Source organism: Nicotiana tomentosiformis, chromosome 12 (genome assembly GCF_000390325.3).
Source record: "Nicotiana tomentosiformis chromosome 12, ASM39032v3, whole genome shotgun sequence".
Lineage (NCBI taxonomy): Eukaryota > Viridiplantae > Streptophyta > Magnoliopsida > Solanales > Solanaceae > Nicotiana > Nicotiana tomentosiformis.
In genome coordinates this window covers 71,718,967-71,791,055 of record NC_090823.1, presented here as the reverse complement: position 1 = coordinate 71,791,055, position 72,089 = coordinate 71,718,967, and the positions used below count along the sequence as shown (strand labels likewise).

General features: G+C 38.7%; 1 protein-coding gene across 2 annotated transcripts; it reads left to right on the top strand.

The window, feature by feature from the left end:
• The first annotated feature begins 38,214 nt into the window (after window positions 1-38,214).
• Window positions 38,215-67,752, top strand: LOC104084717 (mannosyl-oligosaccharide glucosidase GCS1). Of its 2 annotated transcripts, XM_070191919.1 has the most exons (22): window positions 38,217-38,664; window positions 38,741-38,814; window positions 40,143-40,394; window positions 41,284-41,458; window positions 43,869-43,955; window positions 44,074-44,142; window positions 44,223-44,319; window positions 46,228-46,310; window positions 47,148-47,255; window positions 57,987-58,108; window positions 58,239-58,346; window positions 58,439-58,512; window positions 61,945-62,070; window positions 62,846-62,913; window positions 64,244-64,393; window positions 64,467-64,517; window positions 64,682-64,738; window positions 66,405-66,554; window positions 66,748-66,839; window positions 66,954-67,063; window positions 67,156-67,219; window positions 67,327-67,752. In XM_070191919.1, exons 1-22 carry the CDS (start codon window positions 38,377-38,379, stop codon window positions 67,469-67,471), a joined length of 2,550 nt encoding a protein of 849 aa, XP_070048020.1. In that variant the 5' UTR covers window positions 38,217-38,376; the 3' UTR covers window positions 67,472-67,752. The 2 variants fall into 2 exon arrangements, with proteins under 2 accessions (XP_070048021.1, XP_070048020.1); XM_070191920.1 differs by lacking the exon at window positions 43,869-43,955 and having other exon boundaries at window positions 38,215-38,664.
• The last annotated feature ends 4,337 nt before the right edge of the window (window positions 67,753-72,089 follow it).

The window sequence follows — 72,089 nt, the reverse complement described above, 5'->3', positions numbered from 1 at the left end:
TATTCGCATTTTCGCGAGACTGTGCCAAGCAACTCTCTATGGGGCCCACATAGGCGGTTGAGACATATATATATATATATATATATATATATATATATATATATATATATATATATATATATATAACACGCCTCAACCTCATTTTAAGTCATTCTTTTTCGGTATATTCAGACCTTAGAACCCTAAAAATACTCTCTCAAGGTTTCCTCATGATCCAAGACCAAAAACAAAGGGCAAACAACACAAATCAAGTGTCGGGAATCCCGTGGCGCTAGTAAGTTTCTTGTTCTTCTTGTTGTTATTGATTTTTTTGTGTTGTTCCAGCTCGTGTGGGAGGTTGTTTTAAGTGGTTTATGTTCTGTAAAATACTCCCTCAAGTTTTTAATATCAACCCTAGGTGATTTCAAGTCTTCTAAAGTGATTCTAGTGCCAAAAAACCCTAATTGATTGCTAGTTTCGCTTCCTTGTTCTTGTGGCAGCATTGGAGGGATATTTCGTGGTCAATTAAGGTCAAATTGGAGTTGTTCTTTCTATTTAAAGGTAAGGAACCTCTTACCCTACATTTATTTAATATTATCCAAGTTACGGCTAAGTCGTTGAACCTAGAACTTGTGAGATATATATATCGAAAGGCTTGTTAGTAATGTTGTTGGTTGGTGGACTGTTTTGGGAGGCTCAATATGATTATTATTTATGTTTTTTGGGCTGTTTTGTGATTTTTTTAACTTGTGGGAAGTCATATAAATAGGGGAGGTTCTGTCCATTTCATCATAAAATAGGTTGCGGTCGATACATAATAGTTACGACGCTTAAACGATAACGATAGTGTCATTTCTCTTATTGTAGACTAAGGAGTCGTGACATTTGCATAGCTTGAGGTTGGGCAGTATATACAAGGTATGTGAGGCTATCCCTTTCCTTCTTTTGCACGACTCTGATTGTACATAATGTAATGAACGATCTTCCAAAGATACTCCACTCTTAGAAGCTAGCAGTACTTACATTGCTTCCCTTCTTATGGAACAATTGATGATGATGTTGCCTCTCTTATTCTTATATTATCAATGTTGTTGGTACTTGCCGATTCTTATAAGATTCATGATGAAGAGATAACGTGTACGGAGGATACCGACGTTACGTCACTTCAAAAGGTTCAGAATATGATTCCAATGAGTCCAGCATGCATTATATATATGTATCTATTTTACTCTACTTAGTCACGCTATAGTCGGCCGGGTATGACACCTATTATGCAACCACTGATCAGTTGGGTTTTACCGAGCTCCACGTGGCCGGGTACGATTCTACCGAGCCTTATGATGGCCGGATATGTTTTTATAGAGCCTATTATGGCCGGGTATGATATGATGATGATGATGCCCACAGAGGCATAAGTTTTTAAAAGTTTATGTGTGTATATATATATATATATATATATATATATATTATGTATCATGCATTTCATGTCAGTAGCCCTCAGAGGTACTCAGATGTTACAGGTTGTATATTCTCTAACCCTGTCTACATTACTGTTCTTATTTATGATTTCCTGCCTTACATACTCAGTACTTTGTTCGTACTGACATCCCTTTTATTTGTGGATGCTTCATGTCGTGCTGCAGGTCCTGAGAGACAGGTAGGCGAAGCTCCCTCACCACAGTAGGCTGCCCAGTTCAGCGGTTATTGGCAAGCTCCCTTCTCCAGACTTGTTGTGGTCTTGGTATGCACTTTTGTTATAGACATTATGAGTATGTCGGGGCCCTGTTCTGGAAATGTTACAGCACTTATATTCCTTTAGAGGCTCATAGATAGGTGTTGACTCATGTATAGTTTGGATTGCCTTGTCGGCTGATTTTTGTTGTATAGTCTCTCATGGCAGCATGGCAGGTCGTACCTTATATATATAGCCTCATGACAGCCTTGTCGGCCCATGCTACGTATATATCTGTCATTGTTGGTTGTTCATGATTCATGTCTACCATTTATGTTGATCTCGTCAGTCCTTAAAGATAATAAGAAAGTTTAGATAAAATATACATTGGTGCTCGGCAAGTATAGCCCGGGTGCTAGTCATGACCCTCCAGTTTGGGTTGTGACAAACTTGGTATCAGAGCAAGTCAGTCCTAGGGGTTGTCTATGAGCCGTGTAGAGTCTTGATTATGGATGTGTAGCACACCACATTTATAATTAGGAGGCTACATGACATCTAGGGTTGTTACCTTATTCCTGAATCTAGATTGTGCGTAGAGTTGAGTCATACGTGTTCATCTCTAATATTCACCTTATTTTCTTCCAGCGATGCCTTCGACTAGGAAGCAAGCGATTAGTAGACAGCTTGATACAGTTGCGGGAGAGGGTACCAGTCGGGTGCCTCCAACCAGAGGAGGCCAAAGTGAGGCTTAGAGTGAGATGTTGTCTCATACCTCATCTACTCCGTCTCCTCCAAAGGATATTAGGAGGGACCCAGCACCTCCAGTTCCTCCGTCTGGCACTATAGACCAGGATATGCGGAGTGTGGTGTAGTTGTTGACTAGCTTGGTAGCTACTCAAGCTCAGAGATAGAATACTGGTGTTGGTGATAAACCAGTTAGTGCGAGAGTTCGTGATTTTATTAATCTAGACCCTCCAGTATTTACCGGATCAGACCATAAGGAGGACCCGCAGACTTTTATTGATTAGGTTCATCGTATACTGCGGGTTATGCATGCTAGTGATACGGAGGTAGTAGAGTTGGCTTCTTATCGGTTACGGGATTTAGCAATTTTCTGGTATGATAGTTGGGAGAGATCCAGGGGTCCGAACGCTCCTCCAACTGTGTGGAAGGAATTTTCTGACACCTTTCTTCGTCACTACTTGCCAGTTGAGATATGACAAGATAGAGCTGATAAGTTCTTGAACCTTTGACAGGGTAATATGAGTGTGCGAGAGTATAGTATGCAGTTTGATTCTTTAGCAAGGTATGCTCCCCATATGGTGGCCGAGATGAGCGATAGGGTGCACCTATTCGTGAATGGATTGGGACCACATCTGATAAATAAGTGCACGACAGCCTCCTTGGTAGAGGGCATGGATATTTCCCATATTCAGGCTTATGCCTTGACACTAGAGGATCGTAAGCGGCAACAAAGGGCAGATAGGGAGTAGGATAGGGGCCAGCATAAGAGGGCGAGGTTTGCAGGGTATTCTGATGACTTTAGATGTAGTATCAGGCCCCAGTCTTTGAGGAGTTGGGCGCCACCTATAGCTAGTACTCCTCCACAGTTTCAGAGGCCTCGGTATGATTGATTTACCTATTCTGGTTCAGGTCAGAGTTCACGGGCATCAGGCTCACAATATCATAGGGATACTAGTAAGACGAGACCCCCAACACCCCGTTATGATCAGTACAGCAAGGCCCACTTTGGACTGTGTCGTCGAGGTTCTGATGCGTGCTATTCTTGCAGACAGCCTGGCCATATGATGCAGGATTGTCCTAACAGAGGAGGTGGTGTTATGGTTCAGCATACTGGATCTGTGTCTGGTTCTTCCTTGTCAGTTCGACCTCCAGTACGGGGTTTTCAGTAGTCGACAGGTCGTGGTTGAGGTAGAGGTGCAGTGCCGAGTTCGAGTAGTACTCAAAATTGAACCTATGCTCTAGTAGGTCGACAGGATCTCGAGTCATCTCTGTATGTTATTACAGGTATATTGTCTATGTTTTCTTATGATGTATATGCATTGATAGATCCAGGATCTACATTATCATATGTTACACCCTTTGTGGCTAATAAGTTTGGAGTTGAACCCGAATTGATAAGTAAACCAATTGCGGTATCTACTCCGATAGGAGATTCTGTGATTGCTAGAAGGGTATATAGAGGTTTCACAGTGATGATTTGTAGTTGTCAAACCTCGGCAAATTTATTTGAGTTAGAAATGGTTGATTTCGATGTGATAATGGGAATGGAGTGATTGGCCTCATGCTATGCAAATGTTGATTGTCGTACGAAGATGGTTAGGTTTCAGTTTCCTGGTGAACCCGTCATTGAATGGAAGGGGAACATTGCTACGCCGAAAGGTAGGTTTATTTCCTATCTTAAGGCAAGGAAGATGATCTCAAAAGGTTACATTTATCATCTCGTTCGCGTTAGGGATGTGGAGGCGAAGCCGCCTACTCTACTATCTGGTGAGTGTATTAGTGTTGACACTCAGAAGATCGATGCAGTGAAGAATTGGTCGAGACCTACAACACCGTCAGAAGTCCGCAGCTTCCTGGGGCTAGCAGGATATTATAGGTGGTTTGTAGAAGGGTTTTCCTCTATATTAGCACCATTGACTAAGTTAACACAGAAAGCTACCAAGTTCCAGTGGTCTGACACTTGTGAACGTAGTTTTCAGGAGCTAAAAAATCGATTGACATATGCGCCAGTGCGCACTATCCTAGAAGGAACAGAAGGTTATGTGGTATATTGTGATGCCTCGGGTATAGGTTTAGGGTTCGTATTGATGCAACATGGGAAGGTGATTGCTTATACATCAAGACAATTGAAGAATCATGAAAATAATTACCCAACTCATGATTTGGAATTGGCTGTAGTAATATATGCTTTGAAGATATGGCGGCACTACTTATACGACATCCATGTTGATATCTACACAAATCACAAGAGTTTACAATACATCTTCAAGCAGAAGGAGTTGAATTTGAGGCAGCGTAGGTGGCTTGAATTACTAAAAGACTACGATGTCGAGATATTGTACCATTCCGATAAAGCCAATATTGTGGCAGACGCTCTCAGTCATAAGTCAATGGGAAGCTTAGTACACATTAAGGCAGGTAGACATGGGTTGACTAAAGAGCTTCATCATCTGGCCAATATGAGAATCAGATTGTTAGACTCTGATGACGGAGGTGTTACTGTACAGAATACAGTAGAATCATCTTTGGTAGCCGAGGTAAAAGCATGGCAATATGAAGATCCTACCTTAGTACGATTGAGAGAGGGCATTCGGTAGCGTAAGAGTACGGGTTTCGAGATCGAAAAAGATGGGGCACTAAGATACCAGGGCCAATTATGCGTGCCTAATGTGGCAGGGTTGCAAGAGAAGATTATGATTGAGATTCATCAGTCCCATCTCGACAAAGATGTATCATGACGTTAAGGAGCAGTATTGGTGGGATAACATGAAGAAGTCTATTGCAGAATTTGTAGCCCAGTGTCCTAATTGTCAACAAGTAAAGATCGAGCATCAGAAACCCAGTGGATTGATTTAGAATATAGAGATTCCGACCTGGAAATGGGAAGTGATTAATATGGACTTCATTATTGGATTACCTCGCTCTTATCATAAGTTTGACTCCATCTGGGTGATAGTTGATCAACTTACAAAATGTGCCCATTTTATGCCAGTTAAGATAACTTACACGGCTGAAGATTATACGAAGTTGTATATCAAGGAGATTGTTAGGCTTCATGGTGTGCCGGTATCTATTATATCAGACCGAGGAGCTCAATTTATGACTAACTTTTGGAGGTCTTTTCAGAAGGGTTTAGGCACACAAGTGAATCTCAGCACTGTATTCCATCCGCATACTGATGGGCAGGCTGAACATACCATTTAGACACTTGAACATATGCTACGAGCATGTGTTCTAGATTTCAAGGGTAATTGGGATGACCATCTGGCACTCATAGAATTCGCCTACAATAATAGCTACCATTCCAGTATTAAAATGGCCCTATACGAGGCACTGTACGGGAGGAGATGTAGATCACCAGTTGGATGGTTCGAAGTCAGTAAGACAGAATTATATGGGCCATATTTGATTCACCAAGCCATTGAGAAGGTGAAAGTGATACAAGAGCGACTGAGGACGGCACAAAGCAGGCAAAAGTCTTATTCCGATGTCCGTCGTCATGATTTGGAATTTGAGGTTGGTGATTGGGTTTTCCTGAGGATCTCGCCGATGAAGGGTGTTATGCATTTTGGGAAGAAGGGTAAGCTGAGTCCGTGGTATATCGAGCTGTAAAAAATTCTTTGATGAATTGGACATGTTTCTTATGAGTTAGAATTTCCATCCGAATTGGAATTTGTCCACCCGGTATTCCATGTATCTATGTTGAGGAAATGTATTGGAGACCCTTCTCGGGTCGTCCCTATCAAAGATGTATAAGTAACAGAGGATCTATTATATGAAAAAGTGTCAATGGCTATATTAGATTGACAAGTCCGCAAGCTGGGAACAAAGGATGTAGCTTCCGTCAAAGTATTGTGGAGGAACAAGAATATGGAAGAAATTACATAGGAAGCAGAAGAGGAGATGAAGTCTAAATACCCTTACCTGTTCCAGATTGAAGATATCGAGGATGCCGAGGGAACACAGGACACATTAGAAAGTGAAACGGCTCTATGAGGTAAGCAATAGCTTAAAAATACTCTTTCTTAACACAAAATGGTGATATGCAGATAATGTACATATCCATAATGCTTTGTATAGCCTTGTAAGGCCATAAGTTGGGTTTAACTGCTTGCAAGTTTGGCTAGTGTCCATTTTATAGGGGAAACTCAGCCAGAAAATTTCTGTCGGAATCCACGATGAGTTAGACTCCCCATAAACCTTTACATTCGAGGACGAATGTTCCTAGGGGGGAGGGTGTTACAACCCATATTCACGTACAGTAGATCATGTCGTAAGTTAGTCGACGTAAATCCGAGAAGATATTATCTTTGAGATGATAAGAAGTTAATCCTATTGGTCTTAAATGATATAAGGGTGAATAAGAGTGGTTAACAAGTATTAGAAGTTAAACGAATCAAGGATGTTGTAACCCGTATTTTCGGGTAAAACTATAGGTGATTAATATACCCAAGAGGTCTTATTTTAAGTTATTTGAATCACATAATATATGTATCATAAGTCTTGAAGTCAAACGAGTTATGAAACAAAAGTTGTCGCATCTTACGTTCATAATTTTACTTAAACTTTAGGTCAAATGTTACTAAGCTTTTCTCCCAATTTAATTGGAATTACGGGATGCTCTATCTACAAAATTAAATATCTATGAGTCTAGTTTCCAACGCATTAAACCGTTCATCGATACGATCTTGGAGTAGAGAGATATTTGTGTTTTTGCGAGACTGCGCCAAGCAGCTATCTATGGGGCCCACATAGGCGGTTGAGACATATGGATATATATAACATGCCTCAACCCCGTTTTAAGTCATTATTTTTCAGTATATTCAGACCTTAGAACCCTAAAAACACTCTCTCAAGGTTTCCTCATGATCCAAGACCAAAACAAAGGGCAAACAACACAAATCAAGTGTCGGGAATCCCGTGGCGCTAGTAAGTTGCTTGTTCTTCTTGTTGTTGCTGATTTTTTTGTGTTGTTCCAGCTCGTGTGGGAGGTTTTTTTAAGTGGTTTATGTTTTGTAAAATACTCCCTCAAGTTTTTAATATCAACCCTAGGTGATTTCAAGTCTTCTAAAGTGATTCTAGTGCCGAAAAGCCCTAATTGATTGCTAGTTTCGCTTCCTTGTTCTTGTGGCAGCATTGGAGGGATATTTAATGGTCAATTAAGGTCAAATTGGAGTTGTTCTTTCTGTTTAAAGGTAAGGAACCTCTTACCCTACATGTATTTAACATTATCCAAGTTACGGCTAAGTTGTTGAACCTAGAACTTGTGAGATATATATTAAAAGGCTTATTAGTAATGTTGTTGGTTGGTGGACTGTTTTGGGAGGCTCAATATGATTATTATTTATGTTGTTTGGGCTGTTTGGTGATTGTTTTAACTTGTGGGAAGTCATATAAATAGGGGAGGTGTTGTCCGTTTCATCATAAAATAGGTTGCGGTCGATACATAATAGTTACGACGCTTAAACGATAACGATAGTGTCCTTTCTCTTATTGTAGACTAAGGAGTCGTGACATTTGCATAGCTTGAGGTTGGGCAGTATATACAAGGTATGTGAGGCTATCCCTTTCCTTCTTTTGCACGACTCCGATTGTACATAATGTAATGAACGATCTTCCAAAGATACTCCACTCTTAGAAGCTAGCAATACCTACATTGTTTCCCTTCTTATGGAACAATTGATGTTGATGTTGCCTCTCTTATTCTTATATTATCAATGTTGTTGGTACTTGCCGATTCTTATAAGATTCATGATGAAGAGTTAGTCCTAATAACGTGTACGGAGGATACCGACCTTACGTCACTCCGAAAGGTTCAGAATATGATTCCAATGAGTCCAACATGCATTATATATATGTATCTATTTTGCTCTACCGAGTCGCGTTATAGTCGGCCGGGTACGACACCTATTGTGCAACCACTGATCAGTTGGGTTTTACCGAGCTCCACATGGCCGGGTACGATATGATGATGATGATGATGCCCACAGAGTCATACATTTTTAAAAGTTTATGTATATATATATGTATCATGTATTTCATGTCAGTAGCCCTCAGAGGTACTCAGATGTTACAGGTTGTATATTCTCTTTCCCTGTCTACATTACTGTTCTTATTTATGCTTTCCTGCCTTACATACTCAGTACTTTATTCGTACTGACGTCCCTTTTATTTGTGGATGTTGCATGTCATGATGCAGGTCATGATAGACAGGTAGGTGAAGCTCCACCACCACAGTAGGCTATCCAGTTCAGCGATTATTGGCAAGCTCCCTTCTCCGGACTTGCCATGGTCTTGGTATGCACTTTTGTTATAGATATTATGGGTATGTCGGGGCCCTGTTCTGCCAATGTTGCAGCACTTATATTCCATTAGAGGCTCATAGATAGGTGTTGACTCATGTATAGTTTGGATTTCCTTGTCGGCTGATTTTTGTTGTATAGTCTCTCATGGCAGCATGGCAGCTCGTACCTTATATATATAGCCTCATGACAGCCTTGTCGGCCCATGCTACGTATGTATCTTTCATTGTTGGTTGTTCATGATTCATGTCTACCATTTATGTTGATCTCGTCGACCCTTAAAGATAATAAGAAAGGTTATATAAAATGTATGTTGGTGCTCGGCAAGAATAGCCCGGGTGCTTGTCATAACCCTTCAGTTTGGGTCGTGGCACCTTCATTGCATTCCGAAAAAAGCCCTACGTGATTTCAAGCCGAGTGAGCTTACATTAGTGGTGATTTACATGAGGGGCAAGCCTATGGTACTAAAAGCCATACTTGTGACATTCTTTTGAGAGAGATGAGCGAACCTTTCACAAATCTTTGAATTGAGTGCTACATTCTTAAGTGAGATATGCAAACGGAGAGTAGAGAGGAGGAGTTTGGGATCCACAATGATCTACATGAAAGAGCGAGCTTTCTTGATGAATGAAGTCAACTCTTGATGCTCAAGTGTCACATTAGAACTATTTGTGCTTAAAAGTTCAACCCATTTCCTTGTTAATAATTCAGAAGTGTTGTGGGTAATTGTTGGTCCCAATTGATGCATGATTGATGCATCTTTGATTAGCAGGAATAGCTCTTAACTTGTGGAGGTGGGAATTACCTTATTTGCTTGAGGACAAGCAAAAGCTTAAGTTTGGGGGAGTTGATAAGTAGGGATTTTGACTACTTATTAGCACCTTTTTGCTTTCGTTTTAGTCCAAAAGCATTTAATTATGTTCCCGAAAACTGATGAAATATGCTTAATTGCAGGAATAGTGGAAAATGAGCCTCCAAGATGAAATCCAACTCAAGAAGGAGTGATCTAAACTCAAGGACACAAACAGGCACAAAAGCTCATAAGTGGGGACCGCAGATTTTCATCTACGGCCACAGATTGTGAAGAAACTCCTATTAGAGACAAGTGCAAAGTGCGGTCCGCACCTGACATGTGCAGCCGCAGAACCTGGGCAAGAGAAAAAGTTTAGAAAACTTGCATCTCAAGTTCAACAGAAGTGCAGACCACACAATTATTGTGCGGCCGCAGAAGAACAACTATGCGGCCGCAGTCACATTTGTGCAGTCCGCAGAAGAGTAATGTGCGAGCGCAATCAGAAATGCGCGGACCGCAAAAAGAGAGAAGTGCCGCAGTTCAGAATTATGTGACCGCGGTTTTCCATTCCTGTCAGGCTGAAGCAAAGTGCGAACGGCACATGGAATTATGCGATCGCAGAACCTCCGAAAGGGCATTTTTGTTCAAAATTTCCAGCACTATATAAATAGAAGAGTTTCACTTTTTTAGGTCATGTTTTGACATCAACAGCTACAGTAGACGTTTTCTTTTACTCTTTTTAGTAGTTTTTGCTATTTTGAGCTTTTTGAATATTGATTTCATCATTTTAATTATCAATATGGATATAATTATCACTTCTTCTTTTTCTTCCAATTTAATCAAGAGTAGCTAGATTTTCACTAGGGTTGTGACCCAACCCTAGTGTGTAAACTTAATGGGTATTTGATGTATTGCTTGTTTATGGTTGGGTGTTGATTATGTAGCCTAGTTCTTTCTTTTATGTGAAGAATTAATGGTTGCAAATATTATTTCATGCCTATTTGACTTGGTCTCTACTTGAGAAAGAGAGACTTAGTCTAGGAAAACTTGGCTAGCAAGAAATTGGTTCAATCGAGAGATTGATAAGCCCAATTAAAGGGTTGAACCTAGAGATAGCAAAATCCGACTTGAGCTTATCATCAACTGTTTTGTTCAATACTCATTTGGACTTGAGAAAGTCAAATTAGGCAAAATCATTCTCTGACCGAGAGGTATTGAGTGGGTATTTGGGAGTTGATAGCTATAATACACCCCGACCAATAAAATAAGCTTTAAAGTTTACAACCCATTAGGCGAATACCTAGGTGAAGGTCACAGCCCTAAGCCTTTCATATCATTTGAAAAACAACCAAAAACACTTTCCTAGTTTAAATTCTTAGTTTGTAGTCTTCGTTTAAATTAGACCTGGAAACAACCCAAATTTGTGGAAGTGCAATTTCAGATAATTCAAGCTCATACACTATAATATATATTCTGAAGACCCATTCATAGCTCCTTGCAGAAAATCGACCCCGACTCCTTGTTGGGTATTACTATTGCATCGACCGTTTTCATATCCTCAAAAAGAGGAGTGAAATTGGACGAGATCAGTGGCCCCTGGTTCATATATGGCTAATTCCTAACAGTGCGTAGATAGGAACCAAACTTTGTCCCTAGCGCAACCCTCCTAACCTCCACCGCTATCTAGATACAACTCCCCCAATTACCAACTGAATTTTATAACTGTGATATACTGGAAAAAATAGGGGCAAGGGTAGGTCAACTCCTCAAAGTGGACTCCTGCACCTCCTCGACCTTAAGAGGCAAATATGTCAGACTATGCATACAAGCCCCACTAGAATCACCAGTTATTAAGTCAGTCACAATTGGCTCCCACACACAACCAATTATTTATGAAGGCGAAGGCATCATGTGCATAGGCTGTGGGAGAATTGGTCATACCATGAGTAAATGCAACTACCAAACAATACCACTCACAAATCAACCCAATGAATCCCCATTGCATCAATCGACGAACAAGGATAAATATGAGTGGAAAATGGTAAGATTAGCCAAAAATAAAAAGGGCAACAACGGAGCACCACCGCACGCCAAGAATCTGGGAAAGAAACTAAAGGTGTCCAGGTAAAGATGTTTGATGCTGCATCAGGTAAGTTCCTAAATACCCAAACCTTTCAATATCAGGAAAAACCTACGCTCTTACAGAAAATGAAAAGAGGAATCAAGCAGGTAAGAAAGGATTTGGCACTTCCCAATCCCCCATCCCTAAGATTAGTCATAACCCTCTGACATCACCCCAAATAAAAAAGCATCAAACCCCTGTACAGCCCACATGAGTAGATACTCACCCCACTAAAGAATCCCTCATTACCCAAACCCAAACATCGACTGTGGAGCCCACCAAATACAACTGGACCAAAGAAGGGCCCCCAAAAGCCACACACGCTGCCACACACTCATACACGAACACCTCACCTCCACCCCTACCCCTCTCCAAGCTCTCTTCTCTATCTCTTCTGTCTCTACCAAATCCGACTCTGAGATTATGCCCAAATCCTTACCAAATCGTCTACCTACAATAGGTAATCATCACACTGAATCAAATGAAATGATATTTACCGTCTCTTCAAACAGATCCACACACCAGAAGATATATTCCTTTGCAAATGCATTCGAGGGAAGTGACCCTTTTATTACCACTTTGGGTAATAACATACCACCTTAACCACGCCCACTTTCATTAACAACAATGTCACTGCCAAACCAAGCATAAATAGAGGAGGAGCCAATACCCCTTTTGTCACTGGTATCAGCACCCTTACTACCAAACCACACTCCAGGATCGTGGCTTGAGATGGCTATACAGGGACAAAGTCAAATCTTTAACATGATGATCGGCTCAATCCCAGTATCAGTTCATGTGCAAAACCCACTCTTCCTAGTCCAATCCATAACGGCGGGCCTGAACCACGACCTAGCAAGCTTTTGCCATCAACTCTGGCTAACAACTCTTCTCCAAGCCTAGTACTCGGCGGGGATAAAGAGCCTGTCAACAAAATAGTTCAACATACTGATGGTCCAAGTGTGTCATACCATGCCGTTCTTCCCAAAAATCAATGCTGACAAACCACCGGAAACCCCCTCCTTCCTTCTCTGGCCTCCAACATCGATCCCAGAAATGGGGTCGGTGATGTCCCTATCGGTAGCATCAATCCCAATTACACCGATGGAACCCCCAAACTCAGTGCTAAATCGGACACTAGACTTCTTCAAGGAGTCAAAATTGGATCTGGAAGAAACACTAGCAAAGCTAGGGGTCCCGAAAATAGCTATCATCCTATTAGAAAAGATTCAGAGGATAGAGTTCAAAGAGCGGATCAATGAAATGCTTATTGCACTCTATCCAAGAAGTCTGTCAAACTGCAGCCTAGAACTTCAGGTGCTCGTATCGCCAAACTTAGGGTACTCCATAGCTCTACAACCAAACCTAGGGAGGGAGAGTCAAAAGGCACTGATCAAGGGGAAAGGGAAGGGTGTCAAAAATAAGACGCCACACCATCAGAAGCTTCTAATGAATTTTATCATATGGAATGCTAGGGGTGCTAATAGTTCCGAATTCAGGAGGCACTGATCCTCTATGATCAAACTCCACAACTCAGCGGTGTTTGTCCTCCTTGAGACTCGTATGGCTGACCACAAGCACCTTACCAATGAGCTATAATTTAATGCCTAGTTCGAATCACTTTCCACAGGGCAATCTGGTGGTATTATGACCATGTGGAAAGACGACCTCATCAAGCTTGAGGATGTATCCACAACCGCCTAAGGTGTTCATGTCATGATTTAAGGTACACTCCCCTCCCAACTTCTTTCTTTTTAGTGCCATTTATGCTAGCAATACCTTTAGTGATGGGTTAAAACTCTGGGAACATTTGGTAAATATAACATATGTTTTTAAGGGTAGCTGGATGGTAGGGGTGATTTCAATGAGGTCCTCAAAGCTAGGGACAAGTTTGTTGGCAATAACAATAGTGCTAATAGAGCAAACTGCTTCTGGAACTGTATTAATAAGTGTAACTTGATTGATCTAGGGTTCAAAGGCAGTAAGTACACTTGGAGCAATAAAATATACTCTAATAGAAAAAGCCTCATTCTGGAAAGGTTAGATAGATGCTTAGCCACTAGTGATTGGATTGGCTTATACCCTGATGCAAGTGTCACTCACCTCCCTAGGACTCACTCAGATTACTGCCCTCTTACTCTCCCTATAAAATACCCTAACCCACCATACCAGACCATTTAGGTTTGAAATAATGTAGTGTGGTCACCCTGAAATGGAATAAAGAGGTCTTTGGGAACATCTTTCATTGAAAAAAATACATCATTACTAGGCTGGCTGGCATCCAAAAATCTCCTCAATTCCCTTTTAGTAGGTTCCTCCAAAATCTAGACAACCAACTCCAAAAAGAATACTCAAATATCCTCAGATGTGAGGAGGACTTCTGGAAACTCAAAGCTAGAATAAACTGGCTTTATGGTGTGGATGCCAATACTAGATTCCTCCACACTTTCACCATCAACAAAAGAGGGAGGAACAAAATTTTGTCCCTTAGGGATGAGGTGGGAAACTAGATCCATGACCAGGAGGGCATTAAAGAAATGGTCCAATCCTATTTCAGGGGCATTTACACCACACCCACACCACACTTAGTGCCATCCAAACAACTCCTGGCTATAACACCCTATTAAATAAAGCCTCTCTTGGTCTTATGATGATATGCCGGGTTTAAGTGTTGATCTAGTGGTTCATAAGCTTCCCACGTATCCTGACTTTAGCCTTAGAGAGCAACTGAGACCCAGTGAAATCACTAATGCTCTCTAATCCTTCAAGGCATCAAAAGCCCCTGGACCTGATGGCATGCACCCCATTTTCTATTAGAAGTACTGGAACCTTGTCTCCTACCAAGTCAATGCTTTTTGAACCAAAGTCTCCAGCACAAATGAAATGCCCTCTGAAGTGAAATCTACCTATATTTGTCTTATCCCTAAGTGTACCAATGCTACCATGCTTAGGAACTTTAGGCTAATAGGGCTCTACAATACGATGTCTAAGGTGGTCACCAAAATCATTGTCAATAGGCTCAAAACCCAGCTCAACACTATCATTGGTCCCAACCAGGCAACCTTTCTCTCTAACAGGAGAGATTCTGATAATGCCATCATTGCCCAAGAATAAATCTCCTATTTTAACAATATGAAGTTGAAAGGCTCTAACATGATCCTCAAAATTGACCTTGAAAAGCCTTTGACAGGCTGGAGTGGTCCTTCATTATGAGCACCCTTATCTTCTACAATATACCTGATTGCATGATCAAGCTCATCATTTCATGCATCACTTCAGCCTCAATCTCCATCCTCCTGAATGGAAACATGACACAACCATTCCTACCATTATGGGAATTAGACAGGGGGGTCCACTATCACCCTACATCTTCCTAATATGCATGGATAGGCTTTTTATGCAGATTGATCATGAAGTTGACTTAACCAACTAGACCCCAATATCCACAAGTAGAAATGGACCTAGAATCTCCCACCTCTTCTTTGCTGATGATCTCACATTATTTTCCAGAGCCAACGGGAAGAACTGTGAATCCATCATTAGCACTTTAAACTCTTTCAACTTTGTGTCTGGCCAAAAGGTCAACATGCTCAAGTCCAAAGTGATCTATTCCAAAAACACCTCTAAAGAGGATATAGACCTCTATGCCAACATCCTTGGCATTAAGTCCAACACAAACTTTGGCAAATACCTAGGGTTCCCCATCTTTCACAAAAGACCCACCAATGGTGACTTCCAGTTCATCATCGACAACATGCACTCCAAACTGACAGATTGGAAAACAAGGTTCCTAAACATATCATGGCGCACAACCCTAGGAAAAGCTAGCATTTCCAACAACCCTAGCCATGTCATGCAATTAATCAAACTTCCCATCTCCACCTGCACAAAGATCAACAAAATCCAAAGGGACTTTATCTGGGTTACTACATTTGAGAAAAAGAAAATGCACCTACTCAACTGGGATGTCATAAATAAACCTAAGCCCCAAGGTGGACTGGGTATCCAAATAATTGAGCTAAAAAACAAGGCCTAGCATGGACACTCTTTTAAAAGCCTGATACCTTATGGGCCAAAACTCTAATTGCCAAGCACTGCACTCCTCGTACAAGTTGGAGGAAACCTTGCTCCAGGACTTGGCAATGCATCCTAGAGGGCTGAAAAATATGCAACAAAGCCTCTAGGTGGGTTGCCAACAAAGGAAACATGGTTAACATCCTCACTGACTGCTGGATTCCTAACATGGGGCCCATTGACATCATCATTAGCGGCCCAAAAACTAATGGGGAAGAAAACCAAAAATATCCTCCAATTACAATAATGGGATCTAGAACTTAAACTCCCTTTCTTTCCCCATTCTTGAGTCACTGTCCCTCACATCAATAACTCTCATCTAAACCTGAACTCAAGAAGAGAGGACAAACTCATTTGGGGCCCACTAGCAATGGTCTATTCTTCTCTAAGTCAGCATACTCCATCTTCAACCCCCAGTGGAACTCACACTCTGAGCAGGGGCCCACCTTCAACTGAATTTGAAAATTTAAAATCCTCTAATAAGATAAGATTCTTCACTTGGCTCCTAGCACACAACAGGCTACCGACCAATAAGTATCTTCAGAACATTGGCCTCCAAGTCAACCCTTCTTGTCTAGTGTGCAACACCACAGAGGAATCCAAGAACCACATCTTCTTCCTTTGTGCCAATGCTAAATCTTTTTGAAACAACCTAATGCCTTTGTGCCACCAACCAATCTATGCCCATAGGTTTCACTCCTGATTCTTGGAATACAAAGCTAAAGGATAAACAGTTCAATGAAAATATACAATGGTATTTCCTTTTGCCATTCTGATTCTGGAATATTTGGCTAACTAGGAACAGTAACCTGTTTAACAAAAAGAAGGAGCACGTCAAAACCAATGATGTCATTGCCCAAGCTATGGAATGCTAGTTACTAGCCAGGAATAAACCTCAGAAATAATGGATTACCATAAGTGTCAAAGGGGAACCTCCTGACAGAGGCTACTTTAAACTAAACACTGATGGCTTCTCCCTTGGTAATCTAGAGACAAGGGGCATAGGGGGTATTTAGGAGCCACTCAGGTGGGTGGACCACTGGCTATATGAAATGCTTTCCAAACACAACAAACAATCTAGTAGAGCTTCATGCACTGCTTGAAGGTCTAAAGATAGCAGCATATCATAACCTCACCCCTTTAGTGATTAACACAGACTCGGAGGAGATCATTCGAATGTTAAAACATGGTCATCTGCCTTATGAAAACATTATTTGTGAATACAGGTCCTTGATGACACAGCTGGGGAACCCAGCCATCAGCCATAACTTCAAAGAGCAGAACCATGTGGCAGACCTCCTAGCTAAGGAAGGAGCAAAGAAGAAGCATTTTTACAGAATTAGGATTTTGGCAGTTCCTCCGGTGTTTGTCAATAATGCACTATGGGTAGACATCCTAGGAACTACTTTCAACAGAAAAACTTTGGTATGTAATATTACTAACACTAATGCAAACAATGTTGGCCGCCTGGACAGCCACTCTAACTTGATATCCTTGTAATTATTTTGGTTAATTAAGTATCTAGTTTATCAACAAAAAAAAAAAGAAAAGAAAGATAGGAGGTATCTAAGTAATATAATATTTAAAAGGAGTATATTTTGTTGTTTTTTTAAAAGGAAAATATTTTGGTCATTAAGTTTTTAATAGGCTCTTAGTATTTTCTTTTTTGCAGAAAAAAAAAATTATTGGGAAACTACCAGCTTATAAGTAGCTTATTACAAAAATTAGCCAATTTACAAAATATTACTAATATTAGCCAAATATTACTAATATTAGTCAATTAGCTATTTGTAATTTTAAAAAAAAAGGTCAAATTTTTGCTTTCTTTTGAACGAGTATTATTAGAATAGATTGGGTACATCTTAAGGAGTTTGAATCTCGATTTTGGGATGATTTGGTGGAGTTTTGAGGTAGTTTGAACTGAAAATTCGAAGTAGAAGATGAACATGAAAAAATAATATGTGTATCACATATGTATCATATTTATATCAAATGTGTATCACATGTTTATCCATGTATACTTGTGTGTGTGATACATGTGTCGCAGAAGTATTTTTTAAACTCGATTTTAACTACGAATTTTGATACCAAATCAGCCCAAATCACCTCCAATCTTTCTCAAATTTTGTATATTGACTCATCTATATGTTTTCAATAAATTTCAACCGTACTCATTGAAAAAGGTCCTTTTTAGCTTAGATTTTTGGAATCTTGTATATATATTTTTCATATTTTATCACCTTATTTTCTAACTCATCCTTGAATTTCCTTTCCGTCTTGTATCTAATATTGCTGATTAAGCTTTAAAATATTGTTACGACCCGAAGTTTTCCACCGACGGGACCGTGATGGCGCCTAACATTTCACTTGCTAGGCAAGCCAAAGTTAGAAAATCGTTAAGCCAATTCCTTATTTCCATTCAGTGAATAACAATAATTAACTAAGATGAAATATAAGAGGTGCGGAATTTTATAAAACTGTATTAATTACTATCACCGGGATCTGGAGTCACGATTCACGAGCATTCTAGAATTTACTACAAGTAATAGTCTGAAAGAAATACAAATGTCTGAATGAAAGAAAACAACAGTGACATAAAAGGTAGACGGGGACTTCAAGGTCTGTGAACGCCGACAGATCTATCTTGAGTCTCTGGACATAGGACCAATAGCAAAATCTCGATCAACCTGAGCCGGTATCAAAGTCTGTACAGAAAGTGCAGAGTGCAGTATCAGTACAACCGACCCCATGTACTAGTAAGTGTCGAGCCTAACCTCGGCGAAGTAGTGACGAGGCTAGGACAAGACACCCACATATAACCTGAACAGTATAATCATGCTAGTGGCAACAACAGTAAATAAAGAAATAATATAGAAATAATGGGAAGGGAACATACGGTGGGGGAATACAACATAAAGAGTGAGAATAATGAAAAGACAGAATTAAACCGAAAATCCTTAAACGAATTGAGCAATTAAAACAGCAAGGAAAACTGCACGGCATCACCATTCGTGCTTTTACTCTCAACCTCACCAAATTAATAAATAGAACGGCACGGCATCACCCTTCGTGCATTAAACCTCTCATAATATACACGGCATCACCCTTCGTGCTTTAAACCTCTCATAATATACACGGCATCACTCTCTGTGCTTTACACTCTTCCTCACAATATAAATAATGCATGCACGGCATCACTCTTCATGATTTATACTCTTCCTCACCATATAAATAAATCACGCATGGCATCACCCTTCGTGCTTTACACTCTTTCTCACAATTCACAGAATCAATAACAATGGATAGAGAGAAGTTTCACAAAGAAATCAATATTTCATCAATGATTACTTTCACAAATTAACATCTCAACCTCGAATCAATATTCACAATTTTATCAACCTTGGTGGAACCGGATACAAGTCTCCCAACATTTCAACAACAACAATAAGCATGGATAACAAGATTTAAGACTAAAAATTTACAAAAATAGAATTTCACTCGCATGCTATGACTCGATCACAACGCATAGATGCTCGTCACCTAAACTATACATCTTATTCAACAACAAAACACGTAGAAAATACTCACACAATACCTATTCCCTCAAGCCAAAGTTAGACACAATACTTACCTCGCTCCGAAGGCCACTTAATTCTCAATCAAAACTTTTCCTTTGGAATTCACCTCCAAACCACTCTTATCTATTCAAAAATGACTCAATAATATCAAATATTGCTTAAGAAATCAATTATATTGCATAAATTAAATTCCCCAAATTTTTCCTCCAAAAAGTTAAAAAATCGACCCCGGACCTGCTTGGTCAAAACCCGAGGTTCGGACCAAATTTTTTTTACTCATTCACCCCCGAGCCTGAATATGTAATTAGTTTTGAAATCCGACCTCAAATTGAGGTCTAAATCCTCAAATTTCGAAATTTCTAAGTTCTACCCAAAAATCCTAATTTCACCATAAAAAATCTAGATTCTAGGTTGAAATCTTGTTATAAGATGTAAAAGATTGAAAGAAAAGAGTTAGGAATCACTTACCTATGATTTGGGGAAGATTTGGTCTTTGAAAAATCGCCTCTTAAGGTTTAGGGTTTTGAAAATATGAAGAATGAATGAAAAATCCCGTCTAAGCCCCTTTTACTCAGCTGCAGGTGTCGTAATTGCGACCTGATCTTCGCAAATGCGAAGCTCGCAATTGCGAAGGAACAATCGCAATTGCGATGCCCTTCACAATCCCGTTGCCTTCACAAATGCGAGGAAAGTATTGCATTTGCGACCACTGAACCTCGCAAATGCGAGTAAATGTTCGCATTTGCGAACCTGCCCTTCCCAGACTCCCTTCGCAATTGCGAAGGTAACCTCGCAAATGCGAGAACTGCTGGCCCAGGCTTCTGATCGCAATTGCGATGAAAGCCTCGCAATTGTGGACCCTGTTATGTTCGCATTTGCGATGCCTGATCTCGAAATTGCGAGATCAAAGGCCTGCAACAGGTTCAGTTATACCAGCAAAATTTCTAAATTCAAAACATCTCGTGGCCTATCCGAAACTCACCCGAGCCCTCGAGGCTCCAAACCAAACATGCACACAAGTCTAAAAATATCATACGAACTTGCTCGCGCGATCAAATCGCCAAAATAACACCTATAACTACGAATTTAGCACCAAATCAAATGAAATTCTCAAGAACACTTTAAAATTCATATCTTCTCAATTGGACGTCCGAATCACGCCAAATCAACTCCGTTTCTCACCAAATTTCACAGACAAGTCTTAAATATCATAATGAACCTGTATCGGGCTCCCGAATCAAAATACGGACCCGATACTAACAATGCCAAATATCAATCAATTCTTAAAAATAAATAATTTTCAGACTTTTAATTTTCATCATAAAAGCTTTTCAGAAGCCTGCCCGGACTGCGCACGCAAATCGAAGAGGGTAAAAATGAGATTTTTAAGGCTTAAGAGTGCATATTCGAGTTCTAAAATATAAGATGACCTTTTGGGTCATCACAAATATGGAAGGAGATCTTTGCGTGTGATTCTTGAAGAGAAAGAACCTTATTTTATTTGGATTTTTAATTTTTATATGTGCTTGACTAGTTTTGGTAAGTTTATGATTAATGGCTAAAGGTTGGTAAGTTAGGACTTATTTGAGACATTTATGTAAGATTCCCAAATTTATTGTCATACAAGGAATACATTTATAAGCAAAAGACAACTGATTGCTAACATGGGCCAGAAGTAGGGGTGGGCATAGTTTGGGCAAACCCGAAATGCAAATTAAAATCCGAATTTTTTAGATTTTTGGTTTGGATTTTCGGATTACGGGTTGGATTTTGGATTTAATTTTTAAATTTTTGGATTTTGGATTGGATATTGGATTTGATACTTTAGATTTGTGGATATCCGAAAATCCGAAATTTTTATATTTTATCGTTAATCCATTATCCATATGCCAATAGTAACAAGTCCAATACCTTACCCATTAGATATTATCTCATAATATTTAATATTAATGACCGAGTCACTGTTAGAATACTTTCTATTTTGACATAGTTTTATTATTGCTACATTTTAATGGCCTTATTAATGTCTTTGTTGTATTTCCTTGATAATGATTTCATTACTTGAATACTTTATTTGGATGATTGCAGTGAGAAATGAGGAACTTTTTAGGTAAATTAATATGAATACTTTATTTGGATGTTCATTTTTGTAAGAAGAGGAAACATCTAAACTTATAGGCTCAAGACCGAAAATTTAAAATATGCAAACTGGTTAATCCAAAACCGAACTTAAAAAATCCGATCCAATCCGAGCTTATTTGGATTGGATTTGAATTGTCATTTATTTAATCCAAAAATCGAATATCTAAACTGAAATTTTCATATTTAATCCGAACGCCCACCCCTAGCCAGAAGCATCTAGTGTTCCTTATTATAGTTCTAGCAATGAAAGAAAGCACAAAAGTGGATGAGGGTAGCAATAGCCAAAACCAAAATAGAGCTCTTAAATTTTGTTACTATAGTAGCTCATCAAATGTCACCAAATTAAATTCCAGCGAAGAAGGCTTAGCTTTTAGAAAATTTTCAGGTTTAGAGTCGTAAAAATTTGAATGGAAAAATAAACCTGATCAAATTAGTAGTTGTGCCGAAATGCACTTTTAGGCGTTGAAATCTTATAAATAAGTAGTCACATGTTTAGATAAAAGGCTAAAAATAAAAATAAATAGTTATCGTATTTGGGAAAATCAATATTTTTCCTTAAAGTTATTTATATATTTTATTGTAATTTTACATAAAAAGAGATAAATGACTGAAATAGAATAGAAAGATGATTAAAATATATTTTGGGAAGAATAATTCAGAGATTACACATATTATGATAATACAATCATAAAAGACTTGATTAAACTAAAAGCGTTTATAAACCGTAAAATCAAAATATTTATCAAATATATAAATAAGCACTTTGATATTTATTAAATATAATAAACCAGTGGCAAATCACCAGTACACGAAAATCTAGTTTCGAAGGGACCGTGGAAGAAGACAGAAAAAGCATTAATATACAAAACATCAATTTTCAATCGAAGGGAAAAAACGGTTGGGATTCTGGGGTAAGTGAAACGTCGCGTTTCTTGTGACTTTTGGGTTTTGTTGGTTAACGAGGTAAATGGAAAAAATAGGAGGAAAAAGATAAATGGAAATCCTAGGCAATGAGATGTGCCACGAGTCCCTGCTTTATATTATGGCAAAATATGTAAGTTGTCACCTGATTTATTGTCCAAATCTCCCTTACACACTTTTTGTGGACGATAATAATATTACACACGTAATCTTTCTAAAGTGTATTTAGTACACGCCTCTTTTGATTAGGTCCCGTAAAAAGTCCAATCGTATATTTCACGCGTTTGACTTTAGATTATAAACTTAAAAATATAAATATAAAATATAAAATTACAAATATGCCCTCATCTTCTTCAACTCATACCTGCAACACCATTATAGAGCAGGTTTTAAAAATGGAGACAACCAAGAACATTCTACCAAAATTTTCAAAATATTCTTTACCATCAAATATGATCATTAAGCTATAAGACAACTTTTTGAAATCTATGCTCCCATTCGAGTTAAAATTACAGATACAAAACCAACTCGAGGAGGAAATTCAATCAAAAGTTGACGGAATTGCGTGACTAGTTAGGTTTCTCCAATGAAGTCAACACGACCGGCTCAATCTGACCCACCCACTCTTTAGGCTCTCTTTCTTCAAAGAACACCACCGGTTCAACTCGCCGGTCACTCGCAACGCCGACACCGACGTAATTTTCCCGCTCAATATCCCTTTCCCTGGCATCCAGTTCCTTCCTCCCTGCTGTCGAGCTAAAACTCGAACTACATGTTCTCTTGTGCGACCACCAGAATTTATCCGATGACGTCGAGTCCAACGTGTCGTTTTGGCTTCCGTTCTTCCATAGAGTCGGCGGCGGCAGAGTTGAACATGGAGTACCTTGCTTATATGCTCCTGATGCTTTCAATGCCACGTCCTTTATCTACATCACAAATTGGGGGAGTGAGTTCAGAGGATGGAGATGGAGAAGAAGGAGTTGTGACCCAATTAAAAAAAATTAAATAAAATTTGAATACGTGGCACTTCAATAAATAATCTGATAGCAAAAAATCAAAATTCACGCGCTTCTTTTGTGTGTAAACACGCGAGTCAAAAATGATATGTATTAGTTACACTCTAAAAAGGTTGAGTATGTAAAATGATATTCGTTATCAGAAAATGTGTAACAAAGATTTGGTGTATTGTTCAGATGGGTACTTATGTATTTTGATTATATAGACTAATAAATTTGTTCGCGCTTCGCACAGCCATAAAAAATATTATTTAATTTAAGAAATGACGTTTTTGTAATGACTAAAAAGTAATATTGCGATAAATATAAATATTCTTATGTTTTCTAAAAAAAAATAATCTACACATGCAAGTCTATAACTTCAACTATACATATTAACATAACATCAATAATAAGGTAAACCAAAACCAATGAAAACTTCACCTAAATTTTGTTATAAATAAAAAATAAATAAATAAAGATAGTCTTAGCCGCCCAACAACAAAGAGCACATAGTAAAAGTACCACAACTATTCCACTTTTCAGGATGTTATTTTGTAACAATTTCTTTATAACTTCGTCGTACACCTTATTTTGTGCAAAAATTCCATGTTTCGAGATTACAAGAAAAAACAAAAATTTTATCTTGCAAAGTCTATCTAATTGATATTAAGTACTAAATACTTAGAAAAAGAAAATAGAAAACACACTTTTCATTTTTTACATGAAGAAGAACATGCATGGACCAACAAAATTACTGTTAATCAAGCCAGTGATATCACTTAGAATAGTGGTCAGGTCTTTACTATGGCCTTTAAAAATCAGCACACTACCACGATTAAGCACAAGTATTTTTTTCCAGGGGACAAGTTTTAGTTTCCTTGAAGAACGTCCATCTCAATCCGTGTCCCATAGCACTTGTATCATTATTAGAAAGCACGTTCTTCAACTTCATGTCGTAAAAGTGTGTTGGGCAATATTCTTGAATTTTTTAAGAATTGGAAATAGCAAACTTAGTCATAAATCTATAACCAAACAAAAATTACTCCTCATAAACAAATGAGTGTAACTATAATAATTAAGCCTTAATCTTAAGATCATCTACTTATATTATTGTTCCATTATAAGTGAACGCTTCTTTTAGTAGATACTTATAGAAAAAAGGTATGATTTTTCTTTAGATCTTTTTTCTTCCCTACACTAAGTTGAATATACTAAAAGAATCTAAAATAGTCAAACATGTAAATAGCTCCGAAGAAAAATAATTAGTAACCTTTTCTTTGTAAGTCCTTTTCACTATCCAAATAAAAAAATACTGTAATGTAAAATGAGTATATCACAGTACTAATCTCTGCACTAAATGTCAAGCCGAGAAAATTATACCTTGTTATCCCAAAATAGAGTAAAAAAGTTTTTTTTATTTAAATTTTAATAAATTAATAGTGTCTAACATAGTTCAAGCTTGCGAATAAAAAAAAAAATAATAAAGGAAAAAACCTGAGAGAGCCAAGTCTTCTAAAGTGAATGATATGAATTACCTTTTTAGTTGTGTTTTCTTGCCTTTATATTAAAGAAAGACAACTTTCAGCCCATGGGATGAGTATATCAACAAAAACTTCGATGATCATTACTCCATATTATCAGGCAGGGAACATATGCAAACCAGGCAGATATCTTTCATCATCAATAGTAAAAAACAAATTTAAGACCTTAATTTTCTAAGAGAAAGACCAGAAATACAAGTACTGATGGCTTCAGAGAACAAAGGAGGAAAAATGACAACACCTTCTATAAACTTGCTCTCCATTCAAATCTTTGTTATTTACTTGGGATTTTTACTTTCCTATATACTATTTGAAACCTTATTATTTTCCATACTCAAGTTTCAATTTAATTACATGGTCATATATAATTACCAATTATATACAAATAAGTTTTAAATGAGTATCTCTTTATATTAGGAATTGAATAAGGAATATCAGTTATTTTCTTATCCCTTTATACTTGCCCACTCTCTCTCCGTCTCTCTCTTGCAAAGCCGAAGATTCACTTTGCTTTAGTTGGTCATATGTCTCTCTCTCTTTCTTGCAAAGCCTGAAAACTCATAAGAAATATCAGTTTATGATTTGAAAAGACGAATGCTCAAGGAAGTTAAAATTACAAAGCCTGAAGATTCACTTCGCTTTAGTTGAGCTATAACATATGCGGAGACTTTAATCTCTCCTATTTCTCTGTAGGATTATAAATTTTGAAGGTGTTTGACTCTCCACCATTGACAGCCATTAAAAAGCTTTGAAGCTTTGAAATCGAATTTGGGTTTTAAAAAAAATATTATTTATTTGGATTGGGTGTTGTTGCAAACAATTAAAAATATTATTTGGAGTTTATATCTCAATTTTGAGGGTGTTTTGGTGAATATTAGACTTGATTTTGGCTGAATTTGAGATTGAAACTCGAAAAAGAAGAACACATGACATACAATATACTTACGAAATTGTAGTAAAGTTGTATTATAATTGTATATAAATTATATTCTGTTGTAGCTATATATTTTTTTTTATTTGAATGTTGTATGAAAGTTGAAAAATAGTTGTATAATGTATGAATTATTGTATAAAATTTGTATTTAAGTTATCAATACTATCTTTTTACATAAAGTTGTTGATATGTATCAAAATTATATTAAGAGAGTAAGTTCTGATTGGAATTTTAGAGAGGAAGAAGCACACACCACAAACAAAATATATATAAATTAGATACAAAATATATACAAAAGACATATTGTATAAAAATTATATTTAAATTGTATGATATTGTAGATGTATTTGACTGGGTAGAAATAATGTATGAAAGTTGTAGATAAGTTATAAATAAGTTGTATAATATATAATTAGTTGTATGAAATTTATTTTTACTATGTATGTTGTTGTAGATATTCAAATTTGCATTAAATTTGTAAAAAATTAGTTTTTAATTTGTATGTTGATGTACCATATATTATTCTTTTCTTAGTTGATTTATTAAGAAAATAAAATCAGAGAATAAATTCCAAATCATAAATTCCAAAGATAACACATAGCTAATATACTAGATGTAATGACCCAACTGGTCATTTTAACTTTTAGAACCCCGTTCCCTAAAATAAAATTTCTCGTATGTGCTTTTAATGATTATTGACTTACGGGGATAGTTGGTTCGGGATTTGAAAACGTTTGGGTTGAAATCGGAACACTTGGTTCCTTAAGTTAGCCTTAAAATGTCAAGTTTGACTTCGGTCAACATTTTGAGAAAATGATCCCGGAATCGGGATTTGACAGTTCCAATAGGTTCGTATGATGATTTTGGACTTGGGCGTATGTCCGAATCGGGTTTTAGATAATTCGGGAGCGTTTGACGCTTAATAGTAAAAAATAACTATTTGAAGGTTTATAACTTCTTTAAATTTGGTTTGGAGTAGATTTTGAGTAATTAAAGTCCGTTTGGAATTCCGAGTTTGGGAATAGTTCCGTATAGTGATTTAAGATATGCACGCAAAAATTCGTGTCATTCCGAGTAGTTTAAGTATATTTCGGCGCATTGGAAGTAAATTGAAGAACTTGAAATTCTTAAGTTTGAATCAATTTGGTTTAGGGTATGATTCTTAGATTTGATGTTGTTTTACGCGTTCCGAGAGTTCGAGCGAGACCGTTTTATGATTTCAAACCTGTTGGTATGTTCGGGCGGGCCCCCGGGGGTCCCGAGTATTAACCGGACGAGGCTTGGACCAATTTTGGACTTGTGAGAAAAATGCTCAAGCTTTTTGCTTCTGGTACGTTCGCACCTATGCTTGGACAGCCGCAGGTGCGAGCTTCAATCGCAGAAGCGGAAGGGGGAAACAAGGCCTGCCATCACACGTGAAGAACATTGGGCGCATCTACGAACGCGCAGGTGCGAGAATTTTTGCGCAGATGCGACCGTGGCCCAGGCGAGTGGAACTCGCACCTGCGAGGAATTTCCGCAGGTGCGAAAGCCGCAGGTGCGGTACCCCTTCCGCAGGTGCGAAACTACTGCTTGGCAGAATGGTTAAAAATCGGGGCTCAAATATTTTGAGCCCATTTTCCCTCCATTTTCGGGCGATTTCAGAGTTTTTGAGAAGAGAGTTCAACTAGCAATTGAAAGGTAAGTTAATTCCACACTCCTTGAGTTAAATACATAGATTATAGGTAGATTATAACTAGTAAATCTTAGAAATCAAGGGTTTAGGTGAAAAACCTAGATTTTTATAAAAATGAGATTTTAACCACGAAAATGATTATGGAATTGGATAGAAATTATATATTTTAGTTCTTGAGATTATGGGTAACATTTTCATCCGAAATTTTTCCAGAATCCGGGCACGTAGGCCCGGGGTGAATTTTAGAAATTTTATCATTTTGGATAGAGTAATTTATTTAATAGATGAATTTCGAATTATTGAATATATATTAATTATTTTATATAACTTTTGAATAGTTTCGGATTTTTCGGCATTGAATCGAGAATTTTACGCGATGCGATAATCGGAAAGTGGACTTTGAGACGAGGTAAGTCTCTTGTCTAATCTTGAGAGGGAAAAATTACCCCATAGGGATTAAATTGAATAATTGTTGCTAATTACGGGAGCTACGTACGCACGAGGTGATGAGAGTCCGTGCGTAGCTACTATAAATGCTAAAGTCCGGGTAGTTTAGGACTCAAAGCATGAATTACTTGTGTAAATTATATTCCTTGATTAATTAATATTAATTGATATATATATGAAAATATTGTGAATTGTTAGATAAAGTCATTAAAGGATGAAAATCTCATATGCTTGATTTTCTGTTTAAATCAATTAATTATTAAAAGAAATTGATCTCCTCCCGAATTTATCTCATAATAAATATACTCTCCTTCCGAAGGTACATAAGAAAATGTCCTCCTTTCTTGTGGAGCGGGCCGAACGCCTCGGCAGGATAGATGCATCTATGGATCGCGCCACACGTCCCTCGGCAGTGTACACGACACTCTGAATCGGGTCGTATGTCCTCGGCAGAAATCGTGCTTAATAATAATAATTACATGATACTTAAATAGTTATTCAGCTTGCGAAGCTAATTGATAAATTGAAAAATCCTTAGAATTTAATGAATTATTATTCTTGCTTGTTAAAGAATAAATTGTTATTCCGGTAAATGATATTTAATTGATAAATTAGAAATTATTTGAATTGACAAGATTTAATTTACATATTGAGAATTGTTGCATTTGAAGGAATTTGATTATTTCCGCTGATTAAATAAATTATTTTAAAATTTATAAATCATGCTGATTTAAATATCCTAGTTTTATTTCAATTACTATTATTGACCCATAGTGAGTGTCAAAGTCGGCCATCTCGTCTCTACCACTTCGAGATTAGGCTTGATACTTACTGGATACATGTTGTTTACGTACTCATACTGCACTTGCTGCACATATTTTTTGTGCAGGACTTGAGGCAAGTACTAGTGGGGGACCTATCGTCTTACACCCACGTTATCCAGGGGCATAGTGGTGAGCTGCACTTTTTGAGCCGTTCTGCAGCTACTAGTGTCTTTCCTTGTATTTTCATTCTATCTATTTTTATTTCAGACAATATTTGAAGTTTTGTATAATCTATTTGATGCTCATACACTTGTGACACCAGGTCTTGGCACACACATTGGTAGAATTTGGGTTTTATTATTTTTTTTGTTTTAAATTTTGTCAGTATATGCTTAATTTATTAAGTTGGCTTGCCTAGCTGTAGTGTTAGGCGCCATCATGAACTTTAGGTGAAATTGGGTCGTGACAACATGGTATTAGAGCCCTAGGTTCACGTAGGTCTCACAAGTTATTAGCAGGCCTAATAGAGTCTTGCGGATCGGTACGAAGACGCCTGTACTTATCTTCGAGAGGCTATAGGGTGTTAGAAAATTTCCTTTCTTCATATTCCATCGTGCAATTGATGTAGTTCTAAATATCCTTCTCTTATTCTCTTACAGATTGTGAGAACGCGCTCGAATGAAGTTCCAGTCCTGGGAAGAGCTACTCCCCCAGTAGCTAGAGGCCGAGGCCGAGGGAGGGCTCCAACCCGTGGTAGAGGGCGAGGACATCCCAAGACTGTTCCAGTTATGCCACTAGTGGGTCCAGCAGAGAATCCCATTATTGAGGAGCAGGGTGAGGTACCTGTGGCAAAGCCAGCTCCGGTGGATTTCACATCTGCACCGGGATTTTAGGATGTCATGGGTCGTATGCTGCGGTTCATGGATAATATGACTCATGCCAGTTTATTTTCGGCAGACCCAGCCACATCTCAGGCGGGCGGGGGAGCACAGACCCCTACCGCGCAGGCTCATGGACAGGCAACTGTTGTATATCAGACCCAGGGTGCACTACTCGTGGGAGGAGCCTAGCCAGTGGCAGCAGTTACACCTGAGCCCAGGCTAGCTGTAGCCGCCGATCCTCAGAAGCTATTGGACCGATGGACTAGACTACATCCTCCTGTCTTTGGGGGTGAGCGACATGAGGATCCACAGGACTTCATTGATCGTTGTAGGGACAGACTGCACAACATGAGGATATTAGAGTCTCACGGGGTAGACTTTGCTACTTTTCAGCTAGAGGGCAGAGCCCGTAGATAATGGCAGTCTTATGCTTTTGGCAGACAAGTAGATTCTCCTCCCATGACTTGGGACAGGTTCACCCGTATCTTCCTGGACAGGTATATTCCACCCTCCCAGAGGGAAGAGTTGCGGTTTCAGTTTGAGCAGCTCCAGCAGGGTCATATGTCAGTTTGAGGCGAGGTTTTCTGAATTATCTCGCCATGCACTTATGATACTCCCTACTGAGGCGGAGAGAGTGCGGAGGTTTGTAGCCTATTTACATACTGGTATTCAGGCCACTATGGCTCGAGATATGGATATGGGTACTTCTTATGAGCGAGTTGTGGAGATAGCCCGGAGGATTGAGGGTGTGCATCAGCGAAGCCGAGAGCAGATTATGAGAGATAAGCGGTTCAGGTACTCTGGAGAGTTCAGAGGTGCTCTGTCTGGGGGAAGAGGTCAGTTCGTGAGGGGGCAGTCTAGCAGACCCCCATTTCCAGCACCACCACCTCTCGAGGTGCTCCAGTGCAACCTTATCTCAGTGCTATACCAGAGAGTTCCTACCGCCCACCAGCTATTCAGGGGCCTCCCAGTGGGTATTCAGGTCCCCAGGGCTAGACTCTTAGTCAGCAGCCCATCGCACTAAAGAGTTATTATGAGTGCGGGGATCCCAGTCACATGCGAAGGTTTTGCCCCAGGCTTCGGGGTAGACCAGTACAGCAGGGTCAACAGCCTATGCTTACCGGACCAGTTGCTCCACCAGTAGTCCGACCACCAAGAGGTGGAGGACAGATGGGTAGGGGTCATCCTATAGGTGAAGGTCAGCCAGGCGGAGGCCAGCCAGTTGGCGTTCCAGCTCGGTTCTATGCTTTTCCGGCTAGACCAGATGCAGAGGCCTCAGATGCTGTGATTACAAGTATTATTTATGTTTGCGGCAAAGATGCCTCAGTATTATTTGATACAGGATCCACGTATTCATATGTGTCATCTCTATTTGCTCCATTCCTGGGTGTTTCTTGTGAGTCCTTGAGTACTCTTGTTTACGTGTCCACTCCTGTAGGCGATTCTGTTATTGTGAGCTGGATCTACCGCTCTTGTATTGTTACATTCTGTGGTTATGAAACTAGAGCAGATCTCTTATTGCTCGAGATGATCGACTTTGAAATTATTTTGGGTATGGACTGGTTATCTCCATATCATGATATTCTAGATTGCCATGCCAGAACTGTCACCTTGGCTATTCCATCTTTGCCTAGGCTGGAGTGGAAGGGTTCGTCGGTTAGTTTATTTAATCGAGTTATTTCTTTTATAAAGGCTCAACACGTGGTTGAGAAGGGTTGTTTGGCTCATCTAGCCTATGTTCGGGATACTACTGCAGAGACTCCGGCTATTGATTTAGTGCCAGTAGTTCGAGAGTTCTCCGATGTATTTCCTTCGGATCTTCCAAGTATGCTACATGATCATGATATTGATTTCTGTATTGACTTGGCTCCAGATATTCAGCCTATATCTATCCCACCGTATCGCATGGCTCCGAAAGAATTGAAAGAACAACTTTAAGAGTTACTAGCCAAAGGGTTCGTCAGACCGAGTGTATCGCCTTGGGTGCACCGGTATTATTTGTGAAAAATAAGGATGGAACAATGCGAATGTGTATTGATTATCGTCAATTGGACAAAGTTACTATTAAGAACAAGTACCCGTTGCCGCATATTGATAATCTATTTGACCAGTTGCAGGGTGCTAGGGTGTTCTCTAAGATCGACTTGAGGTCGGGGTATCATCAGTTGAAGATTCGAGATTCGGATATTCCGAAAACTGCTTTCTGTACTAGATATGGTCATTATAAGTTTCTGGTAATGTCTTTTGGTTTAACTAATGCCCCGACAGCGTTTATGGATTTGATGAACAGGGTATTCAGGCCATATATTGATTCATTTGTCATTGTCTTCATCGATGGCATTTTGATCTACTCGCGCAGTAAGGAGGAACATGAGCAGTATATGAGAGTAGTGCTTCAGACATTGCGGAAACAAAATCTATATGCTAAGTTCTCTAAATGTCAGTTTTGGCTAGAGTCTATAGTATTTTTGGGACATATTATATCGGGCGAAGGTATTAAAGTTGATCCTAAAAAGATTGAGGCCGTTCAGAATTGGCATCGTCCCACTTCGGCGACTGAGATCAGGAGTTTTCTGGGTTTAGCAGGTTATTATCACCGGTTTATGGAAGGTTTTTCATCTATTACAGCACCTTTGACCGAATTAACCCAGAAGGGTGTTCAGTTCCGATGGTCCGATGATTATGAGTCAAGCTTTCAGAAACTCAAGACAACATTGACTACAACACCAGTGTTAGTGTTACCTTTCGGTTCGGGGATGTATACAGTGTATTGCGACGCTTCACGCGTTGGTTTGGGTTGTGTATTTATGTAGGAAAGGCGAGTTATTGCATATGCTTCACGTCAGTTGAATCCCCACGAGCAGAATTATCCGGTACATGATTTGGAGTTAGTTGCGATTGTTCACGCCCTTAAGATTTGGAGGCATTATCTTTATGAGGTGTCCTATGAAGTTTATACTGATCATCACAGTTTGCAGCATTTGTTCAAGCAGAGGGACTTAAATTTAAGGCAGCGCAGATGGCTGGAATTACTAAAAGATTATGATATTACTATCCTATATCATCCAGGTAAAGCAAATGTAGTTGCAGATGCCTTGAGTAGAAAGGCGGAGAGTATGGGTAGTTTGGCTTTCATTTCAGCAGAAGAGAGGCCATTAGCTTTGGATATCCAGTCCTTGGCCAACAGACTTGTGCGGTTAGATATTTCAGAGCCCAGCCGAGTTCTTGCATGTGTCGTAGCTTAGTCTTCACTATTTGAGCAGATCAAGGCTCGCCAGTATGATGACCTACACTTAATGGTTCTTCGAGAAACGGTACTACGAGGTGGTGCCAAGGAAGTCACTATTGGTGCAGATGGTGTTCTGCGACTCCAGGATCGTCTGTGTGTTCCCAATGTGGATGAACTGAGGAAAAAGATTCTGGAGGAGGCACACAGTTCTCGGTATTCTATTCATCCAGGTGCTACGAAGATGTATCGTGACTTGAGGCAGCATTATTGGTGGCAACAAATGAAAAAGAACATAGTTGAGTATGTAGCTAGGTGTCTAAATTGCTAGCAAGTTAAATATGAGCACCAGAGGCCAGGTGGCCTACTTCAGCAGATGACTATACCGGAATGGAAATGGGAACGCATCACTATGGACTTTGTAGTTGGGTTGCCGTGGACCTTGAGGAAGTTTGATGCAGTTTGGGTGATTGTTGACAGGTTGACCAAGTCGGCACATTTTATTCCTGTTGTGACTACGTATACTTCAGAGAAGTTGGCCTAGATTTATATTCAAGAGATAGTTCGGTTGCACGGTGTGCCAATTTCTATCATATCAGATAAAGGTCCTCAGTTTACTTCACATTTCTGGAGAGCAGTACAGAGTGAGTTGGGGACCCGTGTAGAGCTCAGCACAACCTTTCATCCGCAGACCGGCAGGCAGTCAGAGCGGACAATTCAGATTTTAGAGGATATGCTCAGGGCATGTGTGATTGATTTTGGAGGTCAGTGGGATCGTTTCTTGCCTTTGGCCGAGTTTGTTTATAATAATAGTTACCAATCCAGCATCGAGATGGCTCCATTTGAGGATTTATATGGCCGTCGATGCCGTTCACCTATCGGATGGTTTGAGCCCGATGAGGCTAAGTTATATGGTACTGATTTGGTGAGGGATGCCTTGGAAAAGGTGAAGTTGATTTAGGAGCGACTTCGTACATCACAGTCCAGACATAAGAGTTACGCGGATCAGAAAGCGCGTGATATATCATTTATGGTAGGCGAAAAAGTTCTCTTGAAGGTTTCACCGATGAAGGGAATTATGAGATTCGGGAAGAAGGGCAAGTTGAGCCCAAGGTTTATAGGCCTATTTGAGGTGTTGAGACGAGTTGGGGAGGTTGCTTATGAGCTTGCATTGCCTCCCAGACTATTGGGAGTTCATCCAGTTTTCCATGTATCTATGCTCCGAAAGTATCATGCTGACTTATCACATGTGTTGGACTTCAGCACAGTTCAGCTAGATCAGAGTTTGGGTTATGAAGAAGAGCCATTTGCCATTATTGATAAACAAGTTCGCCAGTTGAGGTCCAAGAGGATTTCTGCAGTAAAGGTCCAGTGGATGGGCCAACCAGTCGAGGAAGCGACTTGGGAGGCCGAAGAGGACATGCAGAGCAAATATCCACACTTATTTAGCACTCAAGGTATTATTCTAAACCCATTCGAGGACGAACGTTTGTTTAAGAGGTGGAGAATGTAATGACCCAATCAGTCATTTTAACTTTTAAAACCTCGTTCCCTAAAATAAAATTTTCCGTATGTACTTTTAATGATTATTGACTTGCGGGGATGGTTGGTTCGGGATTTGGAAGCGTTTGGGTTGAAATCGGAACACTTGGCTCTTTAAGTTAGCCTTAAAAGGCCAAGTTTGACTTCGGTCAATATTTTGAGAAAACGACCCCGGAATCAGGATTTGACGGTTCCAATAGGTTCGTATGATGATTTTGGACTTGGGCGTATGTCCGAATCGGGTTTTGGATAACCCGGGAGCGTTTGACGCTTAATAGTAAAAATCAACTATTTGAAGGTTTAAAACTTCTTTAAATTTGATTTGGAGTAGGATTTTGAGTAATTGAAGTCCGTTTGGAATTTCGAGTTTGGGAATAGTTCCATATAGTGATTTAAGATTTGCACGCAAAATTTCGGGTCATTCCGAGTAGTTTAAATATATTTCAGCGCATTGGAAGTAAATTGAAGAACTTAAAATTCTTAAGTTTGAATCAATTTGGTTTAGGGTATGATTCTTAGATTTGATGTTGTTTTACGCGTTCCAAGAGTTCGAGCGAGTCCGTTTTATGATTTCAAACCTGTTGGTATGTTCGGGCGGGGCCCCGAGGGTCCCGAGTGTTAACCGAACGAGGCTCGGACCAATTTCGAACTTGGAAGAAAAATGCTGAAGTTTTCTGCTTCTGGTACGTTCGCACCTGTACTTGGACAGCCTCAGGTGCGACCCTCGCAGATGCGAGCTTCAATCACAGAAGCGGAAGGGGGAAATAAGGCCTGCCATCGCAGGTGCGGAACATTGGGCGCACCTGCGAACGCGCATGCGCGAGAATTTTTGCGCAGATGCGACCATGGCCCAGGCGAGTGGAACTCGCACCTGCGAGGAATTTCCGCAGGTGCAAAAGCCGCAGGTGCGGTACCCCTTCCGCAGGTGCGAAACCACTGCTTGGCAGAATGGTTAAAAATCGGGGCTCAGACATTTTGAGCCCATTTTTCCTCCATTTTCAGGCGATTTCAGAGCTTTTGAGAAGGGAGTTCAACTAGCAATTAAAAGGTAAGTTAATTCCATACTCCTTGAGTTAAATACATAGATTATACGTAGATTATAACTAATAAATCTTAGAAATCAAGGGTTTAGGTGAAAAACCTAGATTTTTATTAAAATGAGATTTTAACCACGAAAATGGTTATGGAAGTGGATAGAAATTATATATTTGAGTTCTTGAGATTATGGGTAACGTTTTTATCCTAATTTTTTCCAGAATCCGGGCACGTGAGCCCGGGGTGAATTTTAGGAATTTTACCATTTTGGTTAGAGTAATTTATTTAATAGATAAATTTTGAATTATTGAACATATATTAATTATTTTATATAACTTTTGGATAGTTTCGAATTTTTCGGCATTGAATCGAGAATTTTACGCGACGCGATAATCGGAAAGTGGACTTTGAAACGAGATAAGTCTCTTGTCTAATCTTGTGAGGGGGAAATTACCCCATAGGGATTAAATTGAATAATTGTTGCTAATTGTGGGGGCTACGTACGCACGAGGTGACGAGAGTCCGTGCGTAGCTACTATAAATGCTAATGTCCGGGTAGTTTAGGACTCAAAGCATGAATTACTTGTATAAATTATATTCCTTGATTAATTAATATTAATTGATATATATGAAAATATTGTGAATTGTTAGATAAAGTCATTAAATGATGAAAATCTCATATGTTTGATTTTCTGTTTAAATCAATTAATTATTAAAAGAAATTGCTCTCCTCCCGAATTTATCTCATAATAAATATACTCTCCTTCCGGAGGTACATAAGAAAATGTCCTCCTTTCTTGTGGAGCGGGCCGAACGCCTCGGCATGATAGATGCATCTATGGATTGCATCGCACGTCCCTCGGCAGTGTACACAATACTCTGGATCGAGTCGTACGTCCTCGGCAGAAATCGTGCTTAATAATAATAATTACATGATACTTAAATAGTTATTCAGCTTGCGAAGCTAATTGATAAATTGAAAAATTCTTAGAATTTAATGAATTATTATTCTTGCTTGTTAAAGAATAAATTGTTATTCCGGTAAATGATAATTAATTGATAAATTAGAAATTATTTGAATTGACAGGATTTAATTTACATATTGAGAATTGTTGCATTTGAAGGAATTTGATTATTTTCGCTGATTAAATAAATTATTTTAAATTCTGTAAATCATGTTGATTTAAATATCATAGTTTTATTTCAATTATTATTATTGACCCATAGTGATTGTCAAAGTCGGCCATCTCGTCTCTACCACTTCGAGATTAGGCTTGATACTTACTGGGTACATGTTATTTTCGTACTCATACTGCACTTGCTGCACATTTTTTTGTGTGCAGGACTTGAGGCAAGTACTAGTGGGGGACCTATCGTCTTACACCCACGTTATCCAGGGGCATAGTGGTGAGCTGCACTTTCTGAGCCGTTCTGCAGCTACTAGTGTCTCTCCTTGTATTTTTATTCTGTCTATTTTTATTTCAGACAGTATTTGAAGTTTTGTATAATCTACTAGATGCTCATACACTTGTGACACCAGGTCTTGGCACACACATTGGTAGAATTTGGGTTTTATTATTTTTTTGGTTTTAAATTTTGTTAGTATATGCTTAATTTATTAAGTTGGCTTGCCTAGCTGTAGTGTTGGGCGCCATTACGACCTTTAAGTGAAATTGGGTCGTGACACTAGAATTAGTCATGAAGATTACTAGCTTAGGTGATAGCTCTCTCTCCCACCCCTCTTTTCTAGGTTTGTGAAGATTTGTCTTGATCTTCTTGTACTTTTTTGGGGCAAACTTCCCTAAATGGTCAAAGGAGATATCAAAGGTAAGATTTACTGTTATAGCAATGATAATTTTGCAATGCGTATGTGACGCTATGATCTAATGCTTAGTAGCTTTCACTCATAATTAGAATATGAAATTGGTTTATTTCTGCAAAGATGAAATAAAGAATTATTAAAAAAATATGAAATCTTGGAGTAAGTTAGATTATTGGGTTACGCACTTATGCTTCCGGCATCGGCATCGAATTGTTCACGGCAATCGAACTCCAGAAAGGAATTTTTCTTTGATCTTAAAGTACTACAAAAATGGGTCTTGGAATGTCAAGCAATCTTAGCGTTTAAAAGTTTAGTTTGACACGTGGCAATATCCTAACATTCCATTGAGAAATACTGGACGGATGGGTACTGGAGGGGATCCCAACCTAGTTGAGAATAGGGAAATTGAGGGGATGAGAAAAAAAAAGAAGAAAAATGGTGTAACTAAATACCTTAATTTAAGGTACTAATAATGAATTGTATATAAATGGTAAGAAAACTTGTTTAGAGCAGGTAATATATAAATATGGATAATTTTAGTAAATAAGTTTCAAATATTGTATAGGAATGAAAAAATCCCTAGTTAGTTCTAGCATGCTGTTAATTCCATTGTACTGTATCCCTATGATTTTTTCCGTGGATATCGACGTAATGCACTCTATTTTTTTCATCGCATGCAAATAAAGGAAAATATTAGAGACTGGGATGAAATTATATATTATAAACAACCAAAGTTAGTAATAAAATTAAAGAATATTAAATGATTGACGTTATCTAGTCATTTGAGCAATTAACTTGGATGAGCGATCAAATGTGAGGGAGGTAAAGATAGTTGCCACCTCTTTAATTAACATGGAATATTACAAGGAGTGGAAAGAGAAAAGAACTAAAATATTAAATGCTCTTGAACAAACCTGTTCTTTCAAAACAAAACGATTTGCAGAAGTTGTAACCGAAAGAATGTGTTTGATTACTTGTTTAGAAACGGTGCAAAACGGTAAGAGTAATACTTAACAAAAGAATAAGGGTAAATAAGTAGAAAATGAGGAAAAATATCAAAAAAGAAAAGAAGAGAAAAACCCAAGTCCGTTTCTGAACAATTCAACGTCCTCTTCCTCTACCATTTCACTTCTTCACTTCAAGTATCCGTCACAGACGGCGAAACTGGAAACAATCGGCCAACAATGGCGGGAACTTCACGGGGAAGTACTCGAAGCAGAGCTTCGAAATCTTCCGCCGAAAATGCCCCAATCCTCAGTCCTCCCAATCCAAAACTACGAAAGGATAAAACAAGAAATAACAGCTTAATTCGCATTTTCAATGTGAACCTCAAGTTCCTGCTAGGGTTTGGGATTATTTCCTTTGCGATCGCACTCTTTTTCATTTATCCGATCGTTAATCCCATGGAGAAACCTCAAAAACCCAGAGTGATCACTCCACTTCCAGCTCCAAAACTAACGGATCTTCCAATGGTAAATTAAACACCGAATATTTGTTTCCTTCTCCATTGACATTTTGATTTTTGATAATTTATACATTTTGATGCAGTTTCAAGGAGAGCATAGAGAGAGCTTGTACTGGGGTACTTACAGGCCTCAAGTTTATTTCGGAGTTCGTGCAAGGTAATATATATTCTGCTCATATGGTATATTGATAGTGTAAAACTAGTAAATATAGATATATGCTTACGATAATACTGGAATGAAGCCTATCCAAATAGAGCGGAATGGACTTTGAAGAATCATAAAGTTGAACCGTCTAATTTGTGATTGAGACATAACAGTAGTACTACCTGTTGTATCTTAAGCTAGAAGGTAAGGATTAAGGATTCAATAAAGTATACGGTTTTGGTGTATTGACTGCGTTATGATGGTGCCTTTTTCCCCTTCTTTTAAAAAAATTCAATTATCCATGACTCAGGTTCTTTCTCATTAGTGGCTTGTGATTTAATATTTGGTTACTGAACTAGGCCCTGCCAGGGTTTCTTGGTCCTGCATTTGTTGAAATAAAAGGGCTCAAATGTTGAAAATTGTACAACAATAAACATGGAAAAGAGTGGTCAAAGCGTTGTAGCTTTAAAGATGATATAAAATGCTTATTTAATGTGATATACTGGAATCCTGGGACATCCTAACTCAATAAAGGTTACATAAAGTAAGAGATGAAAGGATTACATAAGGAATTGAATGGTATCTTTTGACATCATAAGATAATCATAGAGTTAATGTGGACTTATAAAGAAAAATGTTTTAGAATTAATGTGAAAGATATTTTTTCTTGGTTATTGTCGCTCTAGCTTAAAAATAAAACAAGTTCATCTTCTTTTGACATAATCTGAAGAAAGTATCTTACAAAGTTATGCTGTTATTTAATCTCGCTGGACCTAATTCGTAATATCATGCAGCGAATAAATGCAACCACTGACAAGCTGTGAAATCTGGTGCAGAGATTGCACAAAAACATGGCTAAGTTTTGCAGTAATTGCGTAATAGTTGGTCATTTCCGTTTAAATATTTGGAGTCGGGGAACAGAAGGATCCAGACCCTATTTTCTGGGATTACACTGGGTTTGTTGTTGTTGTTGTTGTGAAGGATGTTTCACATAAATAGAGTGCTATAATGCCTGATATTCTGCTGGTTATCCCATTCTCCCGGAGCGAATTTTGAATAGACCTTGTTGGTTCAACTATGGGCACACTTCAACAACTAGTTGTGTCACAATTGAGCATTTTCTGTCTAGGCAATGAAATTGTTGATGCATCAAGTTCCATGCCGCTGTCTGGTTTAGATAGAAGTATTACTGACCATAGGGATGTCCATTCTGGTGTTGAGTAGGTCAACTCTTCTATCATGCTGTCTATAGTTTGTGATGTTACATGGTTCTTGCTTTTTTATATGCTAAAATATACTCTATTATAAAACTTCTACTGGTATGTTCTTATAATTTGCAGGACTCCACAATCATTAGTTGCTGGTTTAATGTGGATTGGAGTGAAGGACGGGAGGTATTTCATGCGTCATGTATGCCAAGATTCAGATGAGTTGAAACAATATGGCTGGACTAGTCATAATGGACGGGATTATGGACATCAGGTTCTGACTGAACAGACAATGTCCTTGACAACTAGCTTTCTGAAATTGAAGGGCCGTGGTAGTGGCTATGGCGGAGACTGGGCTGTTCGAATTGGAGCGCAGAGCAATGAGTACTTCTCCTTACCATCTCTCATGATATTCCCTTCTTGAGCTTGACATGCCTATACATGGCTCTAATGGTTGTGAGGTGAAAGTATGTTTAGAATTTGGTCCTCTAGGCTCTAGTAAGGAAATAGCACGTTACGCCATCCTATGGAAAGCTTTGTCATTTGCTGCAGATCAAGATTCATCTTTTGGTTTTTTAGCTATTAATGATGATATAGGTGTAGTTGATTGATTGAGTGATGATCTTGGCAATTGAAAGAAAAGGTTGTCTACATTTCATCAACTACTCCTTCCTTGTTCGTTGTTAGTTTGTGAATGTGTCTGACAAGTAATAATAACTTAGCTGGCAGAATTTCTTGGAAGATATATCTAAGAAAATTTCGAGTTGAATAATAAATTTCAAGAGTGATGGCATATTTTAAACTTAAGGTGGGCCTACCATGCACTAGGCAAATGTTTGGTAAAATTGCTGGATGAGATCAGATTGCATGGACTCTGAAAAGTTTATTTTGTGGGGCCAAATTTTTAAAGCAGTAGTATGAGTAGTTATTGCTGCTATTGCTTATTTTCACCTTTACTTTTTCTATTTTTCACAGATGATATGTTTACAATCATATAGTACTTTTCTCCATTATCATGCACCAAATGGCTGTCTCTCCTCTCTAAAAGCATGCGAGCTTCAAGAGACCTTAATCAGAATTTTGCCTTCTCTTATTAGAAGTCTGCTGCATTTGCGCTTCTAGTTACTTTTGGCACCACAGACCACCTAAACATGAACTATTTTCGTTTCTGAAAAAGCTGTATTTCCACCTGCAGTCTAATGATAATACATGGATTTAAATTTTTTTTCATGCTTTGTGTCCCTTAAACAATTTACCCTTAAATTCTTCACAGATCTATACCCGATGATGAAATGTTAAACACCGCACACTTGTTTTTTTACATGGCTGATGAAGGAGGAAAAAGTTTTAATTTGGGTAGAGGAGTCCTGGATATTCATGATGATTCTGTATTGGCGTCAGGATCACGTAGTGACACTGGAGACTGGCAGCTTCACTTATTGTCAGAGGTAAGTTTGCTGACTGGTTTTCAGTTGCAATTGAAAAGTTAATGATTTCAGTTGTCTTCAATCTTGCCATGATTATGCATCTATTGATGCGGTTTTCTGAAACTATTGCCTTATGTATATCTTCCATGGCTCTTCTGATCTTTGTGGGCTTATTATTTTATACGGATACTGATTTGTCAAAAAGAAGAGGATACTGAACTTTTAAAGTGATAATGCTAGTTCGATCTTTCTGGTTTATTTTCCCTTTTTTGTTTTCTTATAGGAGGGTTTTATGTCCTCCATTTCTGCTGCTATAAGCCTAGGAGATCTTTTGTAGTCTTCAGGTATGGTTGCACACAGAATGCTCTTTCCATTTGTTTGTCACATACATCTTTTAGAGTCTTGTTGCTGGTTAGGATGCTAATGGCTTCATTACAAAATATAACTTGAGGGCTATTCTTTGGTTCACATGAAGATGGACCCAGGAATATGTTAATTTAGTGTGAGCTCAGGGTGAAGTAACCCAGATAATTGAGTTGGAGAGAAATGTGTCTAAAGTCCCAATTCAAACCAAAAACTGACTTGCCTCTCGAGGGTTGAGCTATGTTAAGGATGATGGTTAATGTAAGGGTTTTGCTTGGTAGGGAATTAAAGACTGCAATGAGGAGAGTACGTCGCTAGGAGGATAAAGGTATTCCTGATTTTTGGACGAGTGTAAAGGTAAGGAAGAGAAATTGCTGATATATCATGCTTTGCATTTTTAGTCCTTTCAATAAATAGATGACCGGGAAATCTAATTCTCAATCTTTGAAGGAACCTCAGATTTTTCTGTATATGCTAGTTTTAGTAGAATTAGAATGTTGGTGTCCAAGTTTCTGCTCTTGTTCAGTGGTTCTAGTTAATAGAAAAAAGGATGTAATCTTTGCTCAGGTGGAGATATGCCTTTTCTTCTACCATATTGTTCAATTAACTGCAAAAGAAACTTAGCCGAAGGAAGAAACTAGTCAATTTGAATGCAGTTTCGTCAAAGACTCATTTAAGCTTAAGCCCTGAAGCTTATGAAACTTCAGGAAGGGCGCTTTGCCTTGCTTAAGCTTCGCTTCAGTGTAGCCAAGGCAGTAAGCCCATGAGTTAATCTTGAATGGGGCTGTACTAACTACTAAACGATTAGATATATTAAATGTTAAAAGGAAAATTATGAATGGATTTGTTACATTTTTCTTGCATTACATATATATTTTTAATTTTTTCTTGATTGCTCCTTTTTTTAAACTAAGGCCCATAGTGATTGCGCTTTGCGCTTAATGCCCCAAGCCGGTAGACCTAGAGAGATTTTTTGAATCTTTTCGCCTTTGACAACATTGTTTGAATGCACATTTGGTGTTTAGGTTGCTTTATACCAAAGTTAGGCTGATGCCGAGGGCTGTGGTCAGCTTTTAGTTGTATCTTTAACACCTTTTACATATGGATGCACTGCTTTTGTTAAATTTTACCTACCATAAGCTCCATATAAGGAAAGGGATTCTAGCGTTTTATGTGCTTCTTAAGGTGGCTTCTGTTCTGGTCATTTAGAGCATGGATGACTATATAGGAGAACCTGATCCCTTCTGCGCTGAGGTGTAGTAATTGGGAGAAACTGTGATTATGTTGCTATTTCTATCTTTCGTGAAAGCTGCATGACAGAGTTCCCTCTGTTGGCATTATCTTGTTTTCCTGTAGTTCATTGCTAGTTCTAGAATGATAGCTTATGCTTTGATTACAACCTTTTTTAGAACATTTCATTGATTTCAAATCTGTACCTTATCTTTTAACAGTATAAGAACGAAATGGTAATTCTGCCTTCTATTCCATGACTCTCTTTTAATTCTTTTGTTTCTTTTTTTTATTGTTAAAAGTAGTATATTAAAATCAGCATAAGTGCTGTAGAAATAATTACAGGGGACTACATTACGAGTTCTGTAATGAGCTTAGAAAATCAATCATGGCCTCCATGTCATTTGCAAGGGCCATGTTAGACTGAAGGAGAGAAGATATACATCTATGCTTATGGTTATTACAGATCCCAATTTGCTTTTAAAAACTCGTGTTCCTTTATTTCTAAATAGTCCTCCAAAACACTGAAGGACTGGTTTTCCAACACAACACAACACAACACAACATACCCAGTGTAATCACACATTGTGGGGTCTAGGGAGGGTAAATACGCAGACCTTACCCCTACTTGTGGAGGTAGAGAGGCAAGGAATGGTATTCCAGATTTTCCTTTTTGCCTTACCCAAAACCTCGCAGATGCCAAAACTGTAATAGTTCCGCTGTCATTGACATTATCCATCTAACCCCCAAAATATTGAAAATTTTAAAGTTTTCAACAGGCGGTCTCATCATAAGCATTTATCTGCTGTTGGATTTTTATTTGAAAAGCTTCTTGTAGGATGTTTCTCACGTACATTATTCTGGTTTCAAGACGCCTCACATTCACAATTTATCTGATCTTGTCCAGGCAAATTTGGCAGTCCAAGTATGCCTCTAATCATATTTTTCTTTGCTACATTTTTGAAAGTTATCTTTGCCTTTTAACTTATGTAGTTAAGCCACTTAGCCTGTAAATTGCTTGCTTTTTGTCCATGTTGGATTAGGCAAGAAAATTTGGCCATTTGCTGCTTTCGGATTCATCTGATGATTCTCCCAACATTTTAGTATTTCAGGTACCTTGAGACAGTTACCAACACTTCCTGCACTTCTGCTTATTTTATATTCTGTTAAGTAGATTTTCTTTTTAATCCAGATCTCTGCTAGGATTCCTTTCAGAGCAGACATTGTTTTTCTTTCTGGGACCAGTACTCGTGATTCAAGAGTTGAAGAACGGGTTAGCAGGCTAACAGGTTTATGCTGAGTCTACTTCATTAGAATATGATTGGCATAAACAAGGAATTTTATTTTGAAAGTTGAAATATTAGTTTTTCCAGCTTATTTCGACTTACATTTAAATCTTACATTATCTCTCTCCCCCCCCCCCAAAAAAAAAGTGGAAATGTTAGTTTTTTTTTTTTTTTTAAAATTATGTTGACCATAACATGTAACTAATGAGGAAAGTAGAAATCATCCTTTCCACTGAAGCGAGAGAAATATGAGATGCAGGTCAAAGGGGATTAAATATTGGAAACCAATGATTTGTCATAGGTGGTATATATGTAATGTTGACCTACAAAAAGGGCAGCCCGGTGCACTAAGCTCCCGCTATGCGCGGGGTCCGGGGAAGGGCGAGATCACAAGGGTCTATTGTACGCAGCCTTACCCTGCATTTCTGCAAGAGGTTGTTTCCACGGCTTGAACTCTAGTAAAAAAGAGATTAACGATTTGTTTGTCCACCTGATAACAAAATCATTCCACAATTGCTTTTTAGCAAGTGCCAAGTGCAGATATGGTCACATGGGTTCATGTGCATGCAACATGTGAATGACATGGGCGTTCAGCATGTGCGGGGCATGCAAAAGAAGACAAGCGTGCAGCATGAGTGTCAAGGCTTGTCGCTTGGTGCCAAAAAGGGGCAATTAGGCGCCAAGGTTGGCTGTTGACACAGGCAGTCCTGGCACATGGGGCAGTTAGGTAGTTGAAGGCTAATTCTATCCTGATGGCTGTTGGCATTGTCTGAGCTAGACATGTGCCGATGTGCCATGGTGGCAGATAGATTTTGTTGGACCATTGAATTCCCTAAAATGTTGCCTAGTAGTTGGGGATGCCAACTGCATGTTAAGATTAACTTAGCATCTGCCAAGTGTCCCCTTGGTCCTTGTAACTGTCATTGGTAGAATATATGGCCATGGCTGGCTGATGGCTAAGGCATCGAGTGTTGTAAACATTGCCAACTTGTGAGTCCTTTTTGTAATTGATAATTAACATAAAGGCCGGAAGATTGCCTGAAAATAATGCCAAGACCCCAAGGAACCTCTGTTGAGTGAAAGGTTGAGTCAAGTGACTTGAGTGCCGTGCAGGAAAGTTTTGGTGAGAAAATTAATCCTGTGACCACTAGCATAATATGGACGAGTGTTTGACACTAGTGGCTTTTCGCTTTCACCACTTAGCTTCTTTGCTAGGAAAACCTATAGTTGAAGGGTTATGCCTACCCCTAATACCACATCCTAGGCAATAGGCATAGCGTTTACAAAAACAAGAACTATGGAACTCTCTTTCAGTGTATCTAAATATATGGTTCTGAGCTTTGTTTCACGTCCAAGATTGAGGACTAGCATAATATGAAAGTGTGCTTGATATTGGTGGCTTTTGGCGTTTCACCACTTAAGCTTCTTTGCCAGAGCCAGAAAAACAGTAATTTGAAGGGTTATGACCCTTAATACCATGCCCCAGCTAGACTTCTCCAAAACAAAGGATAGTGGAATTCAGTTGCTAAATTCTCAGGATGGTGTCTAGAATGTGAATTTTCCTGACCCTGGAATAACAATATATATTCCACATTGCTTATACAGGATCAAGACTAAATATGAGTGTCGGAGTCGGTACTGAATTTTCATATCTGAAATAGGAGAAAGTTAAGCATTGCCCAATTCTTCTGCCATGTTCCATATTCCATTTGAAGTTTGATGTTGGTCGCCGTTGTCTAATTGTAGGAGCCAAAGAAATGCCATCTTTAACTTTTCTTTCACTGAAAATGTCTATTAAACCCAGAATGGAAATGTTTTATGTGTATCATGTTCAGTTTGAGGAAACTGTCTATCTTATATGTACCATTTCCTTTCCTCATTCTTTAAATAAAACTCTTTCCATTATTCCAGGTATATCGCTGACCAGTTTACTATCTGAGAAGCAAAAGGAGTTCGATGATAAGTTTAAAAAATGCTTTAGCCTATCTGATGAGGTATCGAACAGTCAACGATGATTTTGCTTGTCTTCATATTCTAACATTCTGTTAGCTTGGCATATAATCTCTGTCCAAAATTATGTAACAAATCGTATTCGGATGTTAGATCTGAGTTATTCTCAGTTCGAAAATGGATTATAAACTACTATGCCTTTATTATACAGAGGACCGAAATACTAGAATATACTAAAAGCTACAGTCAAATTTTAATTTTATCTACTCTCGGAAACTGTCTCTATTTGTGATGGAGGGATACTTCTATTGTGCAAGTTCCTTTGATACCCTTCGCCCAAAGTGTGCCTGGGATTCACCTGAAGAGCATATATTATTCTATTATGCTATTTGCAGTTCATGTGATGTGCATGAGTGAGATTATTTAACTGAATTACTTGTACCACACAAATATATGCAACATAGATTTGGGTAAGTTACATCATGCGTGCATAAATGCGGATATTTTAACTGAAACTAATATGTTGTACTACTATACTATACGCTGTATGAATCTGGGAAAGTATGCCTACTCAAGCAATTCAGTGCTCCTAACACCATCTATATAGTTATAGAGTTGTTCTGTTTCTATCAATACACATCTCAATTTCACTATGTAATTTGATCACATGGACTGAATTCAATCTTTGAGTACTCTATAAGTTCTTTCAGATGCTAGGAGAAATATGAATGTCTATCGAGCTGATGACCTAATTGTACCACCTTTCAGATGCAATATTACTTGCAGTTGGAAGCCATTTTTCCTTGTATTAACTTCCGTGATGCAGCATATCCATGTATATAAATATAAAATGCTGAAATGTTTCCGTCTCGTCTTTTCAGCTTGGTTTGGAATCTGTGAGTGTTGGTAAGGTTGCTCTGGGGAACATGTTGGGTGGGATTGGCTACTTCTTTGGCCAATCAAAGATTTTGCTTCCATCAACCTCCACTGTAAGATGTTTTAGTTTTGGTTCTCTGCTATTTTAATAAACTCGTGACATGTACAATACTAACCCAATGATCAGTTTTAAGTAACTTTGTGATCTCTACTATGCCAGAAATGTCTCTTAGCTCTATGATCAAGAACTTATCATCATATCTGAGCCTCAAATGTACCAACAAATAAAGTAAGAGCCTAAAACATTGGCCACATAAGGGCTTTCGTCTAGTGGTAAGAGTGCAATGTGTGTAAGTAGATAAGTGGATTAGGCGCACATCACGGGTTCGAACTCTGCCGCAAACAAAAGCCTAGTATTTAAGTGGAGAAGGGTAGAGGGGTGGGCCCATCATCCACGGAGTTTAGCATTGTGTGCCATTGGCCCTCGGGTATTTCTCTGTTATAAAAAAATAGCCACATAAGGGAAGTTACTCAAGTAACTATATGTCTCTTTTCTACGCTTGTTTACTGCAAGAATGCTCAGGCGATACTGCAATTAAGAGTTACATTAGTTAGTATATGAAGGGATGATTTTAGGATTGGTGCTATTGTGTGAGTTTAAGATATGGGAAGAAAGAATTTCTCTTGTATTCATTTGTGTCTTACAGTGGCCCTATTTGTATAGGGTGTTTACATAGTACTAAACCCTTCTATACCAATGTGGGACACTATACATACTAGTATACATACTATCTCTCTAACACTCCCTCTCAAGCCGATGTATATAAATCATATGTACGAGCTTGTTACATATGTAACTCATGCGAGGACCAATGAGGGACTTGGTGAAAATATCTGCAAGCTGAACATTTGACTTCACAAACTTTGTGCCAATATCTTTAGAGAGTATCTTCTTTTTGATGAAGTGACAGTCAATCTCAATGTGTTTAGTCCTCTCATGGAACACTGAATTTGACGCAATATGAAGGGCAACTCACACAAGTTATTTTAATTCTCTGAACAACTGTTTGATCCAAACTAGTTCACATGTTGTCATAGCCATTGCCCGATATTCCGCTTCTGCGCTAAATCAAGCAACCACGTTCTGTTTTTTGCTTTTCCAAGAGACCAAATTATCTCCTACTAAAAAATAATATCCAGACGTAGAACGTTTATCAGAGGGTGATCCTGCCTAATCAGCATCTGTGTATCAAATGATCAACTCATGACCTCGATCCTCGAATAGTAGCCCTTTGCTTGGAGCTGATTTTATATACCGAAAATGCGGACAACTGCATCCTAATGACTATCATAGGGAGAGTTCTTAAATTGACTTACCACACTCATAGGAAAACCCCCCCTTACGGATCATTTCACTTACTTGACTGGTTCGCTTTCCAAGTTACTCACTTCTGTTCTATCGGGATAAACTAGCGATATGAGAGTTAGCCCGTCTTCGATGACTGGTGATTCGGTAAGCGAATGATTCGACGCATAAATGTCTTCAATTTGCCAACCAGCCTCCTATATCTTTTAGGATCGCTAAGAGGCTTCCCCTGTCCTAGCAGAAGCTTAGCATTCAGATCATAGGAGTGTCAATGGGTCTGCAATCCATCATTCCTGTCTCCTCAAGAATGTTTAAATCATATTTCCTTTGTGAAATAACAAATACCCGAGCTAGACTGAGCAACCTCAATACTTAGAATGTACTTCAATTTGCCCAGATCCTTAGTCTGGAAATGCTGAAAGATATGTTGCTTTATATTAGTAATACCATTATTATCATTGCTAGTAATAACGATATTGTCAATATAAACCACCTGATAAATACACATATTAGGAGCAGAATGTTGATAAAACACAGAGTGATCAGGCCGAACTCCTGAATAACTGTGCTGAATTTACCAAACCAGAGTCGAGAAGACTGTTTCAAACCATAGAGTGACCTGCGCGATCGACATACAAGACCACGAGACTCCGCCCGAGTAACAAAACCAGGTGGTTGTTCTATATAAATTAGATCTTCAAGATCACAGTGGAGAAAAACATTTTTAATGTCCAACTGATAAAGAGGCCAATGACGAACAACAACTATGGATAGAAAAAGGCGAAGAGATGCTACTTTAGTCACGGGAGAGAAAGTATCACCGTAATCAAGCTTAAATATCTTAGTATACCCTTTGGCGATAAGTCGAGCCTTAAGCCGATCAACTTGGCCGTCCAGGCCAACTTTGACGTCATAAATCCAATGACAACCAACAGTAGATTTTGCTGAAGGAAGAGTAACAAGCTCCCAAGTGCCACTAGCTTGTAAAGCAAGACATCTCTTAGATCATAGCATGTCGCCATCCAGGATGAAATAACGCTTCATTTGTGGACTTAGGGATAAAAATAGAGGACAAAGATGATACAAAGGTATAATGGGGTGATGATAAATGATGATAACTCAAACCAATGTAATGGGGGTTGGGATTAAGAGTGGATCGAATACCTTTCCGAAGTGCGATCGCTAGACTAGAAGGAGACAAGTCCGCAGTAGGAGAAGAATCTAATACATGACGTGAATCATCTGGACTTGTTGCTGGACGCTGGCAACGATGATAAGTCAATAATAATGGAGCTGTAGAAGGTTGGATTGGAGCTATAGGTGATGGAACTAGAGCTATAGGTGATGGGACTGGAGTTATAGGTGGTGGAGCTGGAGCTGTAGAGGAAGCTGAAGGGGAGATAGTGACTAAATCTCCAAAAGATGGAACTGGTAAGACCTCAGAAATATTTAAATGATCTCCTGGACCTGTGAAGTATAGCTGGGTTTCAAAGAAGGTAACATTAGCAGACATAAGGCACCGCTAGAGGTCAGGTGAATAGCATCGATATTCCTTTTGCATACTTGAGTAAGCTAGAAATATGCACTTAAGAGCTAAGTTGCGCGGACTCTTCATTTTTGGTGCCGCACCCGTCTCGACACGGGATGAGAGCGGGTGCGGGAGCGGGATACGTCCCGGATTCGGTCAACTAACTTCGGATACTTTGACCTAAATCCATCGACAAATTTGGGGGGAAATTGAGATTTTGATTTCTCAAAATTAAAAATAAAATAATTTAAGACATGAAAAATAGCATACTTTCAATATTATAGTACTTTTGTCTCATATTTGCTACTTTGTGTTCCAGAAAAATCAAGAATTCAAGGGGTCGTGTTCTGAGTTCGGACTTATAGCTTTATTTTTTATAATTTGGATTTTTTAGCCGAATCCCCGCACCCGTATCCATACCTGGATCCGCACCCCCGAATCTTAAAATTTAGATTTTGCCGAATCCGACACTCGGATCCGTGCCCGTATCGGATGCCTGCACCCGAGTCCGAGCAACTCAGCTTAAGAGCACGAGGAACTAACTTATCTTTTCTTGGAGTAAGGTTGCGAACAAAAAATGTGCACCCAAAGACAGGGTGAAAGATAGAGCAAAAGTGAGTGGGGAAACAAGATAGAGGACGAAGCTTGATTCTTGATAGCTAAGGATGACATACGATTAATAAGATAACAAGATGTGAGATCGGAACATGAGATTGTATGAGTAGGATACGAGCAGTCTCAATGAGATGCTGCCTATTCTCCCTTTCAGCTAGCCCATTTTGTTGAGATGTATATGGATAAGATGTTTGATGAATGATCCGATGAGAGTTCATAAACTGCTAAATGGAGAAGACATACTCTGGCATTATCACTATGCGGATAGAAACCCCAAATTGATTTTGGATTTCAGCATGAAAGGTCTAAAAAATAAAAAACAACTCAGATCAATTTTTCATCAAGAATATCCAAGTGCACCTGGAATAATCATCAATAAAATTGTCAAAGTAGTGGATTCCCAAGGTAGAACTAACTTGACTAGGACCCCAAACATTTGAATGGACTAAAGTGAAAGGTGAATCTACCCGATTATCAGGATGCAGAGGGAAATGTGAACGGGTATGCTTACTGAGCTGATATGAGTCGTGGGAACAGACTGGGTACCATTTTCCGAAGTTCTGATAAACTGGGATGTTTCAACCGTTTATGTAACAAATCCGGTGAATCAGTAATAGGTTAAGCAGTTGAAGGAGGACAAGATATGAGTTCGTGTGATTTAGCAAGGATAAGGTAATAAAGTTTATTTGATTCACGCGCGATACCAACGATCCGTCCCATACTGCATTCCTGTATAAAACAAGTCATCAAGAAATAAACAGAGCAATTAAGTGATTTGCCTAAGTGACTAATAGATCTGAGATTAAAAGGACTACCAGGAACATAAAGAACTGAATTCAAAGGTAATAAAAGAAGTTGACTAGCTTGACCTATTCCAGTTAACACGGTTTGAGATCCATTGGCCATTGTGACTGTTGAAAGTGATTGAGAGTAAGAAATAGTAGTGAAAAGAGATTTGTTACCACAAATATGATCAGATGCACCTGAATTAATGACCCAAGAGTTGGGAAAAGAAGATTGGGAGACACAAGTCATGCTATTACCCGTTTCAACAACAGAAGCTATCTCAAAAGATGTCTGTTACGTGTTTTTTAGTTTTTACTGAAGGAACCAGTATACTTTGGTAGAGGAACCATCCAACTATTCAACATATTCATTGCCATTTGTTGGAGTCAAAAATCAAATAACCTCCCGTAATTATGCCAACTTCGCGAAAACTCGCCGAAAACAAAAAATGGGCGAACAATACCGGTACAACTTTAGATAAATGTTGCAACAATGAGGAAAAGCTGGAAACACTCTGTATGTTGCCGGAAAATATTGTTCAAGCGGCTGAAATTAGAGTATGCGACCACTAAGAACCAGAAAAACAAACCGGAATCTAGAAAATTTTGAAAACAGTCACTGGAATTTGAAAACGTTTGCTAGAATCTGGAAAGAATCGCTAAGAATCGTTGGGATGTGATGGAATCTGAATGGATAGGGTCGGAATGAATAGTCGATCTCCAGAGAGGAAAAGTTCTCGCTGGAATCTGCCGGAGTGAGTCTCACGCGCCGGCATGTGGCTGGATCTCGCTGGAAAATTCCTCCTTCCGGTCGGCGCGTGCGAGTGCGTGTGCGTGGGCGTGGGAGGTCTAATGTTGGCGATTTTTGTTGGGTTCTGGTCGCACGGGATTCCGATCCTATTGGTGGTACGTATATGCGCAGTACCCTTAGGAAGCAACGAACCCTCAGAACAATTGTTTATTTGCCGGAAAATTGCTCGGCAATGAGGTCTTTATTCCCGGATGTCGCTGGAATGATGCACAATGATAATACTGAAGCCTTGATGCCATGCTAAAGAAAATGAAACTTGAGCCTAACTCAAACTCAAAAGCTAACTCATGAGATGAGGATTGCCCAAGACCATGTAAGGAGTCCTAACTCTCATCCCATAACCAATGTGGGAACTTAACACTCCCCCGCACGTCCAGGCATGACAATTGTAGTGTGGACAATATAAGATGGGGTCCTGTGAGAAGGCACGGGAGAAAATATGTTATTGATATTGGATGATAAATACAATACAAGAGGTCCCTATTTATAGCTATACACTACAAGGAGATATTACTCCTCTTCCAATGTGGGACAAGACTACACTATACATATCTATAAACTAACACTCCCTCCTCAAGCCGGTGCATACACATCATATGTACCAAGATTGTTACACATGTAACTAATACGAGAACCAGTAAGAGACTTAGTGAAAATATCTGCTAGTTGATCATTCGACTTTACAAACTTTGTAACAATATCTCCTGAAAGTATTTTTTCTCTGACAAAGTGACAGTTGATCTCAATGTGTTTAGTCCTCTCATGGAACACCGGATTTGACGCAATATGAAGAGCAACTTGGTTATCACACACTAGTTCCATCTTGCTGATTTCTCCGAACTTTAACTCCTTGAGCAACTGCTTGACCCAAACTAACTCATACGTTGTCATAGCCATGGCCCGATATTCGGTTTCGGCGCTAGATCGAGCAACTACATTCTGTTTCTTGCTCTTCCACGAGACCAAATTACCTCCTACTAGAACACAATATCCAGACGTAGAACGTCTATCAAAAGGTGATCCTGCCCAATCAGCATCTGTGTACCCAACAATCTGCTCGTGGCCTCGATCCTCGAATAGTAATCCTTTGCCTGGAGCTGACTTTATATACCGAAGAATGCGAACAACTGCATCCCAGTGACTATCACAGGGAGAATCCATAAACTGACTTACAACACTCACCGGAAAAGAAATGTCAGGTCTAGTCACTGTGAAGTAATTCAATTTGCCAACCAACCTCCTATATCTCGTAGGGTCTCTAAGAGGCTCCCCCTGTCCAGGCAGAAGCTTAGCATTCGGATTCATAGGAGAGTCAATAGGTCTGCAACCCATCATTCCAGTCTCCTCAAGAATGTCTAAGGCATACTTCCGCTGTGAAATAACAATACCTGAGCTAGACTGAGCGACCTCAATACCTAGAAAATACTTTAATATGCTCAGATCCTTAGTTTGGAAGTGCTGAAAGAGATGTTCCTTCAGATTAGTAATACCATCCTGATCATTACCAGTAATAACAATATCATCAACATAAACCACTAGATAAATACACAGATTAGGAGCAGAATGCCGATAAAACACAGAGTGATCAGCCTCACTACGAGTCATGCCGAACTTCTGAATAATTGTGCTGAACTTACCAGACCAAGCTCGAGGGGACTGTTTCAAACCATATAGTGACTTGCACAATCTGCACACAGAACCATTAAACTCCCCTGAGCAACAAAACCAGGTGGTTGCTCCATATAAACTTCTTCCTCAAGATCACCGTGGAGAAAAGCATTCTTAATGTCTAACTGATAAAGAGGCCAATGACGTACAACATCCATGGACAAAAAGAGACGAACATATGCTACTTTAGCCACGGGAGAGAAAGTATCACTATAATCAAGCCCAAAAATCTGAGTATATCCTTTTGCAACAAGACGAGCCTTAAGCCGATCAACCTGGCCATCCGGGCCGACTTTGACTGCATAAACCCAACGACAACCAACAGTAGACTTACCTGCAGGAAGAGGAACAAGCTCCCAAGTGTCACTCGCATGTAAAGCAGACATCTCGTCAATCATAGCATGTCGCCATCCTGGATGAGATAGTGCCTCACCTGTAGACTTAGGGATAGAAACAGTGGACAAAGAAGATATAAAAGCATAATGTGGTGACGACAGACGATGATAACTTAAACCGACATAGTGGGGATTAGGATTAAGTGTGGATCGTACACCTTTGCGGAGTGCAATTGGTTGACTAAGAGGAGACAAGTCCGCAGTAGGTGCAGAATCTGATGCAGGGCGTGAATCACCTGGGCCTGATGCTGGATGTGGACGACGATGATAAGTCAAGAGTGGTGGAGCTGCAGAAGGTTGAACTGGATTATGTGAAGGAACTGGAGCTATAGGTGGTGGAGCTACAACCGGAGTTGTAGGTGGTGGAACTGGAGCTATAGGTGGTAGAGCTACAACTGGAGCTATAGGTGGTGGAGCTACAACTGGAGCTGTAGGTGGTGGAGCTGGAGTGACTGAATCTCCAAAAGATGAAACTGGTAGTACCTCAGAAATATCTAAGTGATGACCTGAACCTGTGAAGTATGATTGGGTTTCAAAGAAGGTAACATCAGCGGACATAAGGTACCGCTGGAGGTCAGGAGAGTAGCATCGATACCCCTTTTGTGTTCTCGAGAAACCCAGAAATACGCACTTAAGAGCACGAGGAGCTAACTTATCTGTTCCTGGAGTAAGGTTATGGACAAAACAAGTGCTTCCAAAGATACGGGGTGGAAGAGAGAACAAAGGTAAGTGGGGAAACATGACAGAGAATGGAACTTGGTTCTGGATAGCTGAAGATGACATACGATTAATAAGATAGCAAGATGTAAGAACGACATCCCCCAAAACTCAACGGAGCATGAGATTGTATGAGTAGGGTACGAGCAGTTTCAATAAGATGTCTATTCTTTCTTTCAGCTACCCCATTTTGTTGAGATGTGTACGGACAAGATGTTTGATGAATAATCCCATGAGATTTCATAAACTGCTGAAATGGGGAAGACAAATACTCTCGGGCATTATCACTACGAAATGTGCGAATAGAAACCCCAAATTGATTTTGAATTTCAGCGTGGAAGGTCTGAAAAATAGAAAACAGCTCAGATCGATTTTTTATCAAAAATATCCAAGTGCACCTGGAATAATCATCAATGAAACTGACAAAGTAGCGAAATCCTAAGGTGGAACTGACCCGACTAGGACCCCAAACATCTGAATGGACTAAAGTAAAAGGTGACTCTGCTCGATTATCAAGACGCCGAGGGAAATGGGAGCGGGTATGCTTACCGAGCTGACATGACTCACACTCTAGAGCTGACAAGTGAGATAAACCAGATACCATTTTCTGAAGTTTTGACAAACTGGGATGTCCCAACCGTTTATGTAATAAATCTGGTGAATCAGTAACAGGACAAGTTGTAGAAGGAAGACAAGATGTGAGTCCATGTGATTTAGCAAGGATAAGGTAATAAAGTCCGTTTGATTCACGTCCGGTACCAATGATCCGCCCCGTATTGCGTTCCTGTATAAAAACATGTCATCAAGAAATAAAACAGCGCATTTAAGTGATTTGGCTAAGCGACTAATAGCTATGAGATTAAAAGGACTATTGGGAACATAAAGGACTGAATCTAAAGGTAAGGAAGGAAGTGGGCTTGCTTGACCTATTGCAGTTGCCATGGTTTGAGACCCATTGGCCATTGTGACTTTTGGAAGAGATTGAGAATACGAAATAGTAGTGAAAAGAGATTTGTTACCAGAAATATGATCTGATGCACCTGAATCAATGACCCAAGACTCAGAGGATGAAGATTGGGAGAAACAAGTCACGCTATTACCTGTTTGAACAACAGAAGCTATCTCAGAAGATGTCTGCTTACATGCTTTATACTGAAGGAACTCAATATACTCTGCTAAAGAAACCATCCGACTATTCAAAGCATCGGTTCCCATGTCGCTACAATTTGTAGTAGTAGGGTTAACTTGAAATAGTGGAAATAAGTAACTCTTGTGAGAAAACTGAAGAAATAGCTTGAAAAACACTGTTTACAACAGGAAAACAGAACACTATTCTGCGTCGGAAACACTGTTCATGCCGGAAACACTGTAGCTCGCCGGAAAATTCCAAAGTTGTCGGAATTTGTTGTAACCAGGATGGATAGACCCGGAATTCCTTTGCGAGCAAGCTGTCCTGAAGAAATATTTTCAAAAAATGGCCAGAAAGGTCACTGTTCACGCCGGAAAAATATAAAGTGGCCGGAATTTGATTTGAATTAGATGGGTAGGCTCGGAATTTTGAGGAGAGCACACTGTCCTGAAGAAGCTTCGCGAAAAAATGGCCGGAAAGTGGTCGGAACCCTCGCCGGAAAAGTTGTTGCCGGTGCGTGGAGGAGTGTGGCGGCTTTTCTGCTGGATAAAATTTCAGGGGTTGGTAGTCGGAGGGTGATCTACCTCGTGGTGGTGTTGGTTTTAGCACAACACCGACAGAAAGTGACTTCCACTTAGACAAGCCTTAGGTCACCGGAAAAATTACACGATGTCTTTCTTCCCGGTTAACGCTGGAATGACGCACAACGATCTTTTCTCACTAATGCTCTGATACCATGTGAGAAGGCACGAGAGAAAATATGTTATTGATATTGGATGATAAATACAATATAAGAGGTCCCTATTTATAGCTATACACTACAAGGAGATATTACTCCTCTTCCAATGTGGGACAAGACTACACTATACATATCTATAAACTAACAGGTCCCATCATTGGGTAAATAATAAATTGGGATGAGTCTGGCTCTAATACCACGTAAGAGTTTAAGATATGGGAAGAAAGATCTTGTATTCATTTGTGTCTTACATTAGACCTATTTATATAGGGTTTTTACTTAGTACTAAACCCTTCTCTACCAATGTGGGACGCAATACATACTAGCTCTCTAGCAGCTATTAATGCTTAAGTGGTTATAGGAATATTCTGCTGTTTCATTTTGATTTGAGACTTAAAGGCGAGACCATGAGAGAAGAGGATAAGTTGCTAAAATCTTGAAAATAAAGAGTTCCAAGAACTATGGACAAGGACCTGCCCATGTTTATGCTCTCATCTTCAAATCCGCACTTTTCTTGGGGCAGAGAACAGCAAAAGTTCTAGTTAAACCTGATTGCAAAATCTTGAAAATAAAGAGTTCCAAGAACTAACCTGCCCATGTTTATGCTCTCATCTTCAAATCCACACTTTTCTTGGGGCAGAGAACAGCAAAAGTTCTAGTTAAACCTGATTGCAAAATTTACTTCATCATACTAATGTTGCCTGTCATGACTTTTGATATTGAAAGCTACTCGCCGCCCCAAAGAATAAAGAACAGAAGAAAGCCCCAAAGCGTCTAGTCAAGTTGCTGTTTCTCTTGTTTCTTTGGCTTCAGTAAACTAATGAGTCGCAGTCTGCTTTAAATTTTCTGCCCTGCACCACATCAAGTATATGCTTCAAGAATTTGGATGTACTAATGAATCATTTCCCTAGGTTGATATTTGGTTTTAACCTTTTCACGTTACAAGTACTGGGTCGTCAAAGTTCTTTTAATGATCACAAGTACTTCTTGAAGTTGAATCTTTTTCGCTCTTAGCGTCCTTCAGTTATTTGTTTAATAATCATGACCATTTGGATGTCTAACGAAGTTCTACAATCTCCTGACTCATGCAGCTGAATGCTGGGGATAATTCTGTCTTGTACTGGCCTGCTGAGCTATATACAGCAGTTCCAAGTAGGCCCTTCTTTCCAAGGGGCTTTCTGTGGGACGAAGGTTTTCATCAATTGCTAATCTGGTCAGTTGCTTGTTCGTGTTTTTTATTTTTATTATTTTTTGAATTCATATCTACTGCTTAAAAATTATATTTGCAGTTGGTTTCTAGTCTCTCTAATTTGCACTTACTAGGGCATTCTTGAAACCTTTAGGCGTTGGGATATATACATTAGCTTGGATATCATTGGACATTGGCTGGATCTGATGAATATTGATGGATGGATTCCGCGCGAGCTAATCTTAGGTGCTGAAGCCTTAAGGTAATATATCATGAATTCCACTAAGCTTAGGTAACCATTTCACAGTTTTCCGTGTAATCCTATCTAAAGCTTCTATCTGGTCAACCTTGCAGTAAGGTCCCAGAAGAATTTGTTCTTCAGCATCCAACTAATGGAAATCCGCCGACATTGTTTTTGGCCTTGCGCGGTATTCATTTCTCAACTTTTTTGTAGAATCTAGTCTTGAGAAGATATCCACATCTTATTCTTGTTGAGAAGACTATTAATATTCTATTTTTGCAAGCATCATTGTGCTGTCCTTTGAGTCAATATCCTTGTTAATTCATACACTAAATTCTCATTAGTGCTGGAACATATGTTCCGCTTGTTTAATGATCTGTTTGTAATCTTAAATCAATGGATTTTGAGTATCATTAGAAGCTAAAACCAACAGGCTGAATAGTGATGTCTCCATCATTTGGGTGAGAAGAAGAGTTTCAAGTTTCGATGTACAAATGAATCTGAAGGAGAGCAAAAACAGCTGAAAAAGATAGGGTGAGGTTAAAAATCTAATTTGCAGACAAAAGTTATATGCCATAGCTGATCTGGATTTTTATTCTCAATCTCTTTATTTAAACAATTTGAAATGGATATGGAAACATTTCACTAGTTGGTTAAGAGGATTTGTAGAGTCGGTACTTTCCTGAAGCAAAAAAAAGATACGGCTCTGAATTTGGCAGCAAACAGCATCATTCTGAGACAATTCCATTTTCTATTTGCTACCTATTTTTTGATACCCATACATTTTCTTTTGGATGGTAGGGCACAAATCCCATTCTTAGAATCACCTTTTTGTAGTAGACCAGGCTCTCCCAACCTCAATGCCATAGCTCTAGGTGAAAGCGGACTCTTACCTCCCATACACTAATGGTCTATTATGTACACGAAATGAGGCGGTTAAAGAGCCTTGTACGAACAATGTAGCTTTCTGAAGTTTAACAAGAAAACTAGAAAATAGTTTAGGAAAGAGGAGAGAATGTCATTACAAATGCAAAGAAGTACAATATTTGATGTAATGCCACATTCAAGAAAAGTTAGAGATGTGAAATCAATGGTGGAGTCTGAAGTGTTGTGTGACACTTGACAGATGTTCCCAACGATAGGATATACGAAATCTGCCCACCAAAACTTTGATGCAGTATAGGATTGGACAAAAGATTTGATTCTATCCATGTCATCTAGCATAAGATTGATAAACTAGATCCGATTTAAAGCTTGCTTTGCATTGTCCAATGATGGATGCTTTGTTTGCAATTTTTAGATTGTGGACCTCAAGGATACGTGATGTGAACTCGTGGTAGATATTGATCCTTGTATAATGCAATTAATCGATTGATTTTACGGATAATTTCAAAGACTTCTCCTCACGTTTCGCTCAAGCACACTGACGTCCCTCGTAATTTAAGATATTACACATACCTCTCTTATTTGTTTTTTTGTGTAACAATTCTTTTAACATATTAATCATTAATATAAAAAAATTATTATCTGACTATTTACCCTTTTTAATATAATTTTTAATTAATTAATTTAATAAACATCTCTTTAAATAAAATTCATTTCCACTCCCCTTACTATTCCATCCCCCATTATGGAAAAACAAAATCGAATTGCATCCAGTTCTGCAACCCCATGGTCCAAGCAATTGGATATGGCTTGGCGCATTAATGGAAGGAATATTTGAATGGTGGCCGTCAGTCGCCACAGGAAGCAGTGTCTGGAGGAGATAATGGGCATCCACGGGCAGCAACTCCCGAGTCTTTTTGAGTCGTATATTTGTAGTTCTCATCACTTGCCATCGGATGTGATATGAGCACTCACTGCAGGACATTCTTCACCCTACTATGTTCTTGACAGTTAGTTTTATTGGAATCTCATGGCACTGTGAAAAAAGGAGAGAGACATTGTTTTACTGGTTTTGCTTTTTATTTAGTTGACTTCAGTTTTGTATATTCAATTAATATACAGGTTTAGCCCCTCTTATTTCTCGTTAGAAGGTTTTTCCGATGTTGGATTCTTTCGGCGGGTTTCTTTTGTGTCATGGGTGCGATGGGAGATTCTATAAAAATAAGCAAGATTTAAGAAAGATAGAGAATATTAATTGAGAAGAAAAATCTTTTATGATCTAGTTTAGCCCTTTTGTTGTTTGTTTGGGGAGAGGAAAAAATTCGGTACCACTTTAGTTTTACTGAGCATTAGCCATTCTGTTACTCCTGTAGATATTATTTAGGTTGTAATAGTATGCAAGTTGATATGTTTATATGAATCCTGAAATTGTTAGATTGTTTGTAAACGAGACATGAGGTTTGAGCATTATCCCAAAGGAATTTTTAACAGTGACAGAGATAGGAATTATTGTTATTTTAAAAAATATTTACAAATTTAATTAAAAAGTATACTAAAAAGGGCAAATTCGTAAGATCATAATTGTTTATATTGATGATAAATATGTTAAAAGAATTGTTACACAAAATATCAAATAAGGGAGGTATGTGTAATATTGTAAACCACGAGAGAGGACAGTGTGATTGAGCAAAATGTGAGGGGATGTCTCTGAAATTATCCCTTGATTTTATGTAGGTATCTATGCTAAAATTCTGAAGTTCAGAAGGTTTTTTCTGTTAACAGAGTCCAAAATCCCAACTATTTCTTGATAAAGAGCACTGCTTTGCGCTTTACTGACCCAGTGAGTGGAACATGTATTAACTGGCCTTGTTCAATCTTGTCTACTTTAGTTTAATCATACAATGCAGTTATAAATGACCTTTTGAACTTTGTTAATTCGTAAGAGAGCTGGCATAGCAGGTTGATTAGTCATTTTGCGGAGTGTGGGCCCTATCTTTAACAGTCTTTTTCAAAAGCTCAGCTGCTTTCTCCAATGTGCTCTGCTTTGTGCTTGTGGCGGAGAGTGTTTTGGGGTTATAGCTGAACAAATTTATGTATCTTTGAGTGAAATGTGTCAATTCGGCCCCGGGCTTTAGATGAATGGTAAGTGGTAAGAGCGCATAACGTGATGTGGGATTAGGCGTACGCCACATGTTCGAGGGGCGGGGATTTCTCGGATATAAAAAAAATGTGTCAATTCTGTTTTGATACAAGAAAGTAAGATTAGACACAATGATGTTGTATATTTTAAGCAATAAAATGGTGCTCTCTGTCGGAAAGAATTACAAGAGTAGTTCAGGATTGGTATATGTGGTGGTCTACTGTGCCAAATTTGATTACATCAGGCTTTTATGTGGAGCTGGTACATTTGCATGTCAACTTGAAAGCACTTACGCTATAGCACTTGGATGTTTAATCTACTTTCAACAGTGTGTATCTTCTTACAGTTCATGAGCTTGAACATTTTCTTGAACTTCCTCTTAAGCATGAGGAATATTCAATCTATCGATGTGACATTTTTCAGTTTGCCACCTGTTGGCTGCAAGTTCTGCTCTAGCTATCTTAACATACTATGTGTTGCATATTTAATTGGACCCCAATTTTCTGCATCAGTTCATAACGAGTATGGCTAAGCAATTTTCAGTGGTGTCGTAGAACAGTTTGTGTGGAATCATTAACAAGTTTCGCATTGCAGATGTGATTTCCAACCTGAAGAAAGAAAAGTTTGCTGCTGCTGAAGCCAGTGATATCTCTGTCTTCTTGGACCGGGCATTTGTTCGGCTTGAAGCATGGTTCAAATGGTTTAACACAACCCAGTCTGGTAAATTTCCTCTCTTGTGAATTTACCTTAAAAAGATATACCTACTCTTATTGCTACTGGATAAGGTATGAAATTAACCGCTATGTCACTAAGTATCTGTTTAACTTCATGTTGGATGTAAACAATTTTGAGAAAGCATTTAAGATAGCCTTCAGCTTTCTGGTGATCTTAGAGTTGTCTTATTTCTAGGTGTAGAATTAGTGGGGATCACGCTTCACGTGTCAGCTTGAATTCCATCTGTTTGCCCTTTTGAGTTTGTGCCTTTGTAAATCAGAAGTGACAATACCATTGGACGTTGCAATCTTCTTTATGAAGTGTTTAAAACTGCAGCAGCAGTGGAAGAGCAAAAATTTCAATTGGGGGAAAAAACCATTTTCTGCACTTTATGTAACGAAAAAAGCAACTATTTCAGCAAGGTCTACATCAAACAGGAATCTTTATCAGTAGGAAGTAGCTTTGAGCTTTTGCCAGCAATTTGTAATTATTAACCATGTTTAGATAAGGGTTCAATATTGGGTCTCTTGCTCTTAATCTTAAGAATAGCTAGGAAACAACCCCATTTACCCATAGCCTTATTCGATGTAAAAATAATTAAGCCTTGATCCTAAGGAGGAAAATAATTTGTTGGCTTAATTTAGAATATATATCTTCTAACTCAGGCTTTTTCCTCAGGGTTCTGAACCAATGTTTCTGCGCCCAATCGGTTTCTGATATTTCTTTGAGTTCTACTAATACCATAGTATGTGTTTTAACCTGTTAAGTATTGCAATTCCAGGGAAGGAACTGGGCAGCTATTACTGGCATGGAAGAGATGCTGCTACGATCCGTGAACTAAATCCTAAGGTTTTGATCTAAAACATATCTATGCTGAAAACATCTCTGCTGATGTATTTTTTCTTCCTTTTTCCAGAAAACTGGATAGGTAGTATCATTTTCATGTGTATTATTTTTCTTTTCCTTTCATCAAGTCTAATTTCTGATATGCCCCAGGGCTTTGGTCTAGTGGTAAGAGCGGAATGCATAGGTTTGGCGCACGTCACGGTTTCGAACCCAGCCACATAAAAAAGCCTGGTATTTAAGTGGAGAAGGGTAGAGGGGCAGATCCCATTATCTATCAAGTTTTGAACTGTGCGCCACTAGCCCTAGGTGATCTTTCGGTTATAATAAAAATTCCAACAACAACAACAAACCCAGTGTAATCCCACAAGTGAGGTCTAGGGAGGGTAGTGTGTACACACACCTTACCCTCACCTTGAGGAGGTAGAGAAGCTGTTTCCAATATACCCTTGGCTCCAATAAAGATAAAAAAGCAACGGCACCATAACACCAGCAAGATAACAAGATAACAAGAAAACCGAATCGAAAGAAACTACAAGCAGTGATAGAAATCTGAAAAATAAGAAAGTACATAGTAACACTAATACTACTAGTATGGACAAGAAAAATGCACGAGTACCTACTAACCCTCCACCCTAATACTCGACCTCCACACCCTCCTATCAAGGGTCATGTCCTCGGTAAGCTGAAGCAGCGTCATGCCCTGCCTAATCACCTCTCCCTAATACTTCTTTGGCCTACCTCTACCTCTCCTCATACCAACCAAGGCCAACCTTTCACACCTCCTTATTGGAGCATCTGTGCCTTTCCTTTTCATAAATAGTACTCAATAGTAGTACTAATTAAGTAGTCCAGAGGATAGTAGACATTGCTCTCACATGAAAAGAGCTGAAGTCGGTAAGGAAGGAGCTACCAAAATGAAAAGAGCTGAAGAGGTTGGTGACTTGTTAAATTTTGATAGTAGAAACATCAAGGGAAGCAGGGCCACTGTTAATCACAGGAGTTTGGGCGAGGAATTAGGAGTAGCATCTGACTTTCTGGTGGGGTTCATTTTATTTTTTGATTCTTGTCTAGGTTGTTTTTGCCTTTTGGGTAAGGTATACTCATTGTGTAGGGATTGCATCCCCGAGATGTTCATATCTACCAAATTATCTAAAAGTTATATTCCTAACAAAAATGGGCAAGATATTCTTAAGGAATCGCGAACAAAATTAAGCATATTATAGGACAAATACAGGATCAGTGCTGTGTGATCACCCTAGGTCATTCCTGAGGCTGATTCTTTTTGCTTCGTGCATGAATTGACTATAAAACGCACGATTTTTGGCTTCTACAGACATTATCCTCTGGACTGGATGATTATCCACGTGCATCTCACCCAAATGAAGATGAACGGCATGTGGATCTTAGATGCTGGATGCATCTTGCAGCAGATTCCATGCATTCAATTGCAGAGCTTCTGAAGATGGATAAAGATGTTGAAAAGGTATTAAAATACAGAAGTTTCTTAAAGCATTATTGTTTGTATAATTTGCTGAGTCCTGCATTAACTCTTGCAGGAGTATGGCTTTACTGCAAAGATGCTCTCAGATTTTGAACTTCTTAACAAGGTGAAACATCTTCTAATTCCTAAGCGTACTTATTCCTATCCAGATAGGGTTTTATCATTAACTTGTAACTATGTATGATAACAGGATAACTGATGCACCCCTTAAAATCTCTGTTGCACTTATTGACCGTCAACATTTCTTTCAAATGTTTTTTAATGTTGCAGATGCACTTAGACAGTGCCAATGGAGCTTATTGTGATTATGGAAATCATACAGAAAAGGTACGTGGTTTATCATATTAACATATCTTGGGGGCAGAGTCCACTGAGTTTTCCATATATGTGATTGATGCAGATCTTATTTGTGCTTGCTACATTCCAAACCTGACCAAGTTCAGATGAAGTACTTTTGCTGGTTCTTCATGGTCTTATCCATGATTAACTCATTGGAATCTTGTCTTATTTTCCATGCATGCTGTTTTACCTTATTTAGCACTTTGCACTTTGAGGCGGATGTGGAAGTGAGAATTGATACACAAGTCATCCCCAAGAGAGGAAGCTTCAAGTATCTTAAGCCAATAATCCAAGGAAATGGAGAGATTGATGATGATGTCACACATCGTATTGGAGGGGTAGATGAAATGGAGCCTCACATCTAGTGTTCTATGTGATAAGAATGTGCCACCGAGACTTAAAAGTAAGCTCTATAGAGTGGCTGTTAGACCAACTATGTTGTATGGGGCAGAGTGTTGGCCAGTCAAGAGCTCAGACGTTTAGAGGATAAAAGTAGCGGAAATGAGGATGTTATGTGTGGGCATGCTAGGAGAGATAAGATTAGGAACAAAGATATAAGGGGCAAGGTGGGAGTAGCCTCCGTGGTGGACAAGATGAGGGAAGCAAGGCCGAGATGGTTTGGACATGTAAAAAGGAGGAACACCGATGCCCCAGTGAGGAGGTGCGAGAGGTTGGATCTTGAAATTTGTTCTCTTATACGCAAATTGAGGAATTCCGATCTTGAAATCTGTTAACCTCACGAGTCACCGTGCAATTCAAAATAATATCAAATGATATCTTTAAGCATCTTAAGTTCAAAGTAGAGAGGAGCTCAAAAATGCTTCCGGAGGAAGAAAAAATCAAGTTTCTCCAGAAAAAGAGAACTAATGAGAAACCTAGTTGAGTCTTAGTAATATGACTTTAGTTTAGCCTTCTTAATTGCTGTTACTCTTTTTCTTTTTTAATTGGTTTTTTGTTACACATGCTTACTTTGGTGCTTTCACATTTTGTTAAGTAGATTGTAAATCATGATCCTTTGCGTTTACTAGCTCAAATTTTCCTTTCCACCATCATAACATAGATGAGAACTACAAAATGAGAATGGAGGTCAATAGCTAAACCAATACAAATTCTTCTAAACTGAAAGAAACCCTAATAATTTTTTACAAAAAAACCCTAGCAAAGATATTAGCCCTGACAATAATGTATTGCTTACAGGCCAATTAACTCTAACTTTGTTAACTGCCCCAAAATCTAAACCAAACTGTGCAATTGCTATCGGACAACAATACCATATTGAAGGAACCATTGGACTGGGAAAGGATCTTATCATGTGGTTAGAAGATAGTCTCTTCCTCCAATTTTAAGTGGTGACTCAAAATGTTTATACTTGCAGTGTTCTTCCCCAATTTTAAGATTTTAAGTTCATATAAGTCGAAGAGGGCCAAGTATGATTGATTTCCAAGATGTTTTAACACAGGCATGTACCGTGTGTTCCAAATTTCAAGAATCTACGTTCATTCATTCATTTACATTATTTCTGTCTCACCATCTTTTCAGGAACAACCCCCCTCCCAACCCAAAAAAAAAAACCGATCCTCTCCCCTGTGGAGTGGGTTATGGGCCATGAGAGGTAGTGTGTGCTCTTTCCTCAAGAATGCTCTTTTCCTTTCAGGTTCAATTAACTTGGAAAATACTGGAGACTGGCAGCAATTACCCAAGGCGAGAGCTCGTACGAAAAGTCCTAGAAAAGCCTGTTTTACAATTGGTTCCTCATCTTGGTTATGTGAGCCTTTTCCCATTTATCCTCAGGCTTATTCCACCGGTAAGTTCTTACGCATCACTTGAGCAAATATCATATTACATGTTGTTAACTCTGGTTTGCTTTTTATTTATATTCACTTTTGTTTGGGGGCTCAACTGGCAGTAAAATGCTCTAAAGTTTTATTATTAATTTTCTGGTTTCTCTTGTCTGATCTGGTCATTGTGGATTATCATGCATGCTTATTTTCATTCAGGATTCATGGATACTTGATAGACAGCTTGACCTTATCTCTAATAGGAGCATTTTGTGGACTGATTATGGGCTGAGATCCTTATCCAAAACAAGGTGATAGCAATGACTGATATATGTACAATCCAGCAAACAATTTTGTCCATTCCTAGTTTCTTTGTTAAGAACATCTGAAGAAATGTTATTCTGTTGTTGTTTTGGATGCTACAGCTCCATGTATATGAAACGAAACACAGAGCATGACCCTCCGTATTGGAGAGGGCCAATCTGGATACCCTTGAATTATTTGATTGTTTCCTCACTTCATCACTACTCTCAAGGTACAAAATGAACAAGGACAAGTATACTCTTGATCCTTTGTTTTATTTGAGATGTTCATTAAACCAATTTATTTCTGTTTCAATTTTTGAAGAGCCTGGACCATACAGAGAAAGAGCCAAAACCATCTACAATGATTTGAGGAGCAATTTGATGAGGTACTGGTGTTCTCCCAACTGAAACTGCTCCTTAATTTCTTTATACGTTAGAGTGGCTGCTCACATGTGGTATACAATCATACTGTTTCATTTTTAACATATCACAGAAATATAGTTGGGAACTATCAGCGGACAGGGTATCTGTGGGAACAATATGATCAGAAGAAAGGGAAAGGAAAAGGTGCACGCCTGTTTACTGGATGGACAGCCACTGTGCTATTGATCATGGCAGAAGCTTACCATGAAGTTTAGTGATGGTAATATCAAACTAATGGAGCCAAAACAATCATTTTTGACATTCTGCATTTATATGTATACTACAACTAGTAATAGTATTTTTGATAATCCATCGATATCCGAGAATGCATTTTACTAAAGAATTTAGAGGTAACTTATTTGGTTCGCCCATGAGATTGATAAAAGAGTTTAATGTTGACATACTGCAAAAGTGAGTTGGGACGAGCTAATTAGGACATACTCCTACACCTCAATACCAAGCAAGTCCGTTAAGCTATATGAATCCCTATTAACCATGATGTGCCAATTCAGTTCATATTGGTCACATATTAATCTGCAGTGTGAGAATTCACCATGAATTGATTAGCTTTATGCTGGCTGTTAACCTACCACAGCCTTCATCTTTTGTTCGAGCTTGTGATGGGCAATGTGATAATTCAAATTGCTAAACGATTGGCCTAATTGTGCTATAACATTAGTTTACATAACATCTACAAATTCTAGAAATTCGAATTTGTTACACTAGTTAAATTTGTTGTTTAGATTTGTGTAATTCATGTTAGAAGTTAAATTGAGCGAGATAAGCAAACATGATTTCTTTTAAGCCTTATTTGAGTATCAGCCAGTTCTGTGAAATCTCATGCCACTCATTTTTTTCTTTTTAAGTTTTACGTTCATTGTATCAACTGACATAGATCTGGTATATACTGTGCATATAATTGTTCTCAATTCCAAGCAGAGCCCCACGTTCTGTTAGCTCCACTTTCAAGTATTTAATTAAAGAGAACATTTTGACAAATTCAACCACTTCGGTCTCATCATGACATTGAGTAAAAGTACCCAAAACATATAGTCAAACCCTTTAAAGATAGAGAAAACATTTGATTTTTAGCAACGCTAAACACCGTTTCTAGCTTTTTTACTTACCTGTAATTCAAATGTTGTTTCGTTTTAGAGATTTAAAGTGAAGAATAGGATGTCTTCATAATGAATGTAAAACAATCATTCTTTACAACTTTCGATTAGCAAATTAATCAGTAAGAATAGGCGGTCAAGAATATAAGAGTTGCAACAAAGTAGAATTTGTGCAAATAGAAGACAACGACCTATATTTTTTTGTTTTTTGTTTAAACAAGCATTTATATTATTAAAAGCTGAAAGTACGATTGCATACTGGAAACTGAACGCAAGGTTACAGTTCCCCTAGAGTCTAAAAGTAACTGCGAAGAAACAAAAGGTGGGGGAGGGGTGTCGAAAAGTATAACATCGTGTTGTAGTTCGGTAGCCATTTGCCTTCCAAAACATACTAGTTGATCCACCACTCCATTCCCCTCATTAAATGTGTGATGGATCGATGATAGTCGGTAGTTCACGGAGCAACAACCTGCATGCATCAAAAAGATGTGAGTACTTTAAATTACCTGTGGCCTGGGGGTAAGAGAGTGACAAATACCTGAGAGTCAGTCCCCACGGTGAGTGGAGTTACGGTCAGGGAATAGAGGCACGTAGGTGTTGTAGATGAATAGTAAATATATTGTGGGAATTCAAAGGAGAGAGTAGTCAAATTATAGTAAGGTGGAAATAGAATATGACAGTATAGATTCGTGAGAGAGTAAATGACCTGTATTAATTGTCTTAGTGATAAGTTTGGGGGGATCCAATGAACATACCAAAGGCTAATGTGGTGTCTATTACCAACATTCCATGTCGTGCCTGCATGGTATAGGGCAGCAGCCTTGCTGAGACTCTTCTAGATGTGTGAGTCAGTGGCCTTGGTGGTAAAGGTCAATGAATGGGAGTGCGTGAGATGTGGATGGCAATATTTGCCTTGTAGGATGTAAGCCCAAAGGCCAGAGGGACGTTGGATGAAACACCATGTTAAGCTAAGCAACATAGCCATGCGTGAGATGTGGATGGCAATATTTGCCTTGTAGGATGTAAGCCCAAAGGCAAGAGGGACGTTGGATGAAACACCATGTTAAGCTAGGCAACATAGCCATGTTTTTAGGGTAAGTTTTTTGGATACCCAATCCACCATTTTGTCTAGGCGGAGTAATAGTGTCCCAATTGAGGAGGTGAATTTTATTGTGGGAAACATTCGAATCCCGAAGAAAATATCGTTGAATGCGGTCAATATGATGAAGTATTTTGGGTGAAAGTAGATTATTTTATATAGTGTATGTGGGAATGAAATTAAGAACCAATTTAATGAGGGTGGAGCGGCCGCTTAAAAAGAGGAATTTGGTTTTTCAACCTTGGAGACGATTATTCATGCGGTCTAGGATATATTGGTAGTTAGAAGACTTTGGGTGGTAATTGGACTTGGGGAAGCCCAAATATTTGCCAAAATTTGAAGCTAAGCGTATATTGAGAGCTGACGCTATAGTGTTTTTAGTTGTGATACATTTTTGAAAAGAGAATTGACTTTGTAAAATTGATAAGTTGCCCAGATTGAGCAGATAGGTGGTGAAAGATATTTATGATGGTCTGAGCATTCAGTAGGTCTACTTTGGCAAACAAAACAAGATCGCCTGCAAAGAGAAGGTGAGAAAGAGAGGGTCTAACACATGCAATCTTTATCGAAGTCCAACGTTGGAGGTGGATAGCTTCATCAATCAACTGTGAAAGTGCTTCCATAAAAATAATAAAAAGGTAAGGAGATAAAGGGTCACCTTGTAGAATGCCACGGAAGGGTTGAAAGAAAGAAATGGGTTCACCGTTAACTAGAATAGAGATGGAGGAAGTAGTAACACAAGACATAATGAGTTTAATAATGGAGTTTGAAAAATTTTGCTTTTGTAGGGAGTAGCATATAAAGAACCATTCGAGATGATCAAAAGCTTTTCTGAGGTTCTATTTTTAACGCCATTTTTCTGAATCGTCTCTTGGTTTTGTGGAAAGAATGTAGATCTTCTTGTACAATAATCGCATTATCCACAACACATCGACCAAGGATAAAGCTACACTTAGTAGGATGAATCAGTGTCGATAGAAAGGGCCTAATTCTATTAATCAGGGTTTTGGTTATTTATTTGTAGATAGTGTTGCAAAACCCAATGGGATGGTATTAGGAGGTGTTGGAAGGATGTTTAACCTTAGGGACTAAAGTTAAGAAATTCTGGTTAATATGTAATGGTATGGAGTAAGTTTAAAAAGCATGCATAAAAGTTTGTATGACAACATGCTGAGTGTAGGTTCAATATTTTTCAAAGTATATTATTTAACCCAAAAAATAGTTTTTAAAGTCAAAGCGATTAAATAAAATAATTCGAATTTTCAACAACCGATTTACTTCACTTTTTTAAATATAATTGATGCGAAAAAGGAACAAACAATAATAAGTAAATAAACTGAGAGAGTAAACGAAATAGAAATTTTATTGATGATTGCATCCTTCATTTAGTAGGAAAGAAATAGTTTTCCAATAATAGAGAACATTAAGAGAATTCTATAATTGACAATATGACTTAATAGAATTTTCGATGGGGATATAAGATATGGAGGGTGGATTAAATAGTACTATCACTCAAAGCCGTTTGCCTTGTTTAGTTCTTGTATGTTTCTGTTATTTATTGCATTAATTTCCTGTTATGTGATTGATTTGTAACGATTAAGATAATAATAGCAAATCACGTATAATTAGGGATTAATTCATCCTTTTTATATCCGTAACTATTAATGACTTTAATCATAAGTCCCTTGGCTATATTATTATGTTTAGCCTTGAAGCTAATATGTATAGTATATATGCGAACAACTCGGGGGGGGGGGGGAAGGGGGGTGGTGGTGGTGGCAGCGTTATCTACACCTTTTAAACACAATCATTCTTCTTTATTGTAATAACTCCCATGACACCTGTCATCATAAAATAAATTCACGTGGCGATTAGTTCATTCACTTTCTTAATATTCTCAACTGAATATTCAGAAAGTTGAGAGTTTATTTATGGCGAGAATATTTTGCCGCCTCTTCTCGAGATTATTATGACGCGCTGCATAAGTGAGATGCCATACACTCTTTCCATTTAATGCCCGAGACACATATTTTGTTGGGATTGGTTTTGATGTTGGCAGTGATTTTTTAGGCACAGACGGCTCTGTCAATTTAATATGACAGTTCCATAATGATGGTTCATGATGACGTATCTTTCCCTTATAAATATGGAACCGTAAATCCTCAAAACTTTCCTCCTACTTTCGTACGTTTTCGTCCTCTTCTCAAAATCTTTTCTATTGCTCTTCCATTTCCCTTCCTTCTTATTTTCAATCGCTTCCAAATCTTCTACTTCTACTACTTCTACTGCTTCCCCTAGTTGTGCTATTATAGTCGATGATCTTCCTTCTATAGCGGCTCCGGTTAGGAATAGAAGATGTGATGGAAGGCTTCATAGCCTTGGTTATATAGAAAACATAAATACTCCTCCTTCCATCAGAGGGGATTCTTCAAAATCTGCTTCTTCTTCTAGAACTAGGGCGTCTGCTACTCCTAAATCTTCTTCTAAAGGCCAAGCCAAAGATACCAATGAACCTTTGGCAGAACCTTAATTTCTGAGATTGTTTTAAAATTTTTTTCTTTTGTTGCTGATTATGCTGTATGGAACAACGACTTGAACAAGACAGAAGATCACAATGAT

Excerpts from the sequence above, each read along its gene's own strand:
- LOC104084717 (XM_070191919.1), top strand. The coding sequence starts at position 38,377 with ATGGCGGGAACTTCACGGGGAAGTACTCGAAGCAGAGCTTCGAAATCT. Across the intron at positions 38,665-38,740 it reads AACTAACGGATCTTCCAATG|TTTCAAGGAGAGCATAGAGA; the intron begins GTAAATTAAACA and ends ATTTTGATGCAG. Across the intron at positions 58,347-58,438 it reads TTAGGTGCTGAAGCCTTAAG|TAAGGTCCCAGAAGAATTTG; the intron begins GTAATATATCAT and ends TCAACCTTGCAG.